At 38.4% G+C, this 72,089-nt stretch overlaps 3 protein-coding genes across 3 annotated transcripts; all 3 read right to left on the bottom strand.

Annotated features, from left to right (window-relative positions):
- Positions 1-24,278: 24,278 nt before the first annotated feature.
- On the bottom strand, positions 24,279-27,768 carry HOXB1 (homeobox B1; the record flags this gene model as incomplete). The annotated part of the gene is made up of 2 exons (XM_081343045.1): positions 24,279-24,628; positions 27,084-27,768. The coding sequence occupies 2 exons, from the start codon at positions 27,766-27,768 to the stop codon at positions 24,279-24,281; spliced, it is 1,035 nt and encodes a 344-aa protein (XP_081199171.1).
- A 22,823-nt stretch (positions 27,769-50,591) lies between these two features.
- On the bottom strand, positions 50,592-53,059 carry HOXB2 (homeobox B2; the record flags this gene model as incomplete). Its single annotated transcript, XM_081345706.1, has 2 exons — positions 50,592-51,268; positions 52,684-53,059. 2 exons carry the CDS (start codon positions 53,057-53,059, stop codon positions 50,592-50,594), a joined length of 1,053 nt encoding a protein of 350 aa, XP_081201832.1.
- A 10,045-nt stretch (positions 53,060-63,104) lies between these two features.
- On the bottom strand, positions 63,105-68,214 carry HOXB3 (homeobox B3; the record flags this gene model as incomplete). The annotated part of the gene is made up of 2 exons (XM_081345394.1): positions 63,105-63,871; positions 67,740-68,214. The coding sequence occupies 2 exons, from the start codon at positions 68,212-68,214 to the stop codon at positions 63,105-63,107; spliced, it is 1,242 nt and encodes a 413-aa protein (XP_081201520.1).
- Between the last annotated feature and the right edge of the window lie 3,875 nt (positions 68,215-72,089).

The following is a 72,089-nucleotide window of genomic DNA, read 5'->3' as shown; positions in this document are numbered from 1 at the left end:
GCAGACATTTCCTTATCTAACTAAGTAACATCATCAGTGCTAACTAGTGTTACCTAGTTAGGGTAATGAAATGTCTTCAAGAAAAGAAGCAAGCTCAGAGAGCACCAAGGACCTCTCACTTCAACCCTGAACTACAAATATTCTCCTTCATTGGTACCATATATGGGCGTCAAACATTTCAGACACTGGCAATGATGATGTTACGTAGTTAGAATAGTAAAACATCTGCAAGAAAACAAGCAAGTTCAGAGAACACCAAGGACCCCTGACTTCATACTTCAGTCAACATGCCCAATAGTTACAGAATTATAGGACTTATGATCCCAAACACTTAAAAGGCATCAGGATGGACATTTATACATATTAAGGCACACGGAGAGGAATGTTTCTGTTGCTTGTTCTTTTTCTTAAGTGAAAACTACAGTAATATCCTTATTCAGTTGTACATTTATGCTGCAGCTTTGTGAATACTGACTCCCTAAGTCAGGGGTGTCAAACTGCCGGCCCACGGGCCGGACGCGTCCTCTGGAAGTCGTGTCCACCCCATCCCGATACGTTGCACAATGTCATGTGATGTCGCTAGTTTGACATGTCTGGCCTAGGCAATATTTAATGTAGCTTTCCACCCAATTTTCATAGGATTGCAACATTGTTTAGCATTTATGTGTTAATGCAATGTGCTATATATTTTGAATGATGTTAGAAGTCCCATATGATCAGTGCATATACTATTTGTAACTGATAATTTAAGAGTTTTGCTGTCAAATGAGTTTAAATAATTTTAATTAAAAAGGAATGAGATCAAAGGATTATCTGGACCAGCTTCTGTAAAGAAGGATGATCTAGCCACCACCAACTCTCCTATCCCACATGCAGACCAGGTTTCACACAGAAAGATTCAGGAAACCAAAAACACATGTTATGGCAAGGGTAGACAGTGTCTATTCCTAAAGTGTCAGCTAACTCTTAGATCCCACTGTGACTACAATCTTCAAAACTTGGTGATGCAATTTGTTGCCATTTTGTTCTGGAAAAATTCCATACTATACAGTTGTTGTTAGTTGCGAAGTCGTGTCCGACCTATCGTGACCCCATGGACAATGTTCCTCCAGGCCTTCCTGTGCTCTACCATCTTCTGGAGTCCATTTAAGCTCACGCCTACTGCTTCAGTGACTCCATCCAGCCATCTCATTCTCTGTCGTCCCCTTCTTCTCTTGCCCACAACCTTTCCCAGCTCTTCTCCAGTGAGTCCTTCCTTCTCATTAGGTATTCTCATTACTATACAGTGGTGGGATTCAAATATGCAAACAACCGGTTCTCTGTGTGGATGCTGCTTCTGGAAGTCCGTTCTGGGCTTGGGCAACAAAAAATTAGCTACCGATTCTGCTGAAGTGGTGCAAACCAGCTGAATCCCACCTCCGATACTATAAGTTTAACATGGTTTATATATAACAAATAATAAAAATCTCATTCTCTCAATTGTTTTTTTAAAAATCAAACAGTAGGCCCTGGCCATCTACATGATGCTATCTGCTCATTTTGCCACGTTCACGTGTCCTTGCCCCATCAAAACTTAAGTGCAGGCCGCAGCTACTAGACTGACTATTCTGGTTGTAGGAGACGAAGGTGGTCATAGGGGGCAATCTCTGACAGTATTAAAACATTCAGAAATCAGGATTTTGTCATTGCTGCCATCTAAACCTCCACAATATTTGAAATATATATAACCTTGGGCCAAATTTTCTTCCTAATGGGTTGCATCCTTTTTTTGGCGGACCTGAAACATAGGTGTAGTTCCTTTATATGCCAGGTATTCTAGTATATTTAAGAATTCTATATATCCTTAAATATATGCCTTTATGTGTTCTCAAAGTGCTTTCCTTTTTAAGTTGCTCATTAATGGGCCTCATGGTTGTGTTTCTACTGTAACTATAATTAGTATGGGGAGGGAAAAGGAGGTATCTTTGTTTGCTTAGGCAGAAGACTTTAAGATAAATGACAGTTCTGAAGATGCTTTTCATCACTTCATAAATCAACTACCAGCTGCCTGTTTTCATCAGAGAAATATCTTTTGTGTGTTTTCCCCCCTTTTCTTTATTCTTTTTCCTCTTCTCCAATATTTTTTTAAAAAGAACTTTGGAGAGACTGAAAAGAGAGAGGGAGAAAAATATAGATAGGGAGGAGGGAAAGAGGGGGAAATGACTTCATTCTTTTGAAAGCCTGGCTGCATTTGAAATGAAAACTGATTGCTTCATTTCAGTTTTGTGAATTAAAAGCTGTTAGAAGGGACCACAGAAAGCAGGGAGACACAGACGCCTGGCAGACAGGCTGACGGCTCAGCTAGCCCTCCTGCGTGGTGACAGGGGAGTATTTTCAGTCTTAAGTTTAATGTTTCTCTCTACTGTCTCACTCAGCATATCTGGAGATTTATGGGCAACTTTATTTTTAAAGTGAGTATTTATAGTTTACAGCCACTTCCCACATCTCTTGTGTGTTCTTGGCGAAGTCACCATCTGTCAGGACAAAACAGATTCGTGCTTGCTGAGGAATCTGTTGTAGGTAATCCATGTCTTCATAACTTCTGTGACCATCTTTCTATAGCGATCTATCAAGAGTTTGGTAAAATTGCTACCCTATACTGTATGGGTATACAGAAGAAGTCTATATGAGACTGCACCCACCCACCCCAAATGGGATGAAGGGGGCAATATTCTATTAAATTATCCATGAATTCTAAAGTTAGAAAGGGATCTAAGCTGCCCAAAGTCATTTTTTAATTGCTGTAGCATAGAAATAAGTTTAATAAATACGTATATAAAATACATATATAAAATTAAATACAAGCAACTGGCCAAATTAATTTAATTAAAGCAGAACTAACAGATGGTTCTTCCACCTTTATTTGAGTAAATCCAGTGACGAAAGACCTTAGTAATTGGTTCCACTGTTTGTCAAACCGTGAGTAGGAAGTTTTTTCTTGTCACTGAAACTACGTTTGCCTTCCTCTAACATAAGACAATTATTCTGTGGCTTGCAATCTAAAACAAGATAGAACAATCATTGCCTGGTTATATGCAATCCCTCTGCAGATATTTGGAAACCAGTATGATCATTTGTAGCTATTCGGATATTCCTCAGAAAGTTGTTTTAAGTGTCAGTAGGAATTGTGCTTAATATAATGGTAAAGATACAATGTGCACATTTTAGATGAGAATTCTCTCCTCGGCCCCTGAGCAAAATGACCTTGAGCTCCCTTTGTTTATAGAAACTTACTTATATACTCTTACATATATGAAAGGGGGGGACCTTCTTATTAGTATAACATATTTGACTATTCAAAAAGAATATTCAAAATAAGAATTTGAAAATTAACTTCTATATATCTGTTTTCCTTTTTTTAAGAAGTGTTCAAGGAGACCACCATAAAAGGATTCAACTTCCCAAGGGCCAGAAATTTACATAATGTAAATACTGCATAAATACTGTATTTAATTTAAGCAGCAATTCATAGTATTTATTCAATTAGTATTTGCATTGTTCCCATTCTTATGAGTCCTGAACATTTAGAATGGAAAAGGAGTGTGGAGAGAGCACAGAAAATTTAATGGTGACAGTTTATCTGGTGACAACTTAATGTCCATTATGAGGGCTTGCTTTTTATCTGTGCCTTGTCCACAGAACAAGGTGTTCCAAAAGCTAGTTGTCAGTATGGACGAGATACATCAGATTCAAGCAAAGCATTAGTGCTGCTTTATTGTCAGATCTTAGCTGCCCAGCAAAAAGAATCATTGCAAACAATTTCTTGCCTCACTCCTGTTGTCACTGGAAACATTAGAATTGTTTGAAGATTGAGAAACAATAAAAAAGAAGCCAATAAATATTGGTATGTATGAGGTCAAAGTTCCATAATAACCAACCTTTTTGTCCACCACATAGATACAAAAGTTTCACAACCCAAAGCCCAATGAATAGAAATAGAATAGGTGCATCTCAGTTAGGGTACCAATTGTGGACCAAAAACATTCCAGATGATGCTCAACAAGTCATGTGCTAGAAGGAATGATTACAAGAAAAATAAAAATCACTTATTTATCCCCTTTCCCTTGTAAAACAGAATAAAGACACTGGTCCTGTAATCAATATGACCTGGAGACATTTTTTTTCTTGACTGCCCCTACAACAATGATTACTCAGTCTCTGAGTGTGAACAAAATCTATCATTTTGAGGAAATTGTATTGGGTGAAGTTCCATGCCATTCAACATCTTGCTTCCTCTGATGACAGATAAGAGAAAGCCCAGTGGCTATGTGGGCCAAGGGAGATCTTACAGGAACTAATACCACATCCTGATCCCAGTCAGCTAAAGCCAAGACCCCAGAAAACAACAGGTTCTTTCTGATGTTTTCATAAAACTGTTTCACATTCCTGGCTGCTACATGTGTTATTTTTTACCCCCTCATTTATTTTAGAGCATTTGAGGAGAATATTGATTGCTTACAGCATGTTGTTTCAAAACTATCTCACTATTTCTCCACAAGGAACCCAAATATCTTAAACCCAAAGGGAACTGGCCAGGATAAATGGAACAGCAGTTTCACTTCTTGTCCAGGGTAACTGCAGACAGAAACCAGGTGGTGTGTAAGATTTTTTCACATTCTGTAAACAATCTCCCATTTTAAGGTGAAAGAGCTTCAGGCTGAGGTGTGGGCTTAGGAAAATGATTCTATCTTGCCCAGCTGCTTGGTGAACTAAACACAGTGGTGATAACAGCAGCATTGATGATAAAAATAAGATCCTTCAGGATATTTAGCCATTACTCAACAGTGGTTTACTATGCCTACAGAAAGAACATATGACATTGAAAAGGCTCCGTGGGAGCTTCAGTAGCAAAATATTTGATGCTGGTGTTTGATAAAGTATCTTTGGTACCCTTATGAATATTCAGATTGTCTCTATTTGATTAGTGAAGCTGGAATCCCATGAGTGTTGATGTTTAGACTTGCCCGAGGAGCCATTATTCTAACCCTAACCCCAAAACTAGTATTCCTCAGGGGCAATAGGATTGCAACTTTCAGAACGTCAAAAGTAGCAGAGCTCTGCCATTCCGGAGGATGCCAGCGTGGGAAATGACCACATACCATAAACAATGTTTTCTTGACCACAGGATTTTATGGTAAAGTCCATCACTGAGTTAGCGTTTCAACAAAGACAATTTAAATATCTTAGGAAAACTACAGGCAAAATATGATGGAAATTGTCAGATTCTAATCATCCTCCCCACCTCCACCCCCTCTATTTTGTAAAAGAACATATACCCAAGAATTCCATTTTCAGTAATCCTAATATTTATTTATAAATCTAGACAGATCACATTTGCTAATAGCCACCTATAAGAGTTTCACGCATCTGATTCCAAACAAATTTTATTCTGCACAAAGTTCTTCCTTTTGCCTGCAGTTACCCAATATCCCAGGGCAGCATTAATATTTTATACAGTAGAAATTTTGCTATTTACTTTTTCTAGAGAATTCATACATATGTAGATTAATCTTTCCCAGAATGCTGTCCTTCAGATGTGTTGCCAAGTCTCAAAAATTCAACCGTCAGGCTTATTGACTTTGGCATCTTAAAATTGGAAGGCACTTGGTTTGAAAAGGCTGACTTAAGCTTTGCCATATCTTCTCATTTTCTCCAGTTAGGCCAATTCAAATTGCTCATCCCTTGATCCTATGTTTAGCAGAAAAATATTTTATTACCCCTCAGAGGTATTCCCAATGGCATGAGTCATATTACCATTACATGCTTTGCTTTTAGGAAATCCTTGAAAAATAAAGGCTTCAGCTAACAATTTTCAGCCAGGGATAGGCAGCTGGGTATCCTCAATATATTTTAGATGACTGTTTGCAGAATTCCTTGTCAGTGGCCATAAAGGGATTGATGGGAACTGAAGATGAAATCTCTGCAGGGCAATAGATTATCAACTCCTGTTCAAGCCCCACATCTAAGGCATGTAACTCCATAATCTCTTGTATTATGAAAACTTGCATGCTATAGTATCAGAATAGAGCTGGAAGGGACCTTGGAGGTCTTCAGGTCCAGCCCCCTGCTCAAGCAAGAGTCCCTATACCATTTCAGACAGGTGTTTGTCCAGTCTCTTCTTAAAAACCTTGAGTGATGAAGCCCCTACAACTTCTGAAGGCAAGCTGCTCCACAGTTTAATTGTTTTCACTGTTAGGAAGTTTCTCCTTAATTCCAGGCTGTTTCTCTCCTTGATTAGTTTCCATCTAGTTTAGTTTCCAATAGAAACAAAAGATATTCTTCCTTTTTAAAATTTTATTCCATTCAATTGTGTCAAATTCTCAGAGATTGCTTGGACAGGTTTCTACAGTTTTCTTTGCAAGATTTGTCAGAAGAGGTTTGCCATTATCTCGTTTCTGATTACTGAATGTCTCAAGAAGGTGGCTTTAGCAGGTCTAGAACTCATGGCCTCCCAGTTTCTAGCCTGATGTCTTTACTGCTACTGTTGTGATTCAGGGTCAGCCTGTGGGTTCGGCAGTTGGGTCGGACGACTCAGAGGGGGGTGTTGAAGAGCTTGCTGAGGGGGTTGAAGATCTTGCTGATGAGAGCCCTCAGCCAGGCCCCTCCCATCTGGTCATGACGGAGACCCAGCTGTGTGAGCCTGACAGCGTGGATGAAGATGACCCACAGCTGGCCCTGTTCAAGGACGCCCGATGCAGGAGGCAGTCAATCAGGAGTAAACAGAGGAAGGCAATGGGGCACCTTGGAAGGAGGCAGAGAGAAGCCACGCCCTGAACTGTATAAAAGGGGAATGCGTGGGAGGGCTGGTTTGCTGAAGGCAACCGCTTGATTAGTTCCTGTTTCATAGCTCCTGTTTCATGGTTGGTGTCTTGTTTGCTCTGTTTTATGTTAATAAATTTGGCAGGCTTAATTCCAGCCTCTTGCCATTTGTAAAGGGGTTGTCCCTGCCTTTTCTGCAGGGCCGGTAGCAGGCTGGTACAGAACAGCTACATTAAACTGACTAGTTTTCATTTGTAAAACTACAAAAGTAGAACTATTGCACTTCCAACCCCATCATAGAAACCAGGAGATTGTGAGTTCCCGTCCCACTTTGGGGAGAAAGCCAGAGGACTAATTTTGAGCTAGCCACTCTCTCTTAGCCCAACCCATCTCACAGAGATGAGGTTGTTGGAAAATTAGGAGGAAGAAGTATTTTGTGTGTGTGCTGCCTTGAGCTATTTATAAAAATAATAAATATGGGATATAATTAATTAATTAGCTACCTAGGAGGAATCTTATTGCAGCTACTTAGAGCTTATTTTAATAAAGAATGTATAGAATTAAATACACAATCCCTGTTTTTTTACCTGACATTGGCCAGGTTTCCACTTCAATAGACTTTCTTGAAACCAGACTTTGACATTATCATTTTGATGATTACAATCACACCTTTTACTTGTGAAACTTCAGATGAAAGAGATACAGAAGCTGGAAAGGGCAGGCCCTATAAATATGTCTAAAATGTTTTCTGGTCTTTCTCAAACATTTAGTCCCAGCAAAGGCATTTACATTTTGATAACCTCTTTGACTCTCAAAGACATTGTTGAGACTACATTCTTCCTTTTTTTTAAGCAACTGAGTTACCTTCCTTAACTACAATATTTACAGTATTATTGGGAAAGAGAGAAAAATTTCCTTTCCTGATGCTAGTATTTCTTCAGTAGCCCTAGTCTAGAACCTAATCAGGAAACTTATAACCTTTATAAAGTTACTGAAAATTCTCAGGCCCCTGCCTATTGCAATGGATATCTTAGGATAAAATATCTGTAACTTTTCCTGAGACCTTTACTAGTTTGGGTGAGGAGGGAATGGCCCTATCATTAGTCAGAGGAAGATAAGTTCTTCAGGAGGCAAATCATTGTTAGGGAATAGCAGTAATGTCAATTATTTCTTGAACCCATTGGCATTTCTTTCCAATAGCAAATAGAATTATGGGTACATGCCATTTTTTTTTTCAAATTATCCCATTACCAATATTTAAGTAAGGTTAAACTTACTTGTGATAATTTCATTCTGTAAATGAAATGAGAAGTGTCTCAGGCACTTTCTTGACCATTCCTATTCTTTTTAATTTTCTCCCAATAAATATTTTTATGTCCTCCACAAAATTCTAAATGTTAATTCCCTTTTTGCTCATGATGTGTATGTATGTACGTGTGCAGGTCTTCAGGTGTATATGCCAGTTTGGTGTAATGATTAAAGACACTTTAATCAGGGGCTACCACAAAGAAGAGGGAGTCAAGATATTCTCCAAAGCACCTGAAAGCAGGACAAGAAGCAATGGATGGAAACTAGTCAAGGAGAGAAGCAACCTAGAACTAAGGAGAAACTTCCTGACAGAACAATTAACAATTAAAATTCTCCTGTTTGCTCTTTCCAATTCCATGAACATCATCTGAGATCAGTTTTATCTAGAAATACCACATGCTTAATACTGGAGTTGCCTTAAGAAGCAACTCCTCAAAACAAGCACTGACTAGACTAACCAGTGGAACAACCTGCCTCCAGAAGTGGTGAATGCTCCAACACTGGAAGTTTTTAAGAAGAGACTGGACAGCCATTTGTCTGAAATGGTATAGGGTTTTCTGCCTTAGCAGGGGGTTGGACTAGATGACCTCCAAGGTCCCTTCCAACTTCTTCTTCTTCTTCTTCTTATTATTATTATTATTATTATTATTATTATTATTATTATTATTATTATTATTATTATTGTACAGTCTATAGGAATATTTCATCCTAAAAATAAATAAAATTGCAATAATGACAATAATAATAATAATTAAAAATTGCTATTTGCATCTAGATAGAGATGGGTGACTTTGGATCAGTCATTTTCTCAGCCCAACCCACCTCACAGGGTTGTTGTGATGGGGAATATTGGAGGGAGAAGGACTATTAGGTACATTTGCTGCCTTAAAAAAATCTAATAAATATATAAATACATTCACTTCAAAAATATATAAACAGGTACGGAATCTGGGCTTTGCATAATGCAGTAGACTAGGCTAATATGAAATTCATATATAATATGAAGCTAATATGTTATAGAGACCAAATCATTATTTTAGAATGGTGCGATGAACAAATCTACCATATTAAGTTACAGTATAAGAGGATTTGTTTATGGGTAGTATTAATATGTGAACAGAGCAGTTTTATTTTCATAATTCAAGTTTAGAGTTCAGAACATTTAAACATTCTGATTTACTCAGGCAAATGAGTAAATGAGGCCACCAAATAGTGAGCAGGAAAGCAAAAGAACTATTTCAGTGAGGAGCAAGTAATAGTAGAATTATTTTCTGTGATGGATAAATGGTAAAAATGATTGCTTTTTGGTAAGAGAAAGAAAAGGGTTATGAGAAAATAACTAAAAGAATAAATATGCATACAGGAATTAGAAAGACCTAATTAAATATCTGAATTTAAGAGTTTTATAACAGAGACTTCCAAAATTGATTCATATTGGAATGACTGCATAGTAATTAATTATGCCTTTTCAAAATTAGAATATATTCAAATAATATTATTTATAAACCCTTTCAAATAAGGCTTAGGAATGTTTGGTTACAAAAGTATATATCTAAGTTCAAGAAGCTGATTAAATGATTTTTTATAGGATAAACATCTCAGTTGCTAAGACCTGAAATCTTAGTGTCCGAGTAAGGACTTTCCAGAATCTCAGCAGAGTGGGCACTCTCCATATTTCTCTGGGCCATGACAAAGATGGCAACTTTCATTGATATTTCAGATTAGCAGAATTTAACTGAAGGGATGTGGACCAGACACTTTCTGTCCAAACATGCTAGACAGACATAAACAATTGGGGATAGGCAGTTCCTCAGATAGCCAGGCCTATGTCATGAAGGGCTTGATAGGAAGTGACTAGCAATTTCAATTGCACCCTGAAGCCTATTGGCAACCAATGCAGCTCATATAACAGTGGTAACATTTGGGCATACTTTGAAGTGCCTGTTACTGCTCATGCCATTGTCTTTCATTTGCAACACTGCAGCTGATCTTCCAGGGCAGCCCAATGTGAAGCACATTGGAGTAGTCCAATTGTGAGATGACCAGGGTTTGAGTGACTTTATGAAGAGCCTCATAGTTGAAGAAAAGGTAGAACTAGTGTACAAGATCAGCCCATGCAAAGACTTGCCTGGCCATAACTGCCACCTACTCTTCAATCAGAAGCTATGAGTCAGGAGGGCCCCCAAGTGGTGCACCAGTTTTGAATGGGGAAATATAACCTCATCCAAGATCAACAATGGAAACATTCCCACCACAGGAGAGCTAAACAGACACAGACTCTTAGTCTTATCTGATTTGAGTTAAAATCTATTCCTCTCCATCCAGAATGAGTCAGTCTCCAAACACTGGATTACTACATCATCACCTTCACCTGTACACCTGGATTTGATATATACAGCTGAGTATCATCAGCATACTATTGATATTGAACTCCAGACTGACTTATGACCTTACACCCTGGTTTTGTGTAGATATTAAAAGGGAGGAAAGAGAAAACATAAAACATAAAATCCCTCAACCCACAAGTTGAGAGGCCATGGGCACAATCTCTCCTTTTCTACTGACTGAGTGTAGATATTAAACAGGAGGGAAGAGAAAACATAAAACATAATAACCTCAACCCACAAGTTGAGAGGCCATGGGCACAATCTCTCTTTTTCTACTGACTGAGATAGGCCACTGAGGAAGAAGGTGAACTACTGGAACACAGTAGTGTAGCTGATCCAAAGGATATCATTGACAGTACTAAAGGATGATGAAAGATCAAGGTGCTTTCAAAATGGATGGCTCCTCCCAGCTCCACCAAACTGCTGCTCTGATTAAAATAGGTGTAGATAATCTGTTCCTTTTGAGATCCTCTACAAGTGATGTCTGGCCATCTTTTCCACAACTTTCCCTCAAAAGGGAAGATTGGAAATCAGTTAATAGTTATCCAGAATAGAGGGATCCATGGATGGCCTCCTGAGAAGGCTGGTGATACCACCTTCTGATGCTGATTCCATTGTTCGGATGAATCTCCTGGGCATCTGCCAAGCTGGTTTACTAACCCAGGAGGGGCCAAGATCTAACAGACAGTTGATCAGACTGAAAGATTGGAAAACCTTATCCACATCCTCAGTAGTCGTGGTGTCACACTCAGTTGAAGTAATTTCAGAAATTGGGCAAGTGTCCTGGGCCTATCCAGCTGGCTTAGTGCCTAAGGCAGGATTGAAACTCATGGTCTCCTGAGTTTCTAAAGAAATAATAATAATAATAATAATAATAATAATAATAATAATAATAATAATAATAATAATAATAATAATAATAAAGTTGGAAGGGACCTTGGAGGTCATCTAGTCCAACCCCCTGCTCAGGCAGGAAACCTTATACCATGTCAGGCAAATGGCTGTCCAGTCTCTTCTTAAAAACCTCCAGTGTTGGAGCATTCACCACCTCTGGAGGCAGGTTGTTCCACTGGTTAGTCTAGTCCACAGGTCTGCAACCCGCGGCTCCGGAGCCGCATGCGGCTCTTTCAGCCGTCTCCTGCGGCTCCCAGTCCTCTGCTATGTGCACTCCAAAAAAAAAAAAAGTGAGACTAAAAAAGTTCAACCAATCAATTCAAATATGCAGGGTAGGTGCGTATCTCGCCTTGGCTCCACTCTTCAGTCAAACTCTGTTCTGCGCATGCGTGCATGTACGTGCATGCGCACACATTTTCTGCGGCTCCCAGTTTTTCCTTTTGTGAGGGAACCGGTTCCGAGCGGCTCTTTCACTGTTTCAGGTTGCTGACCCCTGGTCTAGTCAGTGCTTGTTTTGAGGAGTTGCTTCTTAAGGCAACTCCAGTATTAAGCATGTGGTATTTCTAGATAAAACTGATCTCAGATGATGTTCATGGAATTGGAAAGAGCAAACAGGAGAATTTTGCCTTTGAAACTGGATGCTCCTTTTTATAACTTGCTCAAAAATTCCCCTGCTGCTCCCAACTATTCCATTCTTACCCATTTCTCTACTAGCAAATAAATATGAAATCTTCCAGCAGAGAGGTGAAAGAAGCTGCAAACCACACAACACAGTTACCTTCTAAAATTTCAATAACAGAAGAAAAAGAGTTTTGTCTTCTAGAGTACCAACACAGTATGTGTGTATACATATATACAGGGCTTTTTTTCTCATAGAACGCTCAGAACGGAGTTCCGCCACCTTTTTTGGATAGAACCCTGTAGGGTAGGCAAGGTGGCTTGTATGACACGTGTGAGTTCCGGCACCTTTTTCTTTTACAAAAAAAGCACTGCATATATAACAGATGAAAATGGGATGGCGTTGTGGGGGGGTGGCAGAGAGCTAAACAAGAAAGAAATGCTTCCAAGCATTTAAACATGGAAGTACAACAGGAGCTTAAATGTAATTATGATGGAAAGACAAAATGATGGAAACAATTCAAGCTTGCCTAGAAATTTCTATCTCTGACCTCGACACAACTTCCTTTCTGTTGCTACGTAGGTAGGAGAAAGAGAGTGTGATTATGAAGTAGTGAAAAAAGTGCACTGCACGTCTTCCAACATGTTTTGGAACTACCTCCTTTATTCCAGATTAAGCTTTCTTTCTAACAGGTTTAAAAGATGGAACGGGTTCAGATTAGTTTTCAGGATTTATTAATGTGTATATTTCTCTAGATTTTTGTCTCCACCTCTTTTTCTGGATACTACAGAAAAATAAAATACCTTCCAATTGCCATAACCAGAAAGTATTTGAATTAATAATTGTAATTTAATAATAATCTGTGCTGTTGAACTGACGTCTTCAACCAAGCTTCTTGAAAATAGAATGCCGCTAGTAAAATATCACTATGTAAAAACAAAGTGTAATATCCAGCTGCTTTGGACCAGGAAAAAGAAAATTTATCGATATTAGGGAGAGAGGTCACTCACAATACAGGAAATTCAGCTGACATGAATGGTGCAGGGATCTTTGATTTGTCAAGAGTGTAGTATGGCATTTTGATTCCAGCTAATGAAGGAAAAAAACATCATAACATTAAGATAAGTGTTAGGACCCATCCTGAAAATTTCAAAGCAACTTCCTTTACCTACACAAACACACACACACACACACACAAACTCCAACATAGAAACTGATTCAGTCCCACGGAACCAGGCAATAAATGATTGAAAAGAGTTGGTCAAATTTTTCAGCATGGATAATAATTATAACATCAGCAATAATATATGCATGCCTCTAATTTTGATCAATGTGAGTTTTCAACATTATTTTAAATATATATCCTGAGCATATGAAATTAAGCAGAAGAGTGATTCAGATAAACTTGAGTCCTGGCATCTCTAATTTCAAAACTAATCACTTTTACTTGATTGAGTGATTAATTTTTCACATTTACAATACTGTACAAAATGCCTTTTCCCATGGCAGTTTATAACTATCATTAAAACACCACTCATTAAGATATACAACACTTATAAACTTGGCAATAAATAAAAGCAGTATTAAAATAGCATGAGGACTGTTTCAGAGTTAATTAAAAGGTCTGGGAAAGTAAAAGTGCTGAAAATAGAAGGATGGGAGGACCAAAGAAAATCTCTTTGAGCAAAGCATTCCTCAGCCAGGCTACCACTCACTTCAGCTCAGATGGCTACAGCAACTGGAAGAGATATTCAAATATTTTCATGTAGGCTTAGCTAATAAAGAGACAAAATAGAAGCAGAGAAACCTGATGCAATATATATATATATATATATATATATGTGTGTGTGTGTGTGTGTGTGTGTGTGTGTGTGTGTGTGTGTGTATGTACATGTACATGTATGTATATGTAGAGCTTTGTGGGCAATATCAAAACTTCTAAACTGTGCCCAGATATTGATCAGAGCCTAATTAAAATGGAGAGACTTGGCAGAGGCAAATAGTGATCTCAATTTCAGTTAACCATGGTACAATATCCACTTGGATTTTATAGTGGATAAGTTTGCAACTTTCTAGGTTAAAGTAGGGTGTGTTATTTTGTAGCTGAATCTCTTATAGGAATTCATTGTTTTAAGATGCTCTGCAAAGTAAAATATCATTAAAAACTGAGTATGATTTATTTATTTAATTGAACATAGCACATAATGAATACACAGCAATTATATTCTAAGAATCTGAGTTTATAGTTTGATGCATAAGCCCAATCCCAGTGTTTATGATATCATTGGTGAAAGACCTGCCATCATAAAGGAAGGGAGATCTGTAGTGTTAACTGCAGGGAGAGGGGCCTACTGGATCTGTCAGCAAGATTCTAGTCATGCACTCTTTCCAACTGCACTGCTTTCATTTTTTTGCAGGGATGAATAGCAACCATTCACTTACTTATATGAAAGTAAAGGGCAGTTCTGAGGTAAGCCTGGTTCTTGCCCTTGGTGACCTCAACTATTATGGATCAAGTCTGTTCCTTTCTTCAGAACATCTTGGACTCTGTTTCTTAGCTGGACTAAAGCAAGACATAATGATGGAAGGATGTGTGTGTGTGTGTGTGTGGGTGGGTGGGTGTGTATGACATAATGATGGAAGGATATATTGGATACATACATACATATATCCTTCCATCGTTCTGTCTTGCTTTAGTCCAACTAAGACTAAAGATATATATGTATATGTATATGTATGTGTATGTGTATATGTATGTGTGTTTGTATATAGTATCTATGTATATATTTATATATTTTGCTAGCTAGCTATCCACCCATCTATCCATATGTGGGTGTGGGTGTGGGTGTGTCTGTGTGCAACACACACAAATACATACACACATATATATATCATATATATATTTGTAGTATTTGCTTTCTACTTCCCATTCAAAATCAACATTTTTAGGACCAGAGTAAACAAAGTATATCACATCAAACATACCCTATGCTATCACACCCTACCAATCATATTTATCTGTATGGTACAGTACAGTTCAGTGTAACAAAAAGGTGTGCACATGTCCAGGCCATCTCTCAGAACACCTCTCAGTTAGGACTCAATTTCAATTATTCTGAATTCTCTGAACTTAAGGACATTTGTGAACTTTTCTCACCTTCCCTGAAGGCTTGACCTCTGATCCGTTTGTTGAAAGCCTGTCCCTGAGTATGTTTGGCGTTCTCTTGTTACCAGCTTGCAGTTTGTTCCCTCACCCCACCCTTATAGCCCAAAATAATTTTTCAAAGCAGCCCTCTTGCCTGGAGTGCTGATGGACTGGCAGGCCTTGGAAATCATGGGTTGTTGTCTGGGAAGACCTACGCATGACCCCATTCTTGGACCTCTGGACAGCCCAAGCCTGTCCTTTGGTGAATTCATTTAGGGTTGAACTTTCAGTGAACCAAAGCTTGAGAGGAAGAGGAGCTAGCAGGACAAGGCAGACAGAAGAGTAGAACTCTAGGCAAACCCATCAGGCTGAATAAATATTGAATGAAACGACATGAAGATTTGAAATGGAGCTGTCAGACTAATATGTAAACTGAAGAAAAGATAGGTACATTTTTCTGGGCAACAAAGAAGACACCAATTCATTCTAAGCACAGCAATGCAAGGCTCAAACCTACAGGGGAATTATTTGTATCCCTGGATGTTGAGGTGGGGAGTGAATCATGGGATTTAATTTGGGTTCAGCGGTGGCTCAGTGGGTTAGGATGCTGAGCTTGTCGATCAGAAGGTCGGCAGTTTGGCAGGTCGAATCCCGAGTGCCGTGCAGCAGAGCGAGCTCCTGTTACTCGTCCCAGCTTCTGCCAACCTAGCAGTTCGAAAGCACGTAAAAATGCAAGTAGAAAAATAGGGACCACTACGGTGGGAAGGTAACAGTGTTCCGTGTGCCTTTGGTGTCTAGTCATGCCGGCCACATGACCACGGAGACATCCTCGGACAAGCGCTGGCTCTTCGGCTTTGAAACGGAGATGAGCACCGGCCCCTAGAGTCAGAAACGACTAGCACGCATGTGCGGGGGAACCTTTACCTTTACCTTTCAAGAATACCTGCAGGAGCAACAAACAAGAAAGTAACCCCGAATAAGTGCACTTTGTCTTTTGATGCTTTCCTGCAATTGCAAGGGGCAGAAGTGGTAAACTGATTTACTTAATCTGATGAGGTAACAGACACAGAATTATCCATCTTATGTTATCTTAATCAAATAGAACCAGGGTTTTCAGAAAGGATTGCTTTCTTGAGGAGATACAACATGTATGGCTTAAGCAAATATCAGGGGTCAGCACAGGAGAAATTTCATGATATTGTGATCAGTGTTCAGAAGGCATCACTTCACTTATATTTTAATATATTTGCAGATAGTCCTTGACTTACATCCACAATTGAGCCCAAAATTGTTGTTAAGTGAATCATTGCTCATTTTATGACCTTTTCACCATGGCTGTTAAGTGAACCTTTAAAACTGTTAAGTGAATCATACTATCACTAAGCAAATCTGGCTTCCCTCATTGACTTTACTTGTTAGAAGCTCCCTAGGAATGCTGCAGATGACAATCCCAGGACCCCTAAGAAGCTGCAACCATTGCAAATACACACCAACTGCCAAGCACCTGAAGTCTGATCATGTGATTGTAGGGATGCTGCAATGGTCATAAGTATGAGAACTTGTCATAAGTCACTTTTTTCAGTGCCATTGTAACTTGGAATGATCATTAAACAAATGGTTGTAAGTAAAGGATTATCTGTAAATGCATACATTTTTCCATATTTACTTAAATTTTCTGAGACATCCAGACAAGTTCAGTTCATACCATCTTTCTGTAATACGTTCCTCTCCAGATGCATTAGGACTGCAACTCCCAAATTACCATAGTCCTCAATTTATGATTACAGTGGAGCCCAAAATTTCTGTTGTTAAGCTGGTTAAGTGAGTTTTGCCCCATTTTATGAATTTTCTTACCACTGTTGTTAAGTTGTTAACTGTTAACACAGTTGTTAAGTTAGTAACACAGTTGTTATGTGTATCTAGCTTCCCCATTACTTTGCTTGTCAGAAGGTCACAAATAGTGATCACATGACCCTGGGACATTGCGACTGTCATAAATATGAGCCAGTGACTGAGTGTCCAAATTCTGATCATGTGACCATGAGTATGCTGCAACGGTTGTATATGTGAAAAACAGTCATAAGTAATTTTTTTCAGTGCACTGTAACTTTGATGGCTCACTAAATGAATTGAGGACTACATGCATTGTGCGAGATGGGATTTGTAGCCTCAACACATTCAGTTGAGAAGGGTTTCCATAGCCTATTCTCATGATTACAAAGGAAGTGAAAAGTGTTGTTTGCTACTGGAAAAAATGTTGAATGGAGGAAAAATTCATCATCCTTAATAATTCAATACAGTCTTGATGAAAGTTGTTTGGAATCTAATAAATGAGTAACATGTGTATATTTCTTGTAAACCACATGCCATCTGAATGAGCTGCAAGGATTATAAATGTATAGCAAAAGTGAGGATAACAGTTCTTCTCTGGAAAATGTTGCAGATAAATCAACTAAATTCCAATTTCCCAATTAGCTTCCACTCTTAACAAAGATATTCTAAAGTACCTTATTTCAATACATTTCTGCAAGACAACAACAGAAGCTAACAGTGGAAACTAACTTGGAAATGTATAAATTTCTGCTGATAAATCTTTTGGTAGAAATTTGGTAGATGTGCACAATTATATGTTATACTGTAAGCATGACACTGAATGAGAAACTCTAAATTTATTGGCGTTTCAGAATTCAAATCTGAAGACTTTTGTTTTAACATTTCAGTTTGAAAATTAATGAAGAAAGGTAACCGTTACCAAAACATGTTTCTGACAGACCTGACTCAGGAGAAGCTTACTTAGAATGCGCAAAACTGCCCCTTATCACATACAAACCTGCCTTCCAAGATCTTGCTACATCCTCCGAAATCCCAATATGTTAGCTAAGGCAGCCATGTCTCTTTTTTTATGATAGACATGTGCCAGCTTTCTTTAACTCTCCCCCACCATTCTCAGAAGATATGGAAATGACTCTATTCTGAAATTCCTTCAAGTAAGGCAAATGTCTGGACAGCAGCAAAGAGCTAATGTTCTGCTTGCTGCCATCTAGGAGTCACCTGGAGTTTTTCAGCCCCAAACTGGTACCTTAATTCAACTAATGGTAACACTGAAAGACATATAGGATGTCTTTGACCAAGATATATAGTCAAGGAAGTAATAAATAAAAGTGGATTAGGCATAGCTGTTATTTAATAAAATGCATTTTGCACAAACAAAAGTTATGTTATTATTTTCATCAATTGCCAGACTGATCAGAGACTTGTTAAAGGTTAGCTCTTTGATTAAACCCTAAGGAGTTTGCTTTTTTAAAAAAACAAAACAAAACAATGTATAAAGTGACAGGGTGTGCAAAACGACACCGTTTCTCTTTACGCTTGCCTGTTGTTCAGACAAACTGTCACAGACACCAGAAAAAAGCTGGAAAGCTAAACTTTTAGTTCAGGGGAAAAAAAGTACAAGTTGACCAAAAGTCTTTCTTCCCTTTAAATAGGAAGTGGTTTTCTGAGATCAAAGGCTTCACATGGTGAGAAAAAAAACGCTTTAAGGCAAGAAAGAGAGAGGAATCCCACCAAGGGCTAAGAACAGATGGCACTGACATACTTGCCAGGGAGCCATGCAGTCTCTTGAACAGTCTTTTCTTGCTCTGCCGCTTTTAAGGAAATGACTGGGATCTGCTCAGCATTCCTTCTGAAGATCTTCACAACAGTGACTAGAAGAACCAGCCACCTCACTGTCATAAATTATTTAGAAGCCTTTGTAAAAAAGAAAAGAAAGGAAAACAACCTGAGAATTTCTTTTAATTTGTAATAATGAAAGAACTCCAGCTGCTTTGAGAAAGACTGTGGTGTTAACCAGTGCTTTTTTTGTAAAAGAAAAAGGTGCCGGAACTCACACATGTCATACAACCCGCCTTGCCTACCCTACAAGGTTCCATCCAAAAAAGGTGCCGGAACTCCGTTCTGAGCGTTCTATGAGGAAAAAAGCCCTGGTGTTAACTGTTTAACTCAAGATCCATGCCAGAAATGTCTGCCTTACATGTGCATGTTCATGTAGATACCTATACACAAAATCCCTCCAGTGAAGCACACAGGGCTACTTAGAGAGTATGGCAGACCTATGTTCCCCTAAATTTCATCCTTATTTTAGGAAAGAAGAAAATAGAAATGGGAGACATGAGACAGGTGAGTGGATAGAAAAGATAATAGTAATGAAAAAATAGATAAAATGAAAATGAGAGATAATGGGGAGATGAAATGAAGCAACAACATCATGGTGGACAAAGGGGCAAAGAGAAAAAAAAACAAGGGAGAGATAACTGGATGGGATGCTTAAGAAAATGGATTTGAAGTGAATTAATAGAGAAAATAAATAATGCACAAATGAAGCAAAAAGGGAGATGTCACAAATAATGTATGAAATTATTTAACAATTTAAATAAATAGAATTCAAGGATTTAGAACTATTTCAGTAGCTTAATAGTACAATTCTGTGCAGATTTACTTAGAAGGAAATTTTGCATATTTAATGATATAATACTCATAGGTAAATGTACATATTTCATAATTATGTACATAATTCTGCTTTCAACAATTAGTCAGCATTCTTTGATCACTGTGCTATTCTAGTATGTGACCATAATAAAAGATTGAATTGAATTCTATGACCACTGTGTTCTTTTCTGTTTTGAAGACATTTCCTCTGTAGAGTGTTTTGTGCTTGTTTGTGTGTCTTGAAGTTACTGAACTCTTTTTATGTCTATATTAGCTACATTTATGAGAACAGGAGAGATAGTGTGATATAATGGTAATGTGCTGGACTAACCTTGGGCTAATCCCTGTTTGTCAACCTAGCATACCTCAGAGGAATAAGTTGCGAAATAAAAATGGATCAGAAAGCTGTAGTATCATTTTGAGCTCCTTTAGTACTAAAAATAATAAATAAGACTTGATTCTGAAAACAGAGATTAAGAAAAGCAGTGGTATTTAACAGAAGATAAGAACTGCTATCTGGAGAAAATGGAACAGTGACCCTGAGACTGAATGGAGACAAGAGGACAAGAAAAGATCTCCTCTAGTTCTGCTGCTTCTGAAGGAGAGGAAAGCTTGACTTATGCAAAAAAAAAAGAAGAAAAGAAGAAAGAAAAGAAATACCAGCAACTTCCTTTGAATTTTAGATGAAGCCCAGAAGACTTGTTTTGTATCTGGACAAGCTGACACAAGCATGACCTTTTCTAGCTACTTGATTCTATCAGGCTTTGTAAAAAAAAAAGCGGTTAACAAATCAGAACCATGAGTAGATGAGATCTAAAGTACAGTGTGGAAATCCATCTTTGTCAGTAACTTTATATACATTAAAAGTTTTACCGAAAATAGGAGCCACTTAAAGTGAGAGAAAGACAAAAGAAACTAACACCAGTTTCTGTCAGAGCGTAAAGTTTAGGGGCCCAGGGCTTCGTGTAACCCTCAGGCCCTTTGAAAGTTTACTAAATTGTCATTCTTAATGTGGCCAAATGGAAATATTATTAAATGATCATATTGCATGTACAGCACATTATTTTTTTTTACATTTTAAGTAAATCAAGTCATTTATAAGCATTTGTCTTAATTGACAAACTATTTTGTATTAGCTCTGTTTTGGGGAGTGCAACTCCTAAGCAGTCCACTTAAGGACCAGAAATGTCTTCCGTAATAATTGAAGTAGTACTTGGAATCTGACAGTAAGGAACACATCGTCACTGAAATTACTCTTGCTTTCCGATGTTTTGTTGGTGCTGATCGTACAGTGATTTTAGCCTTGGACATGACCATAGGGATTCTTTTAAGTACATTTCTTAATTCACTTCAAAACGTGATGTTAACTTTTCTGTCATTGGAAAACTGTCCCCCCCCCACCCTATTGAGTACAGCCATTGATTTCTTCCCTAAAGTTTTATTCATATAATAGTAGCACCATAGTGAATGCTCCTAAATAAGATGTCAAAATCTGCCATTGAGTCACAGCTCAATGAATGAGTAAATAAATGGACCAACTTTAATTCCTAGCACCTCTATTTAATACAAGAGAAAGGAAACCTGTGGGTTTGCATATGTTGCTCACTTGCATTAGTCACAGGGAACAGTGCATATGGTCTGGGATGCCAGGAGATATAGTCTAAAAACATTTTGAAGATCATTCATTCTCCACTGCTGGGACAGACAACACTGGGTAAGACATGGAAGTATATGAAAAATCTCAATTCATGATAGGATTAGGGTTAGGATTAGGGCTGATGGGCCCCAGGTAAGATACTATCCAGGGAATTAAGATATTTTCACTTGTCCAGTTCCAATGTTTTTTCCTTAAAATAAAAATGAAAAAAGTACTATACTGCCTTTGCTCCTGCTTGGTAAGGGTGAAATGTACACACACATGGCAAGTGTAAATGGGGACCTCTAGGGAAGTGTAACACTGTTTTGTTGCCTAGTGATCTGGCCTTAGTCATGCCACTGATGCCTAATTCCATTTGAGCCTGACCTTTCCTGAGATATTGGTACTACCCTGAAAAGGGAATAGAGTGGGTGAGAGAGAAAAACAGATGAACAATCATTAGTTCTAAGTCCTGAGAAAAAGTAAACTTTATTTATGCTGAGGTAGTTTTGGTTCCAAATATAAAGCATGGGGAGGAAACACTGTCTCTAGTTTCATCTTAAAATTCTAGATTATTGCATTAGAATCTAAATAATACTAATTAAATGTAGCAATGAAATAATTCATTTTTTTCAGTCTTGTAGGAAAAGAGGGATAGGTTTATAGGGCAAATACAATAAATAGAGGAGAACTTGTTAGTATACATAAATAGATGTCAACCCAAATTCATCCTGAAAAATGTGTGTCTGAACATGAACTAGATAGCTACTGCCTCCCTGGAGAAATCCTTCCTTTGCTTTACACATGCATCCCTCTAACCCTTGATCTGTTTGTGCAGCAGGTGATTACATTTGTTTCACAGGCTGATAGATTGTAAAGCATCTTTGCAAGTCAAAATATGTTCTCCAAGGTGGGCATATCCTTCATCCTTTTGGCCATCAATTAAGAAGAACACTCCCACCTTCTCACATACATGGATACACTAGAGATAAGGATGTAGTCCTAGACACACACACACACACACACACACACACACACACAGTTCAATTCTGTTAAACTCAGTGAGGCTTCTTCAGAGCTGACATGTTTAATGATGCAATGCTCCAATCCTCTGAATAAAGGTCATTGAAGGAAATGGGATTAGTTTAAATATACAAAGATTTGGATGAATATCAGGAAAGAGAAGAAAGATATTTTGGGATTCTATCCCCTTTGAAATTCTTTGCATATCAAAGGGATCTACTGGAGTCTCCTTTCAGGTTGAAATGGATTCACTGAGTTATTTTAATCCAATTCCTTGGGTGGTTTTTCTTTTTTTTTTTTTGTAAAGTAAATGAGGTCCAAAGGAAGTAATAATAAGAATATTTAGAATTTGGGGGTTTCATCTTATTTTATTTGGCTGCTGATGGATTTAAGCAGACTTCAAGCTTTGGGTTCCAAAATCTGAGACCTAAAACATATCTTCTCCAAGATGGTTAATTTCTGTAGAACCTCTTTCCCCAACCTAGTACTCTCTACATATGTTGACATATTAAGTCCCAGAAGTCCCAGGCATTATGGCTCATGGGCTAACTGGGAGTCAGCATCAGTGAACTCAGTAAGGCTTGCCTCTCCTCAGTGCATAGGACTGGGGTGCACACCTGCAGATTTAAGGGTTTTTTTTCCCTCCTCCCCTCCTTCCAGCCTCATATCTTAGATTCCTTGGAAAGAGGCTTTTCTGTGGGCTGGTTCAGAAATCTGTGAGTTTTATAGGTTTGCATATTTCTAAGTTAATCTGAATTAACAGTTGCCTTTTCCTTTGTTTTGTCTTAAAACCCACTTAAGACTAACCAAAACACTAGTGTAGAAATAGGATATTTAGACATATTCTCACAGTCGTACTCTTGATGCAATGAAGGTTGTGAATTTAGAACTTTGGTCTTGGATTCAAAGGCAAATAAAAAACAACACATACTTTTTCCGCTTCCCTTTAGTGGATTTTTTCATTCCCACAGCCAGTATGGACTGGCTAATACATAAAAGCAATTTCATCCAAAAATTAATGCGGATGAGCAATAGTCAAGATGCAAAGATATCATCTTTCAATGCAAAAATTGAAGTTGGATGGAAAAATATTTCTCCAAGGCCTCAAGCTTCTCTTCCTATACATCTCTATTAAAAAAAAATACTGTAGCTGTGAGACTCTATTAAGAAAGGATATAAAATAAACAGCAAAGCAGTCAGACCAAAAAAAAAAATCTTACCTCTATAATTAAAGTCTCTTGGCTCTTTATGAAGAAAATGTTATTTCCAACCACCACAGCCCCCAGTTTCCTACTACTGGAGGTGTATCTCCTAATTTTCAGGGAGGAAGGAAAAGAGTCGTTCCCGAGGCGATAAGTATAGTAAACTAGCCTTTAAGATACAGACTATTGGGCATCTTATAAGAATGAGAAATAAAAGGAGGGTATGTAGCAAGGCATAGAAGAGAGAAAGGTTAAAAGCTCGGTACAGAGGTCCCTCTTCTACCTCGTGCTTTAAAAAAGTGGGGAAGGAAAGAAAATAAGGATTTGTCTTGCTGGTATTCTAGTGATGTGGAGATTGCACTCACATTCGTGCTACTCCGAAGCTTGAAGCAAGAAAGAAACATATAATACATGAATCTGACAGCGAAGGCACAGAAACGCAAGCTTAGGACGAGAGAACTTTTAAAAATCTGCATTTATGAGTAATCATGATGGAAATCGTTCACATAATTGTAATTAACTATTGAGTATCCAGAAAAAAAATTGTGCAAAAGTTCCTGTATCTCTATATTTGAAAATACACGTTTCTTTTTCGCAAGAGGGGCCTGTGTGCATAGGTACCATATGTGCGTGTGTTCTTGGTTTTTTTTTCGGGTGGGTTTGTCTTTTGTGCCCATAAGCTTAGGACCGTTTATTCACTTTACAAACCGAGCAGCTACCTCTCTGGAAGGGGAGGTTACTTCGGTGGGCAGGACTCGACCTAACTAACCCTCCTTCCCCTTCAAGAGGACACCGAGCTGGGAGAAGCTTCGGGGGTGGAGGACCCGCTGGATCTGTCAGACGCAGCTTCGCTGCTTTCCTTGGTAGAGTCGCCGAAAGCCGCGGCGGCGGTGGGATGGGGACCAGCCAATCCTTCCTTTTCCCTCTTCTTCTGTTTCATCCTCCGATTCTGGAACCAGATTTTTACCTGAGTCTCGTTCAACTCCAAAGTAGCAGCGATCTCCACCCGCCTGGCTCGTGTGAGATACTTGCTGAAGTGAAACTCTTTCTCCAACTCTGTTAGTTGCTTGGTAGTGAAATTGGTCCGGATCGTGCTGGCACTGACGGCTAATCCATAGTCGGTCACTTTCGCTGCTGGGACGATCCAGAAACGAAGAAGGACACAATCAAACCATTGGTTAGAATTATTTCCAAAATAAACCAGCAATCAGCAATATCCTCTCTGATATAAACCTAGTTAGAAGCAGTTGTGTGCCTATCAAGAGCCCAGACCTTTGAAGATGTTTAGTGGCACTCTTTACCATACTTTACCTTAGCTGTTCCTGGCCAGTATCCTTCAGATGAATTATATTGTACAGCATACTTTCAAGCTGGAAGTTGTGATATAACACACCTTGGAGGGCAACAGGAATGGGGGCTTAACTTTCATGCAATCCATTCACTCCCTTCCCACCTCCTAATTCTAGGTTTAGGAAATATTGTGCTCTGATCTTTATGTTACAGATTGTGTTCTGATCTTTATATTTATAAAACAATTTCTGCAAGGTTTCGGCACAAAAGGTTATTTGTATTCTAGATTAGTCAGTCCTCTGTCAGGCTGATTTGGAACAAGTAGGGAAATAACCTGGTCCAGGAAAAAAATTGGAGAACAAAGTTTTAAAAATCTCAGATCAACTGATAAAACCTTCATTCTCTTCACCCCAAAACACAAAAGTCTTTTTACCCCGAGAAAAGACACCCTGAAATGTTCAGACTTGAAAGAAACTTCATCCTCTGTTTAAAGGTTTTTCTCCCAAATCCTGAACTGACAATATCAATATCCCATATGTTTCATGCTGAGGCAACAGTATGTTGTGTCTATACAAAGACATTTCCCAGCAGCCTTATTATATACTAAAAATATTGGAATGGAAAGTCAGATTTACTGGTAGTTGATGGTTCAACATCTTATCTATATGACTGGATTTCTACATAGCAATAAGCCATGTAACAAGTCTCTGAAATCCCACAGTTCATATGAGTCACTACAATATCAATACAAAATAAATTGCACTTTGACTTATGTGTGAACTCACCTTTTCTGTCAGGGCTACCTCACTCAAACTGTTTCAACATATTCTGTGCAGACCAGGCTCTTTCTTAACTTTTTTTATTTATTTTTTTTATTTTAATTCCATTTATATCCCGCCCTTCTCCGAAGACTCAGGGCGGCTTACAAGCTTAGCAGTAGCTTGTAAGTAACTTCAGCCCGTTTCTGAATTGAGGGACATTAGTTCGGTTCCTGATTTTTCTCCCCTGGATCTGATCAAAGTTGGGTAAGATGAAAAATAATAATCTGAACTAGGCAGGACCAAAGTCTAAAATAAACCCAATTCATTTCAAAGGGGAGGCAATTGCTGATTAGGATTCAAAGAGCATCACAAATGATGAAGGCAATTGCATAAAAATTAATCTCAACCAAAGAATAAAATCCTGACTGGGTTGATCTTCCTTGAACAAGCAGCTCTTCTGCATGTGTGTTCATCTGTTTCATGGGAATGCTTCTTCCTGGCTTTTAATCTCTAGCTAGTAGTGGTAGAAAGAAGGTTTACTTTATCAGGGCTAAGTCCATCTAGGACAAGGATTCTGTTCTTATGAATAAAAAGACAACTCTGATTTTTACTAGGAAGTATAAGACAAACTAAATCTCACCAGATCCTTTTGGGGCAACCATGGATCAAAATATGGAAGCAGAATGAAATAAGAGCAAAGTTAGAAGTCATTGTAGCTACTCTATGTTCAAAAACTCTCCATTTTCCAAACTCTAAACCAAGATTAGACAACCTTCTGCCTCCAGTTTCTCTGGACTTCCACTCAGTCTCGGTCAGAATTGTCAGAAATGTTGAGAATTCTGCAAAGCACCTATCGTTTGCTTGCAGTTGCTGTAGTCTACTGGCTTTTTTAATTGATTCAACAGCTTTGGAAAATATTATTTTTTTCTGCCTTACCTATGGCATTACAAAATAAATAGTACAATTGCACTAATTCCCCCATCACAGCACCATAGTTTCTGGAACTCTTTCACTTTTTTTTTTGCTAAGTTAGTGTTTACATATATCATTATACTTCAATTTTTTTTCTTTCTGCAGTTTGAACCAATTACTTCGGAACCTATCAATAGCGGTCACCAAATGAGCCTGGCCTTCTTTTTGCCATTCGGCAATTCTGGAAATAGAGAAGTCTTTCCCATCTCAACTATCCTCAAACTGGCCTTACTGCCTTCTTTCATCCTTCTTTCCTTTCTTTCTACCACCCCTCCCTCCCTCCTTCTTATGATTTGCCTTCTCAGACCAAGGTTAATGATGGAGTGACATTCCTGATTTCCAGGAGCAGATTTTCTCTTTTCAACAGTAGCCATTTCAAAGATTGTCTCTGGAATCTCTAGTGTGAGGTAGATGAGGGAATTCTGAGCCAATGCAGAAGCCTCATTCCCACTTGCTTCCTTTGTCCCCCTCCTCCCATTTCACTTTTTGACTGGGTTCCTGGTGAGGCAGCAATATGAGCATACACTCATCTCTCTGGGTGTCCAGGTATATTAGAGATTTACCTGTTCTGGGAGGATTCCTTTTAACTTTCATCCAGTCGAAGGTCTGGCTGACGGTAGCAGTGGCGGCAGCAGCAGCAGCAGCAGCTGTGGGACATGGATGGGCCCGGCAAGCCCTCGGCTCTTTGTTCTCAGATAGAGGTGGGGAAAGATTGCCCAAGGCCCCTTGCAAATAGCCCCCCTGATCAGAGCCATATTGGTGTGGTTGGAATTGGCCCTGGGTAGCTGCACAAAATGCTTCAGGTATACTTCCCACTAGATGGGAAGAGGAATGGGAAGAAGCTGCAGCCAAGCTGGCAGGGTAGGCCGAGGTCTGAAAATAGGCTCCCTCCGTCTCTGGGGAACTATGGTAGAACTGAGAGTTGGTGAAGCTGGGGTTGCAACCCGAATTTGTGTATCCCCCTCCACCTCCTTGGTGAGAGGGGCTGGTGAAGGAGATGCCAAGGCCAGCTGGGCTGTGAGGAAGAGGAGGAGGGTAGCTGGGGCTCTGTTGGTGGTGGGCATTGGGCCCAGTAGCACCCACCCCTATCACCCCAAAGCATCCATCTGAGTGATAGCTGTCACAGGATGGAGTGGTACCTGAGCAAGCTGGGTAGGAAATGGTCCCTTGGTCGAGGTGCTGGTACTCCTTGGGCGGGTAGGCGCTCATCCCACGGTTACAAATTGCATAGTCTAAAAAGAAGTTCATTCTAGGTATTGTTCCTTTGCCAATGATGGAAGAGGGTTGCCCTGTTTTATGGGGATTCCTTCTGCCCTACAACCTTTAGATAGTATGTCAAAGTTAACCAGGGGGAAAAAGGGGAGAGAGAGAGAGGGAGAGATGAAGAGAACCACCCTTCCCATCTATGGATCTCCAGGCTTAAGGGCCCCCCTCCTTCCCAAAGCTTTCTGAATGGGGGATGGGAGAAGGTGGTGGTGGGTGGAAGGGGATCTAAACCACGTGGTTCCCTTCAAGCCCAATGAGCAAATGCCTCCCAAACTTTGTCAGATATCTGCCATCATCCATCAAGTCCTTGGCATTTGCATGACAAAGGGACTTCAATCAAACTTTTCCCCATCGATCTGATTAACAACATGGATACGTCAAAAGGTTTTTCCCTCAAAGACTTCGGAAGAGGGATGGAAAAAGGAAGTGATAGAAAAGAGGTTGGGGGAGGACGAAAGTTAAAACTATTCAAAGTCTATTCTATGTGTTAGAAAAGACAGTGACAAAAATCATCAGAACTTTTCTCCTACAGTGAAACAAAAAGATCTTTCAACCTATTTCTGCTATAAGGGACTCACCTAACAGAGAAAGAAATGTGTGTGTGTGTGTGTGAGAGAGAGAGAGAGAGAGAAAGCGAGTAAGAGGTATTGCGGACTTCTTTATGATAGAAAATGTTCCTTTTCCTCATTAAAATATAATCACTGAAGAGATACTTAAACATTTATGGGTTTGCTTAAAATGTCTTTTGTTTTCTCTTAAAAAAAATCCAAATAGCTTTGCTTTGCATATCGCCTTTGTGTCTAGAAGCAGAGTTCTTAAGAGCAATTTAATTCAATCAACATTCTAATGAGTTGTGAAATAAAGTTAGAAACACAATTGTGTTTTGTTGAAAGGGGAAGGGAGGGAAAGGCAAATGAAATTGAAATTCACTACCCTATCCATCTATTAGTTATTTATTTGATCTGACTAAGCCATCCATTTTCCATCTCTACTCCCTGGTATCATTTGCAATCCCCTTCTATGTTTTTATTCAATAAAAAGCTTGTAGTTGCTGGACTTTGATTTCTATATTATTGGGAGGGGGGAATTTTAATTGTTGTAAATCATTCTTCACACTTAAATAAAGACAACTCCCAAAGACCACTTTCTGAGCCACCATTTCTTAATCCTGATTTGCATAGGAGGAAGAGCAAAGAGTTCCTTCGTTTTTTTTTTATGGCAAGTAAATAAAATAGGTGTTTTGAAAAAGGTGCTTATTGCTTTAGGGAGCAAAGGAAAAACGAGCTGTTTTCATTTTCGTTGAGCAGGCAGAAACTTCACCTTTTCATTTACCTTCCGGAGAAATGTTGGTCAGAGCCAAATCTTCAGAATTGCAAAGCTGGCTCTTAAATGAACTTTTGGCCTATTTCAACCTCTGGTGCTTTCCCCCTGGGCTGTACAGCCAGTAAATATCCTGACAAGTAACAAATGACTGTAGGCGTCAGCCTGCAAGTTACTCTTGTCCTCCATGTGCTAACAAGTAAATAAATGTTTCTGCCTTGGCTTTCCATTATATTCAACATCCCAGAGTGGTTGAGCTTCTTCCTCTTTGTCAATACACATGGGCCGAAGGAGGAGATTCCCTTGGAAAAGAAAGTCCGTAATTACCCATTTATGAACTCTAGAAATGAAGGACGCTCATGTCGCAAGCAGAACTGAGAGGAGAAACAGAAAGAACAGGAGACTGGGTGGCAGAAAGGAAAGGAGTCCTCTGGAAGGCTATAGAAATGGAGATATCATATATGTGATTGGAGGGGGCATCAGGACTCCCATTTATTTTTGTAGTTTCTTTCAGAAGTGAAGGACAAGGAGACCAACCTCTCTGAGAGATTTATCTTCATATAATATACTGTAGACAGAAGTCTTCTGGAAGTTGCCATTGAGGCTATCCTAAGGATTTTCTGTCCAAAATGAAATAAATGAATAAATAAATTCAAGGAGAGAAAGTCAAGAAAGGCATGCCGAATGAGAAAAAAAATGAAATTAAAAGTGGGGAAAGATTCGTGTCTTTTACATTTTTTTTTTAAAAATGTATTTTATGAGAAAATATTTGCACTAGAAAACATTTATAAGAAATTTCTTTTGGGTCACTCCCTCATTAACAAGAATTAACTTCAGATTTTGCAGTGTAGTACCTGTCTTTAAATCCTGACCAAATTAAGTTTCCTGCACTACAGCTTTTGGTTGGCAAAATTGTTTCGCTGTTTCCGTTTTTGGTCAGAGAAACTGTCTCTCTGTTTTCTTCCTCATCATTTCCTAAGGAAGAATTACTTAAAACTTCAGGTGTGAAGGGGCCCTTTAATGTCTTTGCACCTCAAGCCCATGAAAACCTTGCTAAGCTTGTGCTCCCAAACCTGTGGATGCCATTGGTGAGAGCCCTCTCCAGCACAAGAATTAGGACAATAACATCATCTGAATGCTACCAGGGGAGTTCTCATGAGCAGGTCCTCAGAGGGAAGGCTTACGACCAGGGATGACGACCTTGTCATTGGCAGAATGGAAGTGTCCAGAGAGAATTATTTTCTATTCTTCCCCCCCTCCCTCTCTTTCTCCCTCTCCAATCACTTTGCAGTATAAAACTAATGCCAGGTATCAACTTATCCTTTCCACCCCACCCTACACACCAGTACTTCCTTTTGGAGGTTGGCCTGTTTAAAAAAAAGATGGCAAATTGCTGTCATGAAGAAGAAATCATTAATAGTTTTTTCCGGCTTAAAGCCCAAATAAAAATCAGGATCATTTATCAAATCCAACCAATGCCTCCAAAGTTGAATGGGTGGTGGGTAAGGAAGATTTTAAAGAGTTATTTGAGTAAGGCTTTAGGAAACTCCAGAAAATATATATATATATATATATCAAAAAGTTATTTTGAGTCCTGATCCAGTTGGGGGAAGGCGTTTTTTTAAAGGCTGGGAAAGCCAGCCCGGAAGGCTAACCATTATGTAAGGAAATTCTACCGGGGCTCTGGGTTCCATATTAAACCGCAGCGAGAAAAGCGGGATAGTGGAGGTGGGAGGGCAATACAAGAAAGAGGACATAAATGGACAGCGCTTAGTTTAAATCAACATCCTGAGTGCCGTTTCCTGGTATAAAGAAAGTCTTAATTCTGACTCAACAGGAAAATGCCTCAGTTTTGCAGCGAACAGAAGGTTCAGCTGCACCGTCCCCAGCCGACGAACAAAGTCTTCCTCGATTTGCAGATTTTCCATTTGTTGGTTTCCTCTTCCTAAATCCTTCAATCTTCTCCATCTGGCAAGGGATACCGGCAGTTGGGCAAAGCTTAAGAAGAGGAACAAGGCTCTTCCTGCTGCTATCATTTGGTTCACAGAAGTACGAATATTAAAATTCATGCCACAGAAACCAGTTTGCACTAGTCCAGTTTAAAGTGCTAAATATAAAGCAGGCATGGGTGCCTCGAATACGTTGTAATTACAATTCTCCTTTCGGAAATACAATCCAAGAAAGGCCATTCAGTGTCGACTGATCTTTGGATCCAGAAAGTTCTCCCCTCCCCCCTCCCCCCCCCCCTCGTCGCACCACAAGGTTTGCCTCCCTCTGCAGCTCAGTGGCCGCTCACCATCTGCTCCCCAGCGGTGCTGATTTTCCCACCCTCCATCCTCACCATTTTCTTATGCCTTGCAAAATATCATGTGCCCCAAGAATCTTGAGAGGAGACTGAATGCTTGCAAGCAAACAACAGAAGCCTGATTTCCCCTTTAGGGAAGGTTTGTAACTGGTCCTTCATCCAGAGCTGTGGACATCTTCTAAAAAGGTTTCATAACAACTTTTCAGAAAGGAAAAGTGGTTGCAAAGGTCCATTCCGAAGGCAGGCAGGAACAGGCAGGCATGAATTTTATCTGAATTCAAATACTCTTGGGAGAAGAACACCCAAATTCCTTTTCACCAAATTTACAGATTTTTTAAAATATTAAATTACAAAGGTGTTAAATTAATTTTAAAGCGACATTATGTAGTGTTAATTATGTGTGCCTTCAAAAACCATACACTATTGGCAATGATGAATGGTAAAGCATCAAATGAAGAGAATATATGTTTAAATATTAGTATGATCATTTGAATAATTTTCTAATTATTAGCCATTTTAGAAGGTTTTATGGAAATGGTATGTCAAAATATCTGGACAGCCTTAAATGTTGGTATGGTATCAAATACCAGTGATGTCCTAAAGTAGAAGTTAATTTTCATCTAATTCTTATGGATATATTGCAATATATTTATTGGCTGTTTGTTCTTATTGTGACATAGACCTTATAATGATGACAGTGATCTTTTACGTCAGTTTCTCCATTGGATCTGCAGCTTATTCAAACTATGTGGATTTCAATTTTAAGTCTTCTTAGCAATAACCATGGTTGTTGAAGCACACCTTTCTTGAGATCTTCCAGTTGGGGAAGACTACACTACTAAGAAGACCAGTAAGAACTAAGAAGATACCTGAAGTAGTCCATCCAAGGAAGATGGAGATCTTTTTGATCTCTCTCGTCTTCCCTATAAGGCAACTTACTATTTTCTCATTTGATATGTGTTGGGTAAATTCTCAGTACACCAAAGTCTGACATGACCATGCCCCAATAAGGGTTTTATCTATACACTCATTTGTCTCATGCACAGCCCATAGCTGAAGCAGCTTAAAGTAGCCTTTTACAGTTCTTGTTTTAAAGGAATGCTTTTCCTATTCTTCAACACAAGTTTTATAATGGGTACAATCTAGCAAGTTTCACTGATTATGTGGTTTATGAGGCAGTCGGTGGTTGGACACCTCAGACTGCTGCTGCATGTTCCTTCCATTTGTTTGCATGGCTCTTGGGATTCAAGAAAGACTGGGCATCTGGCCTCCATAGAAACCTCTGCATGTATAATGCCGGACAAACATTTTCCAAAGATACTATCAGCTGTTATGTGAGTCCTTATACCCCTAGTTTTAGGGTTTTTTTTTTCCAAAGAGCCCATCACTGTTTTTAAACAAGGGCTTTTCGCATTTAAAAAAGACTAGACCTATGTTTAAAAAAATAGTATTAGTGATGTCTTGAGAGCGTATTATTTCTTTGTGCTCAGAAGATAAATTTAAACTGAGAAATAGAATGGGTTCTGCCAGCTATATGTTGCTCCTTCTGTCACTAGTGAGTACATTAAAGGTATTCTATTGCTCCTGCCACAAGGAATTTCACATTTTGACTGCATTAATAAGTTTGTGAAGGGAACAACATTTTTTTTTACCCTTATGTCATTTTTACACTGACGGCTTTAATTGGTCACTGCCAGCACTACCATTCCTTTTCAATGTTAGTCTTCACTGATCACCCCCTTCTGCCTCACTCCACACCATCCACTATACCTCTTATCTTCCAAATGAACCGTTTTTTGAATACCGGTTTAGTGCAGTTTCAGAAGACTGCTAAACTCATGTTCAGAAATAGTCTAATTGTAAAGTCACAGGCGTAGAAAAACCAACTCAGAATATCAGGAGAGTTTCCTCCTTAGTGCCCCTGTCCAGTGCCTATGATCCTTCAGCCATGTTATTTTTTTGGACATAAGGTTAATGCTTTTTTTCAGAAACACTCACATTTACTCACTTATCCTTGCCCACTACACTTTATGGACAGCAAATGGTAGCTGTTTTTCTACTAGCAATGACAGCCAGGCAGAGGGAAAATGCAAGCAGGGAAGAATAACCAGTCCTGCATTAAAACAGTAAGGACAATGCTACCACTTGCCAACCTTATTGCAGAGATAGAACAAAGAACAGCAAAGAAGTCAATTGCTCTTAACATCTTGTATTTCTATCAACTCTTATACTGATATAATTTTCTGCCAGCTCATGGACTAGAGGAAAGCATCTAAAATGGCTATTTAGCATGGCCTATTGTCTAAAATTCTACATCAAGATCTATACACATGCAAATAACAAAATATAACATTCTTTTACTTCTAATATACAAATAGTCAACAAATCTAATCATTTTGAGCTTAAGTAAAGCAAAGAAAACAAAATCCATTCCAATAAAGAATAGTAAATTGTATTGGTTAGGCCTTAAAAGCATTTCTAAGGCTTTGGATTATATTGTATAACTCAATAACTGTAACAGGAAATTATAAATAAAACATTTTACTTTCTAACATTTGTAAACTAATCATATATAAAAAGATAACTTCTAACTTATCTAGATACCACACTATTCCTTCTTGACTCCAGATGACTGAAGGGAGAAAATGCTTGTTGTGACAACATGCTTTCAGAATTCATATCTCTTCCCTGGATATTCCAGGAATTTCTTTGATTCTGCCCATTCATTTTATTTGTTATCCCACATTCTTCTACTTTCATCATGCAAAATCATTTTTTCCTTTTTATGAAAAAGCTAAAATCTCTTTCAAACTTTAATTCCTGGTGACTTCTCAAATACATTACAAAATGCATTAAACAGATGAGTGTGTTCCAAACCTAATACAACATTACAGGGAATACTGAGAAAAGAGAAATGTTTTTAAAAGTCATGGAAAATATAAAAAGGAAGCTAATTTCCAAACAACTAAAATATTACATATGCAATGCTCAAAATGTCTCAAAAAGTCTACATGTTGATGAATAACAGGCAATTGTATTTAAAGCTAATTAATTAATAAATCAATTAAATATCAGTTAAAGTTATTTAATACATTAATGGCTTTGCATATTGGAAAATATATCTACAGCAGAACAATTGTAGAATAGAAATCCCTAATTCCAATAATTTGTGAAATAAGAAAATTATGTTTTATAATCCATCATAGATTAATCTTCCAGAAAACAAAAGAAGACTCAAAAATTTTCTTCCTATCACTGTGCTTCATATGTAACATGATACTTTTGGGATTTCATTTTCTATCTTCTGCACTTATAACACTAATTTATAGTTTGTGGTTTATTTATTTAATAACGTTTATGTATGTTGGATTTCAGTTCTTACAATTCCCAAGCAAAATAGGCAAAAGCCATACTGAGTGGAGGATTATAGCTCTTTAGTGGAAAAGTACGAGATATTTGTGATACACTTGGTATCTCTATCATTTTATACTTTTTTCAGATTAGCTATTTTCTCTTTGGCTAGTGTACTAGATAAGATTTTGAAGGTCCCAACATCAAAAAAATAATGGGATCCCATCAGCTTGATGCAATTAAAAGAGATAGCGTATTCCATCAAGTATCAGTCTTTTTTTCTTCCTAAAAATATTTAATTAGACATTAGCCTTTAATTATATTTACTGCTTCATTTTCACTTGTGTATTTAGAGAGGCGATAGTGACACTAATTATTCTTATCCCCTAAAGCGCAACCGATAAAAACCTCTCTCTTAATACTCACTTTGACTTGATGAGGCTTCTTTCCCTCCCCAATTTTATTGTGAAGAAAAGCAATCAGTGAGACTTTTTATTATTAGTAGTATAAAATTCTAGAACAATCTCCTTAGGAAAGCTCAGGGACTGAAGAATCTAGTCTGAGTTCAAGACAGTTAGAAAAATACCCTGCATTATCTTTTTTTAGAGTTTCTTTTATTCTCACAACTGAGAATAAGAGGAAATTTCACAATAAATAACTTTTCATTATTCCTGCTCATTACACTTCTGCATTGATGATCAGAACTCTTGGCAGAACGTTTTCTTCGAAATCTCTTTCATGGAAGTTGACAACTAGTCAAAGCCAACCCAACACATTTTTCTTGAGCACTAATTTGAGTAGATAGGCAGGACGTTGCTTTTTTATGATATATTTGTCTGGGATTGATAATATTTTTCCTCAGCTATTATTGTATTGCATGTAGGGAAAACAGCTAGACTGTCCGATGAATTTGGCTAGCAACCCAACAGCAATAAGTTAACATAGATAGTGCAGATTAGGCTCTTATTATACCTACAATTCTGTTCTCATAGAAGAGGAAAGGCTGGAAGAGATCTGGATGAGTTCCCCACTATCTATTATAGCTGAACATATTTTTGAGAAGAATCCATTTTCATTTTTCTTTCATATCTACTATAATGTCTGGCTTCACATTAATAACTGGCCACATTAATAAAGGCATTAAATAAGTATAAAATCTTTTATTCTTTATTCAAGTCCTAGTGTTCTTCAATGTTCTTCATGGAGCACTTTTCAGAATTTCTTTAATGGGTGGGGACATTTCCATGATCAGGGCTGTTGTTTATCAATGATAATTGTACCACTATTGGAAAAGCCCAATGTTAGAAAGTCCTTTCCTTGAGATTTAATTGAAGCACAGGAAACCAGGGAAGCTGCAGACTGCTTTATGGTAAGATATTTACACAGAATTCTTAATCATCTTGTAACTAAACTAATTTAAAAATGCCACATTCCACTCATTTTCCTTTGGAAAAAAAATACTGTATATTGCAAAGCAAATTTCATTTTATCTGAATGAATGAAAAGTAGCAGGAAAGCTTTCCAGAAGAATTTCTCCACAACCATCACTTTGCTTATTCTCAGAAGTCCACTTCCAAATGTCTTAACAAATTGTCATGAATTTACCTGAGCAACACTCCTCAAAGAAAGGTTGGTCACATTATGTTAAGCACTTTGCATTTATATATATATATATATATATATATATATATATATATATATATATATATATATATATATATATATATATATATATATATATATATATATATATATATATATATATATATATATATATATATATATATATATATATATATATATAGATCTCAGTAATCAGAGAAGTTATATAATAATATCAGTCAAACTCTTGAAAACTGGGTCTCTGATAGGAAGGTTAGCCCTTAGAGGATTATTTGTTTCTTGTGGGGGACAGTGTTAAACCTTAAATAAGGCTTACATGATACAAAATATGAGAAATTGATAGTATAATTTTGGGGGGCTGTTGTGGCCATAGAAAGAGTATTAATATGCTACTTGTAGCTCATCAGTAACATTTGTCATTCATTTATTGTTCAAATAAACCAAGGAAAAAGGAATAGTACCAAGATGCAATATCTGGGCCACTTACTTCTGAGCTGGCATTCACAAATGCTATTTTGGGCTTATAGTTACAATCTGATCTTCTTTCAAGCCACTTTGGATTCAATTTATTTACTTTGCTGAATCTGTAAATGTAATATTTAATTGGTCAAATAGCACTCTGGTCCAAAAACATCTATAAGATCTAACCAGGTGAATATAGCTTTGTGTGCATCCAGTCACTGCATCACATTAGTTTCCTTTGTTTGCATATTTACCTGGAGATAATAATCTCCAGTCTTATGCAGAGGCAGTGGCTGGATGCTTAATGTATATCTTCCGACTGATACGAACATCAGATTGAAAATGTGCTTCCTCTGGTATTTGACATTTCGAAGAGTCTAAAAAAATCAGGCTAAACAAATGGTGGAATCTTTCAGTCATTCAATAATTTAGATTTTATTGAATATGTTCCCTTCTTTCCTCTGACACTCTGGTTTTGCTAATTAGGAAAAATAAGATAGGTTTGCTGTGAGCAAGGATAATAACTGGCAAGGCCCCCCATTTATTAAGTCACTTTCCGTGGGTGGAGAATTGATTGGTGGCTGTGAGTGGCATGCTGGCTAGACCTGCAGTGACTTGAAGAGTCATTATGATCTGCAGAAGAGCCCTAGCTAGAGATTTGTATTGATAAGGTGTCACTTGTTTTGCACTGGTCTTGAGGCATTAACCCCTCTTGCTTTGTCTCTGTTTCCAGAGGTGAAAATCTCCCCAATAACTTCCCAATTCAAGTGTGAAACAACATAAGGGGCTGGCATATTCCCAAATAAAAGGCTAATGCCCCAAAGCAGTGTACTTTAACAGGGGCTATCAGGACCATGCATTTTGGCCATATCCATACATTTTGCTATAACATCTGAGTTAGCATAAAGTCTTCTCTAATTAATTAATTTAATTCTTCCAATTTTAAATTATTTTAGTTCCCCTTTTTTACTTTTTATCAGATTGTAAGTTGCCCAGAATTTCTGTATCAGTCAGATGGACAGCATAGAAAATAAATAAATAAATAAATAAAGACTCAAACCCTGTTAATGTCAATTGTAAACCTTAGTTTATGACTTAATGTTCTACCACATGAACCCGACTAAATATCTGATTTTAATCATATCTTATTTGCCATTATTGAACTAGATGCTAAGTAGTTATTAATGCCTAAGACAGAACACCTGCTTCCTCAGGCCAGTCCTATCATTAGGCAGAATAAGAAATATGATTGGATGAAACTTTTATGAGTAGTGGCCTTCATGTACTCTGGCTGTTCCTCTCTGTTACAAGATACATCTGAGTGTGGTCTATAGTGACTGGGAATATCCAACAGAAAAAGAATCATGGTTTTCTTCATGGTTTTATTGAATAGACGGTAATGGTTGGTATCACACCCTATAGGCCAGGGGTCTTCAAACTTGGCCCTTTTATGACTTGTGGACTTCAACTCCCAGAATTCCTCAGCCAGTGTGCCTGGCTGAGGAATTCTGGGAGTTGAAGTCCACAAGTCATAAAAGGGCCAGGTTTGAAGACCCCTGCTATAGGCTAAACAGAAAATGGCTTACAAGGAATAATAACTACTTAACCCAAATCAATTAAACCTTATTATTGCACAGCATGTTGCATAACCAGACGAAATTTTCTGGGCCTCCTAAATTAGTCTATCTCTTCACCTATCAGACATCCTTTACCTGATCACCAATGTTGATCTACAGTCCAGCCACTCTTGCACTTAGTTTCTGTATGTGGTTTGGGGAAAGGGCACCATCCTGTTCTTTGACCTGAGCTGCTAAAGATCTTGGCAAAATGTTCTTCAGGAAGCAAAATAATGGAAACATGTATGTATTGTCTATTATTGTAATGTCCCTTTTCTCCCAAGAGGGTCTATTCTTTAGTACCAGAAGCTTTGCCTTCATATAGTGCAGCCTTCCCTAGGCTGAGATTTAAAATGTGTCCAGTCTACGAATCCCAAAACTTTGGTCTGCTAAAGGGCATGGTAAGAATTGTTTGGTTGACATCTAGCCTGTTATCTGGAAGTCCAAGGTGGCATACAAGGAAGGTTTTCCTTATTTAATCCCCCTAATAATAACAGCGAAAGGTTTGGCTAAAAGAGAAAGTATCACAACCATCAAAAGATCCCCTGATTAAATGGGAATGGAACCAGGTTCCCTTTGTTCCAAGTTCTATGTTTTAACCATTGGTGCTTCTCTAGAGTAGAGAAGGCTGGCTTACTGCATCTGCAGATTAAATGATGGAGTAGAGTGGGAGGAACAAAATGATGGAGTAGCTTACATTAGCCAATGAAGCATATGGCTGTTCAGTTCAACATTAAGTAGAGATTGTTCCTAGTTTGTTCTACAATGTTTCTCTCCAATGGCATTATGCACTCTCATTGTTCCAATCAGCAGTGGCTGTGTTACCATGAGAGCTAGAAATATTGTGCATATGTGTTTATTTTTTTTTATTTTAATTCCATTTATATCCCGCCCTTCTCCGAAGACTCAGGGCGGCTTACAAGCTTAGCAGTAGCCTTCATTCTATGTATATGCCTGCTTATTAGGGTTTTCACACACACCCCAAGTGGCATTATTACAAAGTCAGCTTAATTGCCCCCAACAAACTGGGTCCTCATTTTACCTACCTCGGAAGGATGGAAGGCTGAGTCAACCTTGAGCCTGGTGGGATGTGAACCTGCACTAATTGCAGGCAGCTGGTGTTACTTAAGGAGGCATTAGCCCACTGCTCCACCAAGGTTCTTTTATGACAGAAGAAGAATAGTATGGAGTTACTAAAACTAGAATAACTACAGATTGGGATAATCTGTATATTGAATCCTCCCAAAAGGAGAAGTAGGAATAAAAAAACGGTGTATTTTGTGGCTCTGCAATATTGTATGTGAAAAAATTTATAGTTTTGATCCAGTAACTTAGCGAACTTTTATCACATAATCAGAGATATTCATTCCATTTGGCATTACAGAAAAATATGGTTTGCTAAGTATCTTGAGATGTTTACACACTCTTGTATGAATCTCTGTGATAACAAAACTTTCAGTCAATATGATTAAACCAACCATGATCCCACATATTTGGAACTAGGGGCTATGATTTTGTATCATGGCATCCAAGGGAGGCAAACCTTTGCCCTCTTTCAGTAAATGAGCATTGTCTGTGTTCTACACCTTAGGCAAACTATAGCATCCATATTGCATTAACTAAGTTCTTATGAAATGAAAAGTAATCTTGCAGGATATTATTTCAATCAGAGGAGTGACATGGGTAGGGGATGCTTAATTCTTTCCTTACTGACCACTTTCCGGTAAGGAAAGTATCTTTTCAACTCTGAATCATCTCTTTGCAGTTGCTTTTCAATCCCATGATGATAACAGATGATTGTACCCTAACAATATTACTTCATTTAAAGTTGTATCAGTCATGGACCAAACAGAGATGCTCATTGTTGGCATCCTGCCTATTGTGTGTTTTGTTTTGTTTTGTACATAATTCGCAATGTAATAGATGTATTTATGTTCTAAGTACCACACATTTCTTCCCAGGAAATTCCCTGCTGGGGTCAAACATGTCTAAAGTATCATAGAAAGCTATTCATTACACACAATTTTATTTAATATTACTGGCTTCTGGACAATACTCAAGTTTGGCATGAGAAATGCCAGATGCTGTCCAGAAATTAGCCATTTGTTCCCATGTGTCTCTTTTTAGCAGGAGCAAGGGAGGTATAGCCCTCTGAATATTTCTGAATCACAGTTCCCATCAATCCCAGCAGCTTGTCCAAATGGGAGAATGAAGGAACTGGACTTACAACAATAATACAACTTCAGTTGTAGCTGAGGTTGAGAAGGGAATCTGTTACTCTCTTCATTAAAATTGGCTACTATGATTTGAAAGACTTCTTTGTTGGCTTTCAGGAAAAAGTACTGGAGTTAGCCATCCTTTTTCAATCCAACGCCCTAAATATACTTTGGTTACTACCATAACCTCCATGCAGGATTTTGGCAAAGAAATATGTGAAAAATAAACAAATACATCTCAAAGAAAATTGAGGAAGATTATATAATAAATGTTGGTTGGTTTGGTCGGAAATGAAATAATGTCTTCTAAGTTTATTTTAGGAATAAGTATAGTTTCATAACTTTCAGTTTACCACTCTGAAATAATAATTTTAAAGGTCTTAAACTGTGGTCTGATATTTTATTAATATACTCCTTATTATTATTATTTTACTAGTGGGGTGTATCTCTTAGATTGGAGGCTTATATTATTTTGAAATGTATTTAGGGAACCATTTGATCATAAACAACTAAAATGTTCTCTTTGTTGTATGTTATTGTTAAATACCTTCAGACATAAGCTGCTTCTATTTAAATATATACATATAGCTTGTAAGCCGCCCTGAGTCTTCGGAGAAGGGCGGGATATAAATGGAATTAAAATAAATAAATAAATAAAATATACATACTGTAGACACATAAACATAAATATACACATACAAATCAAATTCTTTTAAGGCTACTAAGCACTCTGTTTGCTTCTGTTTTATATATGCTGGTTAGCCCCTTTTATTTTCCTTTCTACTTTCTTCTCTGTCCCATTATCAACTCTTTCTTTCCTCTTTGAACTATTTGTCTCCAAATTCATTTAGCTTTCTGTCTGGACATTCTTCCTTATAAGGAAGTGGCCAAGTAGGCCCTCAACTGCATTTTAACAGGGGGAAAAACCCATACCATTCCATTATAGGCTAGTCTACTCTGGGTTTGGTATATATTGTATATCTGCAGAGAAGATATAAAATGAATCCTGATGTACAGCTGGCAAGGCAGTTCTCTAGTTTTGAGTCTGCATCAGAATATAGGAAGCTTTTTCACAATTACTATTCTGCCAGTACTGCTTACTTTGGCTGGCAACAATTTTCCAAGATCTTGAACAAACTGTTAGTATATAAATATGTTAGAATCTGACCCTAAGACCCTATTTCCAAATAATAGGCAAACATAGCATACCTTATTATTTGGCCTGCAAGTTAGATTTCCTCAGCTTGGTGCCATCTAGAAACATTGGGACAGTGACATGCAGAATTCCAAGCCAACAAATGTCTTATGGCAACAATTGCCAAAGTGTTCTCAGACATATATATTCTAAGATACTGTGAAAGGTATTATTTTAGAGAGGCTACCTGGAGTTCTGTTAACATCAGTTAAATTAAATATGCCCCACTTCATAATTTCAATATTTACATTAATTCAGGACCTTGTGGGAATATAACGCATGTTTAGAGAAACATAGCTTTGAGGGTCACCATGCAACCTTGCTGGAGATTCAACAGACCAGAAGAAAATAATATTCTAGTGAATCAAGTAATTTGAAAGGCAGAAATCAATGGTAGCTGACATTTTTATATTTTAAATATAATAATTCCTGGCAGATAATACCCCATGTCTCAGCTGCAATGATCTGGATGATCAGTAGTTGACAGCAATGAGATACAAAAATCACTATCTTTTGCAGCCATCTAGTGATTGTCTGATTTTTAGGTAACCCTGATGACTGATAAAGAAACAGCTGCAGAAGCTGATGTGAAAACATAAACATTGCTTTTTTTTAATTGAACATCTTTAGAAAAGAATTTAAGCAAAAGGAGATATAGGTAGTGCTTGACTTACGACCATTCATTCAGTCACTGTATGAAGTTAAGATGGCACTGAAAAAAGTGACTTAAGACTGGTCCTCACACTCATGAACATTACAACATCCTCATAATCACATGATCCAAATTGCACAGGGTCATGTGATTACTATTTGCAATCTGCCTAGCTGGCGTCTAACAAAATCAATGGAGAACCACATGCTTTGCTTAACTGTGGCAAAAAAGGTCATAAAGTTCGATAAGGTCATGTGTTGCCTCACTTAATAAACCCACCACTTAATGACAATTTTTGCAGTCTTTACTGTAGTTATAAGTTGAGGACTACTTGTACTAAATCCTAAAAGAAACAAAGGAATGAAGTGCAGATAAAGAAATGCAAATAGATAGGTGGAAGGGTCTAAAAGATCATAAAAAAATAATGAAATGTCATAAAGCCTGATATTTTATTAATTATTTATAAATTATAATTTTAAGAATTTCCTCACTGTTTTAAATTAAACTAATTAATACAGCATAAATCACAAACTAAATTGATCAACAATAATATATTAAATCGATACTAGAAATCTGATTTTTCATAAAATGGAACCATTATGTACCATTGCTTAATTACATCAATGACCAATCTCATGTCCAGTTTCTAAAATAAACGCATGAATGACAAGCATTCAGGGAACCAGAAAGCCCCACCTTATTCTCTTGTGTGTCTTTTTCAAATTTGAATATAGCTCCAAGAAAGTGATCTCTGTAGATCCTGGTAGATACCAACAGTCATTGCTAAAGTTTAGCTCCAAAATCAAGGCCTCCTGAACCCTGATGAACTATTATTATTATGAATCCAGAGCCTGATTCATATGCATTTATCTCTTTCCTTTCCATAATGGAAATCCTGTCTTCTGAATCTAAACTCTACTCTCATGAGTAGGAATTGCATTTCTGAATTGTGTAGGTAATGCTGCTGAGGGAGGCTTCAGACCTGGGTTAAAATACTGTAAACAAAAAAGGAGAATTATGATTATTGGTTGTGAGTAAGGGCTACTTAATCTGAGGGCAACTCTTCAGAAAATTTTCCCAAGAAATCTCATTAACTATGACATTATGCTTATATAATGATACAATTTGTTTCAATAGGATTTGCAGGCAGATATTTTCATGGAAAGTATACTGTATGAAAATTCTTTATTTCAGACTATATAAACAGCTTTCCACCACTCCATCTTCCTAGTAATAGCAGTTTGGATTGGTTTTTCATAACACCTATTTTGGTCTTGAGGGAAAGTTAAACATGAGTTAAACATGAACCTAATGCATTATAGCATTCTCTCCTTCACTTTCCTTACCAACATCCTCTTTTTCGATTATATCTTTCACCTAACCCCTTCATCCTTGCCCCCAAACTATAATCAGCTTTGAGCATCTATAACTGCATTTGTAAAGTGGCAGCTCCTATTTTCCTGTCATGGCTGTATCGGAGGCAGGGAGCTGTCATTTTTGCTTATGCAGATCTCTAAGTGTGTTATTGGTGTCTCTGTGCCATAGAGCTGCTGGGTTTGAACTTCAAAGCTCTGCATCCAAGTCAATTGCAGAGAAGAGTACCTAGAGCATCAAGTGATTAAGAAAGACACAAGCAAATCAATTGGGCATCTACATCAGGGCTGAGACAGTCTTCCCAAAGCCTGTAGAAAAATTATTTCTCTTTAAAAAAAAGAAATTAACTGTAGGCAAAGAGTGAATATACTCACAGCTTTTTTTAAAAAAATGTTTCTTTTCTGAAAGAAAGTGTTCATTCCCAAGCAGCATTGAGTATTTAATTGGTTTCCCATAAGTATTAGATCCAGTGTAAAATTACTGTTAAATAAGTAATCATGTTTTCTCTTAGTTAGAAATATCTGCTTCTTTAGGATTGTTCCAACAATTTTCTCTCACCAAGATCTTGTTCTTAGCCACTGTCTCCTAAGAACCTATGATATAGTTCTCTTCCTAATTGCTGCAGACTGAACCAGACAAACAGGGGTCATTACTGATTTCTTATCTATATTTGTCAGGAATCAGCCTGAGCCAAACTGATCAAAAGATCAGCCTGAACACAATTGTCAATGCCAGGCTCAGCCCTGAACTATCAGTTGCCATTATTGGCTATATAAAACCTATCACAATTCTGTGCATATAAAAGACAAGTTTAGATATACTTCTGTAATCAAAAACCGTATTTTTCCAAGTTATGTGAACTGCACTGGGAACGTTATTTGTACAATAATGAAAATTTGCATCCTGTGGATACAGATTCAGGATTACAACCCATTTAATTTAGTGGATTTAAAAAGAAATTCAGTTTACTCTGCAGTAAATATGGGTAGGATGAGGGTGGATTAGATGAAGTTCATTTATGAAGTACATACATATTCTGAGTGTTTAAGGATGGTTGCCAGAATATGTAGTGCAATATGTCCAGAGCTCCAAAGCGTGCTGCTGTTCATGGAGGAAGAGTAAATAATATATCCTTTCCTATATGCAAAACTGAAATGCACAAGATGGTTAGGTGATTTGGAATATCACCCAAGAGAACCTTAGAAGCAGACATATATTTAAAGCAAATTAAGCAACTCATGTTTTGTTGCTGTTTGTAATACAAGACTTGACCATAGCTGTAATGCAATGAAATTGCAGCTGAACATTCAAGGGCAAATCTGTAGACCTTTATTTTTCTTTCAGTCTTTTCCAAAAATTCCCTCCAATCTTGAAATTTCTTGATTTGTTTTTTTCAAAAAAATAATTATTTTTAAGCAATTATTCAAGAGTTATATTGCATGTGATTCTTGTCTCAAAATGACAGAGAATATTATTGCCAACTTTCAGCAGTAGTGTAGAGGCTTTGGGAATCATAAAAAAGTAAAAGTGCTCCCTATAGTCCAGGGACCTCAAGTTACTCATCTTTGATTTATTACCTTCACATGCTCACCTCCAAAGGCTTCATGTCACTATATATTATTCTTTCTCCAACATGAATTGTCACAACCATGTTTTGAGGGAGGTTAGCAGTTCGAAAGCACGTAAAAATGCAAGTAGAAAAATAGGGACCACTCCGGTGGGAAGGTAACAGCATTCCGTGCGCCTTTGGCGTCTAGTCATGCCGGCCACATGACCACGGAGACGTCCTCGGACAAACGCTGGCTCTTCGGCTATGAAACGGAGATGAGCACCGGCCCCTAGAGTCGGAAACGACTAGCACGCATGTGCGGGGGAACCTTTACCTTTTACCTTTAGACCAGGAGAGAATTACCAGACCAATGTAACAATGAGCTTCGTGACTGAAGGAGAACTGGAGTTTCCCTAATCCTAGATCAGTAGTGACAAACCTGTAACATGTATCAAACATGACATGCCATGACATTTTGGGCAGTACACCAACATTCACCAACACTAAACAACAGCTATTCATGAAAGCAAACCCCACTCTTGTGCAATTTTTGGAAGTTGTGGAGGCTGCATTAGAATGTGTGGTCTGTGCGGCCTTTGGGCCCTCTGGAAGTTGTGTAAAAAGGCTTGTATGCCTTGGGGAACAGTGCATGGTGGTCTTTTCAAATGGCAGCAGTGGTGCTAGGGTGGAAGTTGAATGCCATTGTTCAGGGTGGTCTAGTGATAAGGAGAAATAGAATTGTTTCTCTTTGGTTTAGGGGTGGGGGTGACATGCCAGCAGAGTCAGGTTAGGCACTTTCTGAATTTTTGACACACTGAGCCCAAAAGATTTCTCATCACTCTGCTAGATCAACCACCCAGCCTTATAGTTGAATATTATTGCTGCAGAGAGCTTTTTTTTAAAAAAAAAACAACTTTGTATGCACACATGCACATACAGTTGGGTTTAACAGAAAAAATTCTGACTGAGAGACTGCTGTCATCTAAAGTCTGAAAGTGATTTTGGGCCAGGCAAGTTTGGGCCTCTTATTTAACTTCACAGAATTGGTATTAAGAGAACGTGGGGGGAATTAACTGAGTTCTTTGAGTAAATTGCAATAAATACTGATGCAACTGTTAATTTCCCTTTTATAAAAGTAGTCAAATAGAGGGGGGAAATGGAAGCTGCATATATGATTAAGCAATATTGGTAGTCCTCAACTTATAATCACAACTGAATTTCTGTTTCTAAGCGAAGTGATTGTTAAGTAAATTGCATCCAGTTTTATGACCTTTTTGCCACAGTTCTCATGCAAATCACTGCAATTGATAAGTGAATCATGCAGTTGTTAAGCAAATCCAGCTTCCCCATTCACTTTGCTTCTGGAAGCCAGCTAAGAAAGTCACAAATGATGATCACATGACTCCAGGATGCTGCAACCATCCTAAGGACATGCCCGTTACCAAGCACCTGAATTTTGAACTTGTGACTATGGGGATGGGGCAGCAGTATGAGGGCGTTAATAAGTCATTTTTTCCAAAGCCATTGTATCTTTGAACTATCACTAAATGAATGCTTTTAAGTTGAAGGCTACCTGTATTTGTGTATCCTTGTATATTCTCCTATAAAGATCCCAGTTATACTCATGTAGGTCTTTATATTTACACTTAGAAATAAGTAGGAAACATATACCCAATGCTTGTCTACATAAGACTAAGATATGCAATCTTTTTTGAAATAGGAGCCACCTTTAGCCTGAGTAGTATGTCAGGAGCCAGTCTCCAAAGAGTGAAAGGAAACAGGACTGAAAAAAATGATGCCAAAACAAAGAGGAACATGAATTAACTGTTCATATGATTCATCCCTGAATATTTCGTAAACTACCCTTTATGCTGCAGTAATACTTTCATAGCAACTCTGGGAATCCTTGACTGCATGATCCTTAAGTATGAGACCTTCTATATGCTCAATCTGCTGTTCAGAGTCCCATAGGAAACAAGTCCAGAAGGGAGAAGGGCCAAGACTATGGCCATAAGACAGCTGAAGGAAAGAAGGAGTATAATAACAAAATAAGACAATGGGGAGTTTATCGGGAATATTTGAATTGAATGTTTTGCAAAGTAACAAAATGTATTTGGAAAATCAGTCTGATTTGATTTGGATGTTCCAATAATATTGGGCCAAACTGTTGAATTAAATTGATTCTATTTGGATTGACTTTAAAATGCAAGTGAGTCTCCATGGAAAATACTTGAATCTGATTTATTTGAATTCAAATAAATAACTAGATTGGCATGATTTGTGAAATTGGTTTAAATATCCAGATATTTACACACCCCATTACTAATGCTTATAGGGTGCTAAAGAATAATGGGATCTGAAAAGAAGACCTCATAATCTCTTGTATTACTGAGAACTAGTGTTGGAGCCAAAGTCTACAGCAGGTGTGCCAGATTTATCCACACTGAGGGAGAATCTTGTTTGTTCTACTCAGCTGCTAAGCAGAGGTTTTTCCCAGAGCAGGCAAAAATCAGGGAACTGTTTCTATGGAAAAGATCATCCCACACAGGATCAATTACAAAGCTGTCATCTTTTAGATCCACACTATTGCAAAACAAAACAAAGAGACCAACCAGAGCAAGATTGTATTCTGTGCATGTTTGTCTCTGTATGTGAAAAGGTTGGTTATTTAATAAACCGCTGTTTATCTGGAAAGTGTGAAATAAAATAAATCTTCCTTTGCCCAGCTACAGAATATATCTTTATACTTCTTCAGAGTAGAAAAATGAATATGAATTTATCCCGCTAATTTTAAAACATATTATCAAAATACAAGAAGAGGGCTTCAGAAAATGTACATAGAGGGGTTAGTTCTTTCCTGCCATAAATATGGACCCCTTTCAATTAGGCTTTACGGGGATGGATTTTTTAAAACAAAATGCAAGAAGGGAGACAAAATATATCTATTCTCATGGAAAGGGAAATCTGTATCCATTATTCTTAAAATGCAGTTAATAAACGCTTAGATATCTAAGCTCATTGCATAATTGTCAAATCCTTTTGAGCTACAATCTGATGAACAGAGAATTTGGGATGTCAGAAGCTCACAGCCTGCTCAACCACAGCCTGCATTCCTATCTGCCCACGCTCCCCTGTAGTAAGAGAACAATTTCTGCCATCTATAATGGCTGCCTGGATCTGCAGCAGTGCCCCCTTCTCCCCCACCCACCAAGCGCGCAGCCTGAGATCCATACGCCATCTTGAGTTTCCATTTCTCGACACCCCCTCTTCCGGCGTCGGTTCTTCGTCTTTCTGCTCCTCTCTCGGGTCTCGGGCATTACTTTGGCCAACCGTTGCGACTTGAATGCCTCCCAAAATTCTTCCATGCTAGGAAAAATACCCGTGACTTAACAAAGACGCAATATGATTTGTGTCTACGCGCCCGTCTGTGTGCGGGAGTATAACAATATGTTTGTCAGAGAGCTACTGTTTTCGTTACTTCTCTAGTCTTCCCTTTCATAATCCAGTAAACTTTCCCAAACGCCAGACATTTTAAATCACTCTTTTGGTTTTGGTCTCAGAAATTTAGAGTTGCAAATAAGCATATTCGCAGCTGTTTGCTTTCAAGCCAATCCTCCCCACGCAGGAGACTATCCAAAGTCTTTTGTTTCGTTTGTTTTAACTTGAATTGATCTCAAGAGATCGATATTTTACACGGAAAGTGTTCAAAAATGGTTTCATGCAAACAATATTTCTTCTTTTCTCCCCTCCCTCCTTTGGTTAATTTAGTATCTTCCAGAATATTTCCATTTTTGAAAAGTTGACTTTTGTCCTGTAATCCTGCAGAAACAGAACTCAAAAGTCTGGACACCATTCTTTTATTAGTATTTCCAGTCTTCTTTCCATTTTCATTTCCTGCCTTTTTTTAATGAATAGGAAATCCATAGGTAAAGTTAGCAAAAATAAAATATAAAGATTCCAAAAAAACCTGGTGACATTGGTGCTGTATTGATTATAGTGGTGGTGACAATACATGTTCATTTTAAGAACATTTTTACAAATATTGCCTTTTTTCATTCTACCCTTTTTCTGATTTGCTAGGCATATTGCAGACATATCAAATTGGTCTGGCTCCAGGTATTTAAATTCTTCTCAAATCTAGAATGTATATCTGTGGTGGGTCTGTGTGTGTGTGTGTGATCTGTAATTATTCAACCTGCTTTTAAAAAAATATTTTCCTTTAACTGTTACAAATATTGTAAAATATCTCTGATATATTGTAAACTTACAAAATTAACTGAAAAAATACCATGTCTTTTTATAAAAAAATCCCCAAAAATAAAATTTATTTATATTACACTATAATTCTTTAAACACTGCTAAGAATAATATCTGAATGAACTGACAGGATAGAAAGCTAAACTAGATTCTTTCAATGCCTATAAAAACAAGAATGCGGCATTTTAGAGACTATAAAACAATTTATTTAATCTATGAAAATAATGTACAATAAATAGTTTGCATTTTAATATTAAAACATTTAAATAAATAATCTACTTCTAAAAGATAGGGGTAATTTCTTTCTTTTCTTCCTTTCTTTTCTTCCTTCCTTTCTTTCTTAAATTAAGACATTTAAATGTCTTATTTTGGTTCCTGAGAATTTTATTAGGACATTTTCTTCTTGTTCTTGTTTGTTAATATCTACTTTGTCAAAATGCGATGAAATGCTGAAATGCTGGTATGGGAGAAAAAAGAATCTGGTGTTTGAAGTGTTTCAAATTCTAAAGGGCATCTTTTCTTGAGCTAAAAATATGCCCTCCTTACACAATTATTTAATATTTTTAACACCTGGGGCACCTCAAATACTCCGTCAAGCATTTGCGAGAGGAATAAAGGAAATCTAAATGTGATTGAAATTCTCTTTGGAAAAAATGACTGAAATAATTTAACGTGATCATTTCACTAAAGAGATATACCTTTTTCTCCAAGGAAACGTTCTTCCCCAAGGAGTACTTTGGAAAAAAATGGGAGTTTCGTGGTTAAAAGGAGGTTAGTAAATTTTGAAATAACTGCATTTAACTGGGTGGTGTGTGCATACACATTGTACTTATAGGGGTTCATCACCCAAGATAATAAATTGGAGGTTCGGGGTTCGAAAGGTTACTAAAAATTGAAATGGGGCAAATCCAACGCACACAGCGTGCTGGTAAAAAAGTCTAGGTCTTCTAGGCAGAAACTTATAGGGCTATCTGCGCAGCCCTGGAAGCTGGGTGAAAGCTCTCCTGCGGCCTGTGGGCAGGAATTAGCCGAAAGCGCGCTCGGGTCCAACGGCAGCAAAGGGGACCTCTGACTTTCCGGGAACCCGTCGCCCGGCGAGGAGGCAGAACAGGAGGACGAGCAACAGGAGATGGTGCGAGCGTCGGCGATTCCGCCAAGCTCCGCGGCCGTAGCTCTGCCCTGGCTGAGAATCGGGTAAAGCGCTGGAGCACTCCGAGTGTCTCTGCTGTGGTTGCCGGCTGGGTAGGAAGAAGGCGTCTTCCGCTCTCCTCTGCAGGAAGAGCTGCATTGCTTGGCTTCCCCCGTTTTCTGACTGCTGACTTGGTCTTCTTCGGTGTGATCTGCACTGTGCTGCGTTTGTCTCTTGTGCTTCATCCGACGGTTCTGGAACCAGACCTTCACTTGCCTTTCCGTCAAGTCCAGCAAAGCTGCGATTTCCACCCGGCGGGGTCTACAGAGGTATTTGTTAAAATGGAACTCCTTCTCCAACTCCAAGAGCTGCGTGTTGGTATAAGCCGTCCTCAGCCGTCGGGAAGCTTTTTCGCTGTGGTCCAAACACGTGTCTGGAGGAGGAAAACAGCAAAATTACAGAGAGTAATGTAACCGGCTAAACGAATGGTCCCATCTCTGTTTTTTCTTGGCGGGGGTGGGGATGGACACAGGGATGCGGGAAGGGGATGGGAAAGGGGGAGGGAGAGAACCGTTTTAAATGGTTTGGGCATCTTGCTAAGTTTTGTGGGGCACAGATTATTCCTCTATCCCCAGTGCCTGTGTACCCACACAATGTAAAATGCTTCGGTCTTAATGCCAAATGCACACAGGGGCTGGGGAGGGGTGGTATTATTATTATTATTATTATTATTATTATTATTATTATTATTATTATTATTATTATTATTATTATTATTATTATTATTATTATTATTTTAATCCCATTTATATCCTGCCCTTCTCCGAAGACTCAGGGCGGCTTACAATCTAAGGCACAAATCAATGTGCTTAGCAATATTTATAAATATAAATTATGCATTGTGGAAAAGCTGCCTTCAGCTATAAAGGAATCCACATTCAAGAATGGATGTTTGTTTGCTGTCTCTTTCTTATCTGTTCCTTTGTCCTGTGTTATATGCATGTAAAAGGACAATATTCACAACTAAGTGAAACTAACTCCTTAAGTAAGCAAATAACACAAACTATGAATAAGAAAAACAGAAAGCAGAGAGAGAAAGGCAGGATGTCTTAAAAGATTTATCTCCCTATCACCAACCTAAAAATAAAAAGCCTCAAAAGCTAGCCTCTCCTATCCACTAGCCGAAGGGGGGTGGGATTTTCGACCAGGTCCTTAGATTTTTATCTCCTGCAAAACCCTTTCTTCCTCAGGACATGGAGATGGGTTGATTTTGGAACATTGGACTGGTTTCCTAAAGAAGGGTACTTTGGTGAACTGTAGAGAGAAAAGGAGGAAAAAAGAATTTGGGTTTCCTCTTCTGCTTTCTTACTGTTCCTCTGTTCCGCCACACTGGAAATAGAAGCAGAGCACTTTATTGCCAATGCCACTCCCCATGCTTCCCAAAACACACAAAATGCCTTCCATTCTCATCCCTGGAATCAACTGTCTAAACGCCTCATAGAGAACCTTACAAGAGAGGTAAAAATGTGAAATAGGGGGATTTGAAATGCAGTTACTCAGTTTGGAAGACTGGCTGGGCAGGGGATGAGAGAAAGAGGAAGGAAGGAAGGAAGGAAGGAAGGAAGGAAGGAAGGAAGGAAGGAAGGAAGGAAGGAAGGAAGGAAGGAAGGAAGGAAGGATTCATCCTAATCTTTCAATAACTGAAATTAGAAATGGGAGACGGATATTCCTTTGCCTCCTTTTCCAAGACTTAATGAGTCTTAAATAGCAGATTTTTTTGTCACTTCCCTCCACCCTGCCAGCCATCCAAATGTTCACCCTCCCCCGCCCCCCCCCCCCTTTACAGACCTGCAGGAGAAGCCGGGACAAATCCGGGCACAGAAGAGGAGGGAGACAAAGAGGCAGGGACCTGGTTAGCTTTCTTAAAAGATTTCTTCTCTTTCATCCAGGGGAATTCTCCACCCAGAGCAGAAGGCTGGAATGTGATTTTCTGGGCCTGCCCATGCCTTGCTTTCTTTTGGCTCCTTGGCGGCAAAGGCTGGCTGCTGGAACAAGGATGCAAGCCGAGGAGGGTTTGTTCCAAAGGAGGAGGAATTAACGTCGGTGGTTCCTTGATTGATGAAGTTTGAAATGTCTCCAGGACAGCGGGAAGGGACGTCAAACACTCCGCTAGCGATGGCTGGCTGTTTATGAAGCCTATCTCCCTCTCAAATTCAAAATTCATGGCTTTTTCCAGAGGCCCAGTGCAAAAGGAGGGGGCGGGGGATGCGGGTGGGTGGGTGGGTGGGTGGGGAAGGAACGCCGGCTCTTTCAGGCCCTTCCAATATTTTATATCCTTTTTAGTGTAAGTATTATTTGCAGTCTCCTCCCCCTTTTCTACCCACCTTTTTATTTTTATTTTTTAATATCTTATATTGCTGATAAAACAGGCGTATGGGGACCTTGCTCTATTAAACTGACGAGCAGGGATAAATTGCAGCCAATTCCTGATCACATGACCTGGCTAGCCCAATAGCAGGGCCAACCTAGTTGAAAACAGAGGGTTGGGGTTCCCCCTCCCCATCATGGCTAATAATAATAGCAACCATGACAATAATAACAGCAATAATACTCCCACTTGTCATGCTTGAAGATTTCTTGTCCTGATTACAAAATCTAAATCCAGAGGAAGATGCTCCTTAAGGTTGATTGAGGAGGCATAGTGGGCAAGGTGGTGATGGGCAGCTAGTGATGGTTAGAGTTTATATTTTAAGTTTATCTGCCAAATGGATTGGGTGATAGGTCCAATGCAGAAGAAAGAGTGAGGATGGGGAAAGGGGTGTTGAAAGAGAGAAGTATACAGAAGACACTTTTCATTTACCTGAATTAAAAAATTCCAAACTGGCTAATTCAAATCTGTATGAAAGGACTTTGGAAAGTGTTTTGGATAATACATACTATACTAGAGCAGCTACTTAGAGACCTTGGAATGTTTGAGAGGATGGGGAAAGATGAATACAGGAAAGTAACTCATCTCGCCCACAGTTCATCTCTTTTTTTCTCTCAAATGAATATTTTATGGGATCGTCAGCTTAATTTTAAATATCAGCTTCAAATATCAAAACTGGATCTTAAGGATCTATCTAAGAAAGTTTGTAGGCCTCCACACCCCACCCCCTTTTTAAACGTTGCCCACAAACTGAGCAAGTGAAGAGCAGAGATTGAGGGGGAGAGGAAGGTGATCAATCTTTTCTCACCAAAGACTTCTGACAGCCCAGGCTTTGCTCACTTCTTAAAGAACTTGGATGTTTATCAGAATTTCTGAAGGAAGATTTTTTTCACAGATTTGGTAAAGGTACTAAATAAAATAGTTTGAAGGTTTGTGGGTGGGAAATTGAGATGAGTTTAAGAAAGATAAATACCAAAGAGCATATGAAAATCTAGAATGCTTTTTACCATTTGTTTATTCAAGCTCTAACCTCAGAAACACTAGAAAATAGAGCTGGAAAACTTCAGCAGAGGAAAAAGGCAAAATTTAGAATATTTGTCAGTTCAAACATCCATGTGGTATGAAAATCTTAAGTCTAAGAGAAATAATTAAGTAAGGAAAAATGATTTCCAAAAGCCTATGTGGGCAGACTTCAGATGGGTTCTGAAAACTATAATACTATAATAATTAGCATTATTGGTAAAAGCAAAAATAATGAAGTATTTTGAAAGGTGTTTGCTCTGCCGTGGCTGTAGAACTATTAAATCTTAAGTATTTCAAATCTGTGCTGAAAATGTTATTTGGAAGCAGTAAAGTTACTACTTCCTGCCCCAAACTATGGCATGTATATTATTTTGGAAAACATTGCTCATGATTCAATCCTGTCTGATTTTTTTTAAGATCATTGTATTTGAAAGTAAACATTCTGTTGAAATGGATGCCCCTTCAACAGAGCAATGGATCTGAGTAGCAATGTTATTATCTATTCCCTACATTTCCCACAGTGACAGTCATCTTCGTAAAATTACTTTATTTTGGATAATTTTTAAGTGAATAACCTTTCAACATTTGATTCTGTTACAACCTTCCAAATGGGAAAAAAGATGCAATGTAGGAGAAAAGCAATGGAAGAAAATAAATGCTTCTATTTATATTAGATTGCTAAAGCAATAAGGTGGGGTGAAAAAATAAAAAAAAACAAATCAGTGTATTTATAAGTTTCCTTTCAATGCATGAGTTTAGTCTGCAGAGAAGTTGCCAAATTTCATCTTCAGTTCCCTTTTTTGCTATGAATGAAATACCTCCTTTCCACATAAAGTCCATTTAGCTGATCATGTTTGATCTAGCTGCATTTGCAGTGCTGATATTAGTGCCATTCATTGCTTTCAACTAAAAATCACTGATTTTGTTGGTCTGTCTGGTCATCTAGAGTGATGGTGAATAATGTTTTGTAATAATACAGATGCAAGATTGTATGAATTCATGTTTTAGACCCAGAAACAGACATGGTTGGATCTAATATAACTAACTTGTAATAAATTCTGCCCCAACCCTGAGATTATCATGAGAGGTCTTGCTCCAGGTATCCTCACATGCTGAAGCCTTAATGGAAGTCCCTCCCAGCTTTGGAATATTCTCCCCATTAAGATCCATCTGATTCTACTGTATCATTTTTATGGCATTTTTTTTGTATGCTAGACCTTTTAATTTCTGTTCCGTTGCTTTCAATAGTTGTATTCTTTAAAACTTTGCTCCTTTTATAAACTATTTTAATGGACTGGTATCCTCTACAGTATGTGTATGAAGTAGAGTTTTCTCTTAAACTGTATGTTGCCCTAAGAGTTATATCTTTAGGATGGCTAGAAAGTTTTAAAAACGAAGATCTAAATAAATGTTTCACTCTGGGAAAAGTTAGTTTTATGAATGAAATAAAATTTTATTTTGTAAATCAGTGCATATTTTTAAAAATATAAATATTGAAAAATAGAATGATGAAAGTCAAGTTATTAAAGATATAAAATTAGTGAATGCTAAGAAGAAAAGTAAATTTGTACAATTTTTAAAGCATTTTTATTTTTACAACACTTGCTATTGTTTTTAATATAGAAAAAAGAGAAGATTTTAAACTTAAATTCTAGTTCTCGATATCTGTTTACACAAGATTCTGATATTAGCTTATTCAACTAAATATAGAGAAAAAGTGTTGGAAAGAATGTAACAAGAACAAGTGGTGGGGAGATTTAACTGGTGAAGGTATGGCTAAAAAGTGAGCTTTCCTGGGCATTGTCAAAAGTTAGAATCTTCTGGCTAATTAACCTTTATTTGACCTGAATATTTTGAAACAGGCTGCAATAACAATCTTTTAATTGGGTAGGAATTACTTCTGAATGTAGGATTGTACAGTTGCTAAAAGAGCAATATATAAGTATTAAAAAATAATAAAGAATTTTCCTTGTTTAACACATTTAGTGCAATGTGTCTGAGAATATGAGGCACTTCCACATAAAATAATACTGATTTTAAATTTATAATCTGATTCTGAATTCTTGATTTTTGAAAGCCAAGTTTTGGAGCATAATGGGACTTTCTTTGTTTGTATGTAATGATGGCAGTACTAATATAAGATAAAAAATGCACTATTACTCCCTAGGATTTATTTCTTGTAGTAGCTTGCCAGGAAGTAGGCCTTTTTTGCTAGAATAATTTATTTGAGGAAACCCTTTCACAAAGGTCTGAATAAAATGGGAGCCAATATTTTAGTTTGGTTAAATCATCCATAAAATCACAGTCAGAGAAATGATAGTGGGGGAGGGGGACATACTGCATTCTTGACTATTGTTGCTTGATCAGATCCCAATCAAACTTTCCACGCTCTTATGCTTTTAAATTACAGCACCACAGAATATTAAATTACTTCTTGGATGGATGAGCATAACCCAGCTACAGCCATGAATGCAAGAAAGGGTGCTTCGGGTCCTTTAAAAAAATTGTTATTTATGATTGCATGAAAGCTTTAATTATCAGTGGAACTTAATATACCAACAAAACAAAATCAAATATTTTTTTAGGTCTCTCTGGCTTGGAATTCATGCCTGTTTGTAGAAGCTATTTTTCTCCTTACATTCATTAAACAGAGCCACAGACCAACAATAGATGCAAAGATAAGTCTTTAAAGCTGTGAGAATAGTGTTGCCATCTAGAATCTCTCTAGTCATCCTGCTGAAGACAATGAAACTGGTTTGGAGCTCAGTTGACAGCAAATTGAAATCACATTTATACTGTACTACAATAAACAATCCAATGTAATTATAAAGCAATATGCAGCAGCCTTTCTAAGAACTATGCCAAACTAGTCCTGTCAACTCCGGTAAGAAGTTAATGAAGTGCAGGAAGAAAGTTCTATGAACCTGGCCTATGGACTCTTTGTCCTATATATATTTTATCTCACATGATATGAAAAATATCTGCAGAGTAAGTGTGTTTCAACAAATTTAGCATATGAGGTGGCTCACATAACATGTACATGGGCAATGTGATGAGGCCTTTTTTAAATATGGGCAAATATTTACTTATGGACAATACACTGTAGCAAGTATTCATCTCTGTGTTAATGTGACCAGTATGATTCATGTTCACTGCAGTCCAACAAATCAGGTTGGAGAATGCTGTGGCAAATGAATGCTTTGGTTTCTTTCCATAAAACTTTTGTAAGTAACTGATACTATTGCAGAAAGGACCACAACCTGAATTCAGCTAAGATTGTTCCACCCTATACACTTTATTTCTATGGCATAGGGGAAGTACACATAGTAGCAGATCCATAAAACAGTAGTAGTTATATCTGTATCGGGCCTATAATCAGAGAACATACAATTCATTTACAGTTCATCCCCCTGAGATTGTACAGTCTCAAGTCTGATGTTGGATAAATGCCTTTCTCTAAAACTGATATTAATCAGCTACATCAGAGCAAAAAAATTGCTATTGTATCTGATTAGTCAACCGTCTTTTATTCTATAATGGCCAGGCAGATGCTCCCATTCCTCACAAGCAGGACACAAAGACAGAAGTCTTCTTCTATTGTTTTCCAGCACCTGATTTACAAAGATACGTTTCCCCCTATACAGAATTATGACAGACAGCAATGGGTTTAATGGGATGGGAACAAAAGGCATATGATTGTTACAGGAAAAATATAGTATCAGCTCACTAAAACTGATACCAGAATATATAGGCTGTCTTCAATCTACATACCCAAAGTCATTACTGAATTCACTCATTTTCTAGCTTCATGCAGGACATTGAATTTTAGACTAATCCAACAGATTTGGTTCTCAAAATTGTTCATACATAAATACATTCTAACCAAGGTTAGCATATTGTCAACTGATTTGGTTGTGCCTTCCTAACTCACCCGATGAATATGCAATATTCCAATTAGACTTTTGGGACCAAAGATAAACAGGCATTTTGTTTTGCTGGAAAATATTCCTCTATGTGGGGCCACATTCCACTGCATCGAGGATGGAGTTGAATCAAGCAGTGGGTGGAGCCATCATTCTCACTGCTTCTGACTCACTCCTTTCTTTTTGCCTCCTTGGACAATAGGGCTTCCAAGGGAAGGGACAGATCTCTTTTGCCCAAGGTCCCAATTGCTTGCTTGGAAAAAGGTTTTTGAAATTAAACTTCAAGGTTAGAAAATTCCTAGAAGTATTATGTAATTCTTTATACCATCCAACAAACAGTGGGATGTGCCACAGAAAGACTACTTCAGTTCCCAACTGCCCTTTCTAAGAGGAGCATTAACTTACATTATGTTTTTACTTTAGGAAATATACTGTAAGTGCAGAGACCTATCAAGAGATCACACAAATAACTCTGAACAGGGAGGGTCATGGATGTTGCACAAATGAAATCCCCACATTGACTATGCTGAATAAAAAAAATGTTTCCAGTCATGAATTTCCCAAACACAAAATTATTTCCACTTGCCAAATCCAGTAAAGAAAGAGATTCAGAATGAAATGTTCAACTTCTTTCCCACAAGAGATTTCATAAGTGCAAGGCAAAAAGCTTGACTTCAGTCACAGATGATAGTGTTTGCTATGAATTAAAAATATACTATATAAAAGCAGCAGTGATTACAACAATCTACAAACTTCCTAGTTAATACTATAGTTTTAGAATCTCTGGGCTTGACAGTTTTGGAGGGGACTCTTGAACTTAATCCCAGTCCAGTTCTCTTATTGATTTTAGCACATTGATAACCAGCTTTGCAGTGTTTGGGTATCCTCTTGCAGCTCGTGCAGGTAAGCTTGGCCTTCTGCCCCCAAATTCTGCCTTGAAGGCCCCATTGCCATACCCCTTCCTAGAAAGGTGGAGTTAACAAAGCATCCTCTTAATAATAATAGCTTTTTTCTTTAGTAGCATTTTTTTTCCATCTGAATCATTCTATTGGCATAATTTGACAGAACATTCACATTAGGCTCCTGTCTCATAAGAGTTTTGTAAAGAGTAAATTCTCATCTAGGTTGGGAGCTTAAAAAGCAGATTAAGTCAAGCTTAATTCTTATCTGTCTGTCTCTATTTTAAGGACCTTTCCTCCCTCCCCCCAACTTTCAATGCTCCAAACAGCATCTGCTTCCAACTCATTTCTTGCTTTACTTAGTGATTTAATTTCACCATAGGTTCTCCCCCACTCAGTCTTAATTTCAGTAAGAAAGCCTGTGTGCTTTTGTTATGATTAATCATTTTTCTTTGTTTTCATTTTAGGCCCAATGGCTGTTTAATCTGGACAGCACGTGATCACCCTTCTTTGTATCTGCAGAGGATGAAGGGTAATTTTAATTGGCGTGAGACTACTTAGAACAAGATTTTTCAAGCGAATGGGGGGAGACTGGAGTCATTGTGGAGGGAGTGGGAGGGAAATCAACTCCCCAATGATTAACTTTTAAAATAATTCTAATCAGCTGGGAAAAGTCCTCTTGTTCTATAAACTCCAAAATAAAGCAGTGACTGTCATTACCAAAAGAATAAACAAAACCAAAGAAGGTGGTATAAGATAGATAAAAATGCCTTTCTCATTAATGGCTGAAAAATGTAGAAATCTAATTTTTAAAAAATTGAACATCTTCATTCTATTTGATACATCCTTTTTCTTCCTGTTTTCAAATCTGACAAATGGGACAAGAATAAATTAAGAACAGAAAGTTTATTCAAGAATTGTTCACTTATCTACTGTAAAGAACAAAGGAAGATGCTTCAAAAAAGAGAAGTGGTAGTGAAGGAAGAGAATTAGATGGGGTGGGGGTTAGCTAGTTCTTCTAACTGAGGACTATACAACTACAACCTGATTTCATGCCTCCAGTAGAACTAAACACATTATTTTAAGTACGAAGGTAACTACTGGCCTTTTCCCTAAATTACAATAACTAAAACAGAACAAGCAGAAAAGGAAGAATGGAAAATAAAATTTGGTTGTACAATGACAAAGAAAAGACACCATAGTCCTTTATAACAAGTCAGTACTAAAAAAAAGTCCATTTTCCTTATAAATACATAAATGTTGGGGATAAATAATGCAACAAAAGAAAAAATAGTTTAAAACTGGCTATAACCAATAAATATAATATAATATAATATATATTTATATATTTATATATATGAATGTTTACTGGAACATGGCACACCTCCATTGAAAATAGTATTCCAATGTGTGTCCTTCAAATGTTGGTATATATAGCCATTAAAATGTAAACTCTAAGTGCAAGAAAGAATGCCAGGCCAAAGTAGAGGCACCAGTAAAGAAATCCTCTCCCCAAAGGATCCTTTACTTTGCTTCCATTTGGAGGACATAACAGTTTCTGATCAAATATACCCTGTTTTCACGTTCAAGAGAAGTTATGCAGACAAATGCAAAGACATATGTGAGAGAGTCCCACAGTCCTTAACCGACCTTAAAACCAAAATCATAAAGAAGGATAGGTAATCATTTTGATGGGAAGAACAAAGGGGAGGTCACTATTTTTTCTCCTTCCAGATGTTAGATTTTTATCTGTGTAACCAAACTCAATTTTGCTGTTAAATTTACTATTTAAATTTAGAATTAAAGAAGAGGGAGGGGAATATAGAAGTGAATAATTTGTAAAGATGTATTTTTGTAGATAACAGTATTGGGTTAGTGAAACTGGACAAGGGGGTAAGCCTGTTCAACAATTTGCATATGAGTGGAGATACATTGAGAAAGGAAAAAGACAGTTTCCATTCAATACCTTAAGATTTCTCTTTCTTCTTTGTAAAATAAACTTTTAAGAATTGTGATAGATTAGTATTTAGCTAAGGGAAAAGGGCATAGATATAAGAAATATTGAGGTGCATTCAAGATCTAGACCAGATCTTTTTGTGCATGTTATATGAACTTTTTTTAAAAAAATGTAACAGAAATTGTTTATTTCAATTGATTTCTATGATTCAGAAGAATCAGAACATTTTTATACATTCAAACATTTGTGTTGAAACCTCAGGACAAATAACATGTGAAATACAAATCTGAAACAGATTCTGAAAGACTTTTAAAAAGAGATGAAATTCACTAGTAACATCTTCCTTATCAAACTTATTAAAATGAGTTTGACTGAATCCCCTCTGTGTGTATGCGTATAAGCAGTGCTTTTTTTGTAAATGAAAAAGGTGCCAGAACTCACACATGTCATACAACCTGCCTTGCCTACCCTACAAGGTTCCATCCAAAAAAGGTGCCGGAACTCCGTTCTGAGAGCGTTCTATGACAAAAAAAGCCCTGCGTATAAGTGTATGTTCCTGTATGGCTGATTGTCTCCAAACACCTATATACCCTTCTATAATTGTAAACAAAGTATTTGCATACTTTTAAGAAAAGAAAATACTTGAAATGAACAGAAGTAAATTCTACAGCTAGACAACTTTCAGCAGAGAATTCTCTTCCACAAACTGCATTGAAATAAATGGTATATAAAGTTGTTTTTTGGGGGGTGGGGGTGGGGGGAGGGAGGTTTGTGTCAGTATTTTAGCAGGTCTTTTTCATGGGGAAGTCTTACCCCATATTAAAAAAAAACCTTCCTATCAAATTGGAATCTTAATGAATCTATCAATAACCTATATTTAAGGAACGCATCAATTATGTATAAATAAGCTGTTGTTTTGTGATCTGTATAACAGACACACACACACACACACACAGAGGAAAATTTGCTCCTAATCTCATTAAGAATCCTTACTGCCTTCATGATTGGGAATGCAACCTGTGAGCAGACAGAATGCTGACTTCTTTTCCCACTGAAATTAATTCAGTTCCAATGTGGTAAAGGTTTACTTAGGAGTAATTAAGTTTTTAGCAGTTTTGAAAACAGAGTGATAGAACAGTGGTATGCATGTTGGTGTCTAGATGATCCAGATTGCAACTCCCACAACCTTTTTCTATTTATTAACTTACTAAGGCTGATGGGAGTTGAAATCCAAAAATGTAAAAGGAATGAAGTTAATCTCCTACTGTGTATAATATAGTGAGCTGGGGCAGTTCTTCAGCTTTTCTTTAGATTGAAGAAATGCTCTACTCTGCCTATGGAGAGTTAGTATCTCATGAAAATGTGCTGCTCCATTCAAGATGTTATCATAAAAACAGGTTTCCCACATGTATATTCATAAAACCAACAAGAGTTGTGGGTCCAAGAAAGTACAAGTTTACTCTGACCCCCATCTCTGCTCCCTCTGCCTAAATTGAACTAGAACACAAAAGATGGAATGTGTTTAAGATGCATTTCTCAAAATAACTTCTCACACTGAAGAAAAAGGAATAGATTCCCACAGCCTTATAGACTTTTTTTGCACTTTGGTGTTACAGTAGCCTGACCATTCTTACCCTGGGCTTACAACAGGTCTTTTAGAGCTCAGCCAGGACTAATCCCCAGGATCTGTTCATTTTAATCTAAAGATTGTTATCTCAACCATATGAAGGGCACTAGGCTGTCTGGTGTTTTCACCTTTCTTTGAGAAGGGAATATACAGAAATACTTCTACTTCAGAGAGTATGGTTTTCTACGCCTAACCATTTTTTCATCCTAGGGTCAAATCTATCAGGAATGGCAAGACACAGTATGAATAAACTGTGTCCCTGAAACAATAGTTTTAGGTTTCATAAAGGGTTTCAACACAAATGTTTGTTTTTGCAAAAGAAGAGGCCAGGATTTTAACCACAACAAGTCTGTCCCCTGACTCACCACTTCCCTTCTCTATTAATTCCCCACCGAGTCTGCCCTGCTCTTCATCACAGATGGGTCAGCTTGGGTGCCTCTTGGATTCTACCCTGAGTAGAAGCATGGTGGGAAGAAAGGTCTGTATAGGTCGGGTGAGCCTCACAAGGCCCATGGTGCTGGTTAGAGCCCATCTGGGGGCCCCCATTGTACTCCATGCTGGGGGGCTGGTGATGTTGAAGGGGGTTCAGCCCATAAAGCGATGAAGCAGAGTTGGGCATAGAATCCACATAATTGCCACCCACGTAGACTGGGCTGCCTTGCATATTGGGGGGGCCATAGCTGCCACTCCCATTACCCTGTAAGACATGAGGATCGTACTCAGGTGCCGTGTTGGCATACTTCTGTTGGCTGGGGCATCCTTTGATGGGGTTTTGGTAGGCAGTGGGCATGGCATAGGCATTCTGGTGTGGTTTGTTGAAAGAGGGCGGAGATGGAGCTTCATAGTTTGAAGTCATGGGGTGTAGGGCATTCAGAAAGCCTGCAGAGGACTGTAAGGCTTGGGGAGGGCTCCCTGTGGGGGAAGGCCCCCCAGAGGATGACCCAAGGCCTTTTGACTTTTGATCCTTTTTGTACTTCATCCTCCGATTCTGGAACCAGATCTTGATCTGCCGCTCACTGAGGTTTAACAGGTTGGCCATCTCTACCCGGCGTGGTCTGCAAAGATAGCGATTGAAATGGAATTCCTTCTCAAGCTCAACCAGCTGGGCACTGGTGTAAGCTGTGCGGGCCCTCTTGGAAGCTGAGGAGCCTGGAGGGCTTTTCTCGCCACTGCAGCTTTCTGGAAAGAAGGTCGGGAAATGAAATCAAAGATAATTACTTACATGCAGAAAATTGAATGCACAGGCTTCTTAATAAATCCTCCTATGGGCGAGAAGGCTACACTCTCCCCCCCCAGTCCCCACTCCATAATCATGTCATTTATTAAGAGTTCTGTTCTCCAAAGCTGCCCCATGCTTTATGAAAATTTGATCATGTCATGCAGAAAAGAAATCCAGGGCAATTTATTTGGGAGTCGATTATTTTGAAGCAGACCCTTTCAGAGGAAATTATGTGGGCGAGGTTAGCAAGGCAAAATGAAGCCCCTAGGTATATAGACCTGCTCTGCATGTAGCTCATCAGGTCATCAAAAGTGGATGCCTGCCTGCTTTGAGAGATGCAACTGCTTCCAGGGTACACACACACACACACACACACACAAACTGCACTTTTGAAAGGGGGGGCAAGCCCATTGTAAGTTCCCACTTATTCAAAGGGAGGGCTGCATCGGAGAACTTCTTGTTGGATTGTGTTCAGAAAAATTTATAATCAAAAGTGCAAAAGATGCATTTAGGAAAGGGAAGCAAGCTTTCCATACAAATCCATATTCTGATATTTACCTTGTGCTTTAAAGTAAATGGGAATTGTGTTTGTTTTTTAAGGAGCTGGGAATTGCTCCCCAACCCTCCAATACTGACTTAGAAGAAAGATTGACTAAAGACTCAAGCCCAGGGTACACATGCAAAAGAATAGGTTAGCAGAGATTTAAGGCAATGCAGCTGGACTAATCATTTCAAACTGCAATTGGGGGAGCCATTAATAAATAACCCCTTCCCCCATTGTAGAAATCCTTTTTATTCCCCATCAAAGAAGCAAGTGTAATATGGAAACTCTTTTTTCCCAAATGATTTCTACACACAATCTGAAATGTAAAAAATCCCCATTCTATTGCTCAAGAATCTACCACCCCTTCAACCATACGCCTGTTCTCTGCCTTATTTGTGAGTGTTTTGCACTGTAAGAAACTTCATCATCATCATTTTAGCCATTGTCTATCCACTGCAGGATGAAATAAGAAACCTATACCCCAAAATATGTGTAAACATAAATATAAAAAAAGATACAAGGTACCTGGAGGAATCACAGATAATTTGAAGTCATAGTTAATATCTGTTAAATTGGTAACATTCCCTGCAGTGTTCTGATGTAGGGTAAAATTCCTGTGTTCTTGCATTGAGCAGAGATGTAAAAAAAAGTGTAAGAGTTTTAAGAAAATTTTACATGGGACAAAAGCAGGATTTGAGGGCAAAGTTAATACAGATTCGGTGAACGCTGGTGAGAGTTCACATACCCCTCAGGGCAAGTGGTTTATGAAATTGCCTTTAAAAAGTTCTCTCCTTAAAACATATACTTTTCCGTAAAGGAGGAAAGCTCTTGCATTTAGTTCCGAATCATAGGCATGTGTGAAACTGAATCTAATTCATACAGTTGTTTATTTTAGGGTATGATTCCATCAATATTTAGTCAATGCAACATTTGCAAATTTTTATTCAAAAATCTAAAGATTATGCAAGAGGTATTACTATATGAAAATCAGGAGGTTTCCAAACGTTTTGTTTTTACTGGTACATTTGGAATTTTAAAATACACTGTGGGGTGCTCTCTTAGAATGGCTGCTTGGGAATTTATTCTTTCCCCAAATGACTGCCATGGGGGGAAACAATACAGATTTATCAGAATGCCACCTACCCCTCCATCCAGTGTGGCTGTTCCCCCCCCTACTTAATATTGTTTGCTATAGGTCCTTACTCTGGGCTAGTGGACATGCATCCAGAAATAGTGCTGGGCTGCAGCCCCCCTATCATTTTTATTTTCTTAAAAAAAATTATAAAGCAACCTAACAGAGTCCATTGGGGCCCAAAGACATTAGAGTTAATAAAGGTGAGGCTGGAGGATGGTGCTTTGCTCATGCGGCATGCCAATTTCCAATTCATTTTTAATTGAAATGTTTTTTTAAATGTAAAAAGTCTATCAGATGTGATGTCTCCAGGCACATAGATGCCACACTGGGATTCCAGCTATTGCCTTTTAGTAGGACCATATTAACATGCTCAAACATATTAATCTGGTTGCTCTCTTAATTCAAGCATGACTTAGCTCTATACCTTTTGTGCAATAACATATTCATGCAAATTATTCATCCAAATTAAATTGTGTCATAGTACACAACTTTGAATAGGGATGCTGATTCAAAATTACTTAGTATAGCAAATTGGCTATAAGAAGATTAATCCTCAAATAAAATTATTCATATCAGGAAAGGAACATCACTCTTCAAAGAATGTATACCTAAAAAAAGAACTGTAACCTAAGTGTATTTAGAATTGAGTTTTAATGACATTATTCTCACTTGCTTCCATTTCATTTTAGGAACTTGACACCAAAGTGTTTAGAAATGAATCTGGAGCCATTGACATTTGTGGCTATTATAAACTTTGTCCTCTATAAAACCCAGTTATCCCCAATAATTCTACAGTTTAAATATCAAACAAAAACCTCCAAATAAACCTCTTTTCCTAGCAGGCAAGATTTGGATTAAATGACTACATTATACGTGGACAAAAGACATTTTATACAGTATTAGAAGATGGGGATTGGGAAACAGTAGCCTTCATGCCTGCAACAAATTAGTCAATCTCTGCTGGATATTAGTGAGCATCCATGCTAAACCAATGGCATATAAAATGGAGTATAACAGACATCTCAGGACTTTGATGGAAATACATTTTGTCAGGTGTAAAAAACAGACATTATAACTGGAGACCATAACTCAGCTTTGCCCAGATTGTCTGGTTTGAAGAAGACATGTTCTTCATCCAGCAGACTGAGGAAGAAGATGACAGAGCCTTATGGTAGAAGGGTGGATAGAAGCCCTTTAGAGAGTCTTCAAAACCAGCAAGACTCTCTGTCGTGAGACAAAGATAACTGCAAGCTTTCGGATTCAATTGTGTTTTACCTTCAGAGAAAAGGTTTATGTTCTTTTTTTAATAAGGAGCATTAGACAATGACCATCTCACCTGTAGAAACCTACCCTGCATCCAACAGCTGGGACTAATGGAAGTTAACTTCTGGCCATCAAAAAGGGAACTGTTTTGAGTCCCAATTTTACTAATGGCAGAACCAGAGAATTACCTCAATATAAGTAGATGATACTAATATTCATGTGTAATTAGTATCCAAATCCATATCCTTTGAAGGAATGGAGGTAGGAAGGAGGTTGAACTTATTAATACATATTACTGAAGTGAGGAACCTTTTGCTTCCCCATTGCCACCTTTAGCCCTTCTGTCTTCATGCACAGTTCACAAAATCATTCCTACTGCACCCATACTTTGTTCTATTTCCCTTCTGGTACTCTCAACTCTGTCTTTGTTGCAAGCCATTTCTCACTTAAATAACAAGCTTTTCCCTCAAGAGCCAATTTCCAAGCAGATCCTTTTTCTCCCATATCTTAATCACCCACTTTCTTCTAATCCAAATATGTAAAATAAGACCACCAACACCATCATTCTGAGCTAGCATGATTCTGCTGATGTGGATGTTAGTTCCACTCAGGTTGCTGCTCCAACTTAAATAATGTTCTTCTAGAGCCAAGAAGGCTGCCTCCCAAGCCTAAATCCTTCAGATGGGTGGGTGGGTGGGGGGTGTTGGAGAGCATGGCACTGCACACATAGTGCCTGGCATTGCCGGGCACTCCTTCACCACTTCCTACACCCCATCACCAGCTTTCTATAACTAAACTGGGCTTGCTTGGGTATGTGCCAGGGAGAGAGTAATAGGCACTGTAGGTGCACGGGAAGTATGGGGCTATTTCCAAAAGCAGAAGATACCTGCACAGGGGGAGCTGTTTTTCTGCTTGGCGTTTTGCCTCGACTCTTTCATCCAAGGGAAAATCTGCTTGGTAAGGGCGGCGTTACTAGAGGCCAGGCTGGATTTGCTGGGGACACTTTTGACCACCCCCGATTGGCTATGGTTATTGCTGCCGCCAGTGCTGTTGGATGTGGTGCTGCCGCTCCCGCTGGTGGCGGTGATGGGGTTGGTGGGTGGTGAGACGGGCGGGGGCGGGTGGTGCTCCTGAGGCAAGCTGGGGCGCAGGCAGCTCCCGTTCAGGTCCTTCGCCTTGGCCAGTGGGGCCGCGTTGCCCAGAGACTGGAGGGTACAGGCGGGCCGCTGGTAATCGCTCTCCACATGAGCCGCGGGCTGGAAAGGCTGCGGAGAAGGGCCCTCGTAACCGAAGCCGTTGGCCCCCGGGTAGGAGTAAGCCCCAAAGAGCGTGGAGGTGTCGTAGTAGCTGGTCTTCTGCATGGCTGGGGTTCCCCGAGGCGCTCGCTCGCTGCTACCAGGCTCCGGTTGGCCTTCTCATGGAAGGACATTGGCACCCCCGGGTCACGTGACAAGGGGCCTTCCCTTCCCCCGGTGTCTTTTGGAAGATGACCTGAAAGGTTAGAAGGCACACACAATGATACGGCTCGGCCTCTGAATCCATCTTAGTGGTTGAAAAGCGCGTGACATGAATAGCTGGCCGGCTACGGAGGAGGGCCGGGAGCGGGGAGCAGATGCCGCAGCCAACAGCTTTTTGCCGGGTGCTCTGGGATGCACCTCGCCTCTCTCCACTGGGCTAAGATTTCTAGATATGCACATACAATACACACAGACACACGCACGCAGACACACACACACACACAAACATACACACAAAGAGGGGGCTTCATACAGGCGAACCGTTCACCAAATCGATTCCTTACTGGCGTTTCTCTCTTCTGTTGTTCTAAAGTTCAGTCGTTTTTGTTCGTCTACTTATTTGTTTTAATTACACCATATAAGTAGTTCCTGTAGACCGAGAAAGAAATCGCTGTCGCAGGATTTCTTTTAGATCGTTCAACTCAATCCTCCAAAATCTCAGCCATGGGTATAGTCCAACTACCTTTCTACACACTAGCCTTTTCACACACGCGCGCACACTTGCTCCAATACAAGGGCGAGGTATTTTATTTCCACGTGCCAAAGAAGTGAATGGATCTCAATTTTGCTACCGCTTATTTAAAGGGACTGAATAAAGACGAAGAAAACAGGGACGGGAGGGGACTTGGGAGTTAAAATTCCCGAAATCTATGGAATTTACTTCCACATAAACTATGTCTGAGGTGGAAAATCTATTCGGAATGAATTTTAGTAGCATTTGTGTAAGCTCAGGCATCCACCTAGAACTACCAAGTGTTTCTCACCTGCAAAATTAAAATATAATATTTTCCCAATTCAGGATTGAGAACTTTTGGAAAAACAAACCTAAGTGTAAACTGAATAAAAATTATATTTAACCGTACCTTTAAATGCTTCTGAGCTTCAACATTTATCATATTGAAAATATTTCTAACACTTCTGAAATATTTCCAGATTTGGTTTACTTTATCTGCTGCTTTCAAAAGGGGAATGAGCTCAAGTTCTTTGATGTTGGTTCTTTTGAAGCTGTTTTTGCAACCCTGGCTGCGTTTGAAATGGGCTGTAGAAACTCCTCTTCCCTGAGTCGTTAAAATTTTGTCTTGTTGCTGCTGCTCAAGGTGTGAGCTGGCCTCTCTCTTTCCTAAAGCCGGGCTACAGCCCACTTCTCAACTGCTCTTTGAACAAAACAAATCCCGGTTTTTCCTCACAAAACCATTTGGTTCCTTGCTTTTGTTTCTCTTTTATGTCAGGATTTTATTTTACTTGAGATGGGAGCTGATATGCTTCCCAAAGAAAGGGGACTCCTTTCACCGCTAGGAAAATTAATTTTATAAATATAATAAAAGCTATAATGCATTTAATAGAGCAAAACATGCATCTTATGGAAAGGAATTCTCTTTTATTTCTCTTCAACCCTTCTCTGCTTCATTTCAATCCAGATAGCTGCATTCTATTTTCATACCTTTCGGGCATAAACAATAGTATTGAAGGCACCACTCCAGTTCTTCCCTTTGTTGGGGAACAGCAAATAGACTATAATAATTCAATTCAAAATTTACGGTATATCTCACCTCTTCCTCTTCATTCTCTGCCCTGGCCTGGGAACTGTAGCCATTGGTCTCTAGAGGCATCTAAAATCTTCCCTGGCCAGGTGTTCCTGGAAAGAATTGGGGCAGCTGCCCTGCCTTTATTCAGCACCCAGGAAATATTTCTTAGCAAACATCATAATCTAGCATTGTTCTTCAAATGGCTCCAAGAAGAAAGAAAAAAGATTGTCTGATGAAAGCGGGAAGGTTGAGTACCCTGACTCAGCCATTATTATCTTCTCTCTAGGCCCTCACGGTTTGTTTTGGATTGGATTTTCTAGGAGTGCTGGAAGGCCTAGGAGAAATAGGCACCAAAGGATTTTCTTTTTTTGCTTTTGTTGGCTTAAATTAAACTGCATCTTTAAAATATTAATCTCCTTTCTACCCAAAAAAGGAATCCAAAGTAATCTGTGCACTCAGTAGCTAACATTTGGATCCCTTTTTGTACCTCATCTTTCAACACTTTCTAAATGTCGGTCATTTGTCTTACTCTAATACGGATGGAATCGTAAATGATTTACTCCAAGGAATTGTTGTGGTAGTTAAACACATGCACACACATACATACAGAAAGAAATATCCATTGGAATAATGAATGAGAAATCAGATCGTGTCTTTGCAATTAGTTGTTGAAATGTCAACCACAACTCTGAAGTTCTTTCTTGCCAGCTTGGAAGTTTCATTTTTATTCCCAAGGATATTTCAAAACAAACGCCTCTTTTCTTAAGGACTTTTATAAACTATATTTAAAGAAACAAAAACAAACTGAAGAGTCCAAAAGCTTGCGATAAAATTGAAGGAAGGCTGTAAGGCCGAGGTGGAAAAAAACATAACCTTTTCCCCTTTAACCTCCATAATGGGTGGGGAAAAATCATAATTATGTTACTATGCTAGAATAAAATTAATCAGCTTTTTTAATGATAAGTATAGAACAATATAATAATTCAAAGTAAAAGGCTACTGTATTCATGAGAGCCTAAATTAGAAAAAAAAGGAAGGAAGGAAGGAAGGAAGGAAGGAAGGAAGGAAGGAAGGAAGGAAGGAAGGAAGGAAGGAGAGAGACAGAAACCATTCGACTAAAAAAAAAGAAGGATAAAGAGAAGGAAAATAAAGGATTCAAAATAGCAAAAAGAGAGCAAAAGGGGGGTAGAAGAAAAGGGGAGGGAAGGGAAGGAGGGGGAAGAAGAAGAGAGCATGCGAGCGAGCGAGAGTCGCTGCGTGGAAGGAAGCTTAGAGCTTGTGAACTCTTCATGAACCGCGATGCGAGTCATACAGCTATAAATCATGGAGACACGGTCTCCGCCATTCACAACTGATAGCCTATTTCGGTCCACCTTACCTTAGCCTCTGACGAGAGCAGCGCGGCGAGCAGACATAATATATTTTCGCAGCCAGCAAGCAACGCAATCAATAAGCGAGGAGAGCTCCCCCCATTCCTCTCGGTTAAAAAAAATGTTCAAGGAATATCTAGAGAGAGAAATCCGGTCATAACGCCAAAGGGAGGGGGGAATCTCTATATAGAAGCTCTGGTGAAGGATGCTCCAGTTCTCTTTCTCTCCCCCCCCCCTCTCTCTCCCCCCCTCTCTCTCTCTGTCCGTTTGGGGAGGAGGGGGAAGGTGAGAAGAGGGAGAAATCACAAGATTCTCGACAGCCTTCCAAAGATATTGAGGATTCTGACTGCCCTATACTCTCCGTACGCCCTGTTCACGGTTAACAATGGCCTCTGGCTTTATAGCAGAAGGCAAGAGAGGAGAGAGAGAGAGCGAGAGAGCTCGAGAGAAGGATAGACAGACCAACCGACAGACAGGATACCAAGGAGGAGAAAACAGAAAGAACCGCTTATATCCAGCCCTCAATAAGGCAATGCCTAGACAGAGGTTTAAACATAACACTAGTGCTAATTCTAATACTAATAACCGGCTTGCTATTTAAAGCGGGGTGGGGGGTGGGCTGGGGGGAATAAAGAGATATGTATGTAAAAAGACTTTGTATCTAGCAAGGGGAATGGCGATGGTTACTATGCGGGTGTGTGTGTGTGTGTGTGCGTGCGTGTGCGGGTGGAGGGCTTGGGCAAACGCCAAGGTTGCTTCCTGACAGTGTCAGTTAAGGAAAAGGCAATATGCAAATAGAGACATGGTGGATACAGAGGCCTAG

This window comes from Vipera berus, assembly GCF_964194415.1.
Source record: "Vipera berus genome assembly, chromosome: Z".
Taxonomy (NCBI): Eukaryota; Metazoa; Chordata; class Lepidosauria; order Squamata; family Viperidae; genus Vipera; species Vipera berus.
The sequence above is the reverse complement of the archived record's forward strand: the minus strand, read 5'-3'. Positions and strand labels throughout refer to the sequence as shown.